We start from the raw sequence: 72,089 nt of genomic DNA on the forward strand, positions 1-72,089 counted from the left end.
AGGCCTTTTCTCATTAGAACGGAGAAGGATGAGGGGCGACTTGATAGGTGTTTATAAGATGACCAGGGGAATAGATAGACAGTCAGAGACTTTTTCCCCGGGTGGAACAAACCACTATAAGAGGACATAAATTTAAGGTGAATGGTGGAAAATATAGGGGGGATGTCAGAGGTAGGTTCTTTACCCAGAGAGTAGTGGGAGTATGGAATGCACTGCCTGTGGAAGTAGTTAAGTCGGAAACATTAGGGACTTTCAAGTGGCTATTGGATAGGTACATGGATTACGGTAGAATGATGGGGTGTCGATTAATTTGTTCTTAATCACGGACAAAAGTTCGGCACAACATCGTGGGCCGAAAGGCCTGTTCTGTGCTGTATTTTTCTATGTTCTATGTTCTAAGTAAATGGAAAAGGTAAAATGCGTTCTCAGGACTTACTTCAATCCCGTTGTGCATTACAGTTCTATAGTTGAAAATATCTGAGGTCTCCAACAACATTTAAATAATTGAAGGAGACATAAACATGCTGCCAGACGCAGCCATGGGTCAATGTTCACGATTTGGATGAAAAATGAAAAAATGAAAATGAAAATCGCTTATTGTCACAAGTAGGCTTCAATGAAGTTACTGTGAAAAGCCCCTAGTCGCCACAGTCCGGCGCCTGTTCTGGGAGGCTGGTACAGGAATTGAACCGTGCTGCTGGCCTGCCATGGTCTGCTTTAAAAGCCAGCTAATTAGCCCAGTGTGCTAAACCAGCCTGAGGGTTCCTCCACCAAATGACTTAGCACCCAATTCTTGCACAAGCACAGGTGTGAGAGATTGATTTTTTTCATATTATGCACACTTCATACATGGCCAGTCTGCAAATCGGCAGCAGAATCCAGAAGGTTATAAGTATAATTTGCATAATGTAATTCTGCTGCGTCTGCCAATTATTTTGTTGCAGCATCATCCAAAGTGCTTCCCTTTATTGGAATGATGAAAAAGGTAAACTTGCTAATATTTACAGAATTGAGAAATTGTTTTTATTTATGTAAAGGTGTCTTTAATTCAGCAATCTGTTCTGTCATTTCCTTGTGTCCCGCTGTGGCTGAGCTGCTAATGCTCTTGCCTCTGAGTCAGATGTTGTAGGTTCATTGACCTGTTCTAAAATTTGAACAGAAACTTCAAGGTTGAAATTTAGTGCAGCACAGAGGGAGTGCTGTTTCAGGTGAGTTGTTAAATTGACTCTCCATCAGCTTTCTCAGGTCAACGTAAAAGACTCCATGGCGCTATTTTGAAGTAGGGCAGAGGAGCTATCTCTGGTGTCTTGAACAATATTTATTCTTCAATCAACATCACAAAAACAGGTTATCTGGTCATTATCACTTTGCTGTTTGTGGGAGTTTGCTGTGTGCAAATTGGTTGCCATGTTACTTACGCCAGTAACAACACTTCAATGATTGTAAAGCACTTTGAGACATCCTGCGTTGTGAAAGGTGCTATATGCATGCAAGTCCTTCTTAATATGCAGTTATATGCAACATTCTTTACATAAGAGAGCCCGGTTGGAAGTGTTTTGAGTCATAAATGCCGCCCCCCCCCCCCCCAGAGTAATTGGCAGCATCATTTATGACAATTGAATGTAGTTGAGAAAATGTTGCATTGATAGAGGTATTGCCTTTTGATAAGATGCTACGTGTGCTCTGTTACATGTTCGGATTATATTTTTCAAAGGAGAATATATTGTATAGTAAATGAAGGGTTAACAATTTGATGTGAATGCTTCCAACCATTAGATGGTGATCAAGAGCACACACGTGAATCACGTGATACCTTGATTCTGGGAGTAGGTGATTAGGCGGGTTAGAGAGTAGTCGTGTTTTCAGAAGCTCTGTAGATAGAATAATAGTCTCAGTGTATTTTTTAATATTTGAAACTTAGTAAGTTGGTTCAAACCTCGTTCAGTTTCAGTGTTAATAGATAAGTTTTGTTTGAAACATAGCTTGATGTTCTTTGTGAGTCACTACACTTCAAAGCCACCATCATCTACAAAGCAAAGAACATCACAAATTGTTTTTTTGGGTATTCATGACAGCATTCATCCCTCAATCAAACCTATGAAAAGAGATTAGTTGGGTCACTCATCTCATTTGAATGTAATTCATTGTACGTGACTCATTGAAAGGAGTAAACTGAGAGACTTGTTGAGAGGTCTGACTTTGATTCTGTCATTTACTTGCAGATAGTGTTATAGACTATGTACAAGTAATTGCTCTTTTCTGGCTGTGAGACCCACTTGCCCGGAATGATCATCTTGTCACTTTCAAGAAGCATATTGACCATGAGACTGGAATCATTTAAATTCCTTTGGGGAAATATTAACTCTCCCATATCATCTTGAAAGCACAAATTATAATTTTGAACCTGCGACTGCAAAAGCATCCTGAAAGATAAAGAAGAAATTCATTAGCTTCTATAGGAATAGATTTCCTAAATTCTACATTTTCTTTTGCATTTCAGCTATTTCAATCACTCCCTGTGGCATAACTAAATCAACTGACGTAGAGCTAGAATGCTCTGGGTTCAAATGTGGCCAACAAGTCCATCCAGGACTTGTTGGCCACATAAAAAAACTAGCCACTGTTGCAAGCAAGCCAATCTCAATTGGTGCCAGTCCCCAGCCTGGATAAGTGGAGAGGGTTAGTGGCAGGAAGGGCATCCAGCTGTGAAACCACCTGCCTAATCCAAAAATGATGATTATGAACGTGGAAGGAGGATCAACCAACGTTGTGGTGACCCCATATGTGGGAAAAGGCTAAAAGAGAGCGAGAGCCATCTCTCCTGCAAACTCCTCTGTTTCATTGCCTACTCCCGTGGTGCTTTTGCCAATTGTTTCATGCTGTTTGGCTACAAAGATATATTAAAAAGTGGTATGCAGAATTAAAAAATGTAAAAAGTTGATTTTCATGAATGGCATTTGTGTTCGTTTTCTGACTGGTTCTCATTGTTTTCATGTCTCCATAAATTACACAAATCTGCTAGACCTTAGCTGAATATGTTGCTGATTTGAACGAAGTATCAAACAATTAGATTTCCATTGAAAACCAAATTTCAGAAACTCTGGCCTGGAATATAGAGGGAAGAATGAAACCAGATGTTGGTAAATGAAAAATAAAGATATGACAATCAAATAATGTAAAACATTTGCAACACAGAAGGGAACAGTGTGCGTGATATCTACCTTTCGTAAGTTTGAAAACATGTTCGAGCAATATAGTTGGACAGATTTACTCATTAAGCATGAAAATTCGCAATTCACACTTTCATTCATTGATGGCTATAAGTTACAAATGACACAAAATATTCAGGCTGTAACCATTTTTCAAATCTACTGCTGAATGAAAAGAATCAGTGACCTGAAACAATTGTAAAAGGAAATTAGAAGATTTTGTCTCGAGATTGAAAGTGCACAATTGTTTTTTAAATTTAGAGAACCCAATTCATTTTTTCCAATTAAGGGGCAATTTAGTGTGGCCAATCCACCTAGCTAGCAAAGAAGGAAAAATATTAACTGGGAAGTTTAAGTGTGTTTGCCCCTGTTAAGTTTTCTAATACAATAAAATAATCCATCCTGTGCGGGAAATTCATAAATTCCAGGAAGACCTTCAGTTTGAGCAACAACCAAAATATTGTTCACTAGTTGTCAAAAAACCCCTCAAACATTGTAGTTAGAAGGTTCCCTGCATACACATACACTATAATTATATAGAATGAGCATTTATAGAGCCTCTTTATTTTTGAAAGTGTCCATTTTTGTCCAAAATTGGAAGAATGATATCGGTCAGAGCCCAACATGAACTCATGCTCGTGAGTGAAAGCAAAAAAGGAAAGAAGTGACATTTATGTAGCACTTTCCACAACCTCATGATGTTTCAAAGCATTTATTTTCTTTCATGGGATGTGCACATCGCTGATAACACCAGCATTAGTTGCCCATCCCTCATTGCCCTTGAGAAGGTGGTGGTGAGCTGCATGCTTAAACCACTGCAGTTCATCTGGTGTAGGTATATCATAAGAGCTATTCGGAAGGAAATCCCAGGATTTATACCCAGCAAAAGCGAAGGAACGTGATATAGTTTCAAGTCTGGATGGCGTGTGGCCTGGAGGAGAATTTGCTGGTGGTGATGTTCCCAATGCACCTGCAGCCCTTGTACTGCGTGGTTTGGAAAAGGTTGTTGATTGTTGGTGTGTTGCTGCAGTGCATCTTGTAGGTGGTACATACTGCTGTCATTTTATACCAGTGGTGGAGGGAGTGAATGTTTCATTTGGTGGATTGAGTTCTGATCAAGAAGGTGGCTTTCTCCTCGATAATGTTGTGTTCCTTGATTGCTGTTGGAGCCGCACTCATCCAGGCAAATGAGAGTATTCCCTCATGCTCCTGACTTGTATCTTGTGATGGACAGCCTCTGAGGAGTCAGTAGGTGAGTTGATCATTGCAGAATTCCCAGCCTCTGACCCGATCTTGCAGCCACAGCATTTATATGACTAGTCTAGTTCAGTTTCTGGTTAATGGTAATCCTCAGAATTCTGATAGTGGGGCATTCGTAATTCTAATGCTATTGAATGTCAAAGGTAGATGGTTAGATCTCTCTTGTTGGAGATGGTCATTGCCTGTGAATATTACTTGCCATTTATCATCCCACACCCGAATACTATCCAGGTCTTACTGCAAATGGATACAGATTGCTTCAGTATGTGAAGAATTGCAAATGGTATTAAACATTGTGAAATCATTAGTGAATATCCCCACTTGTGACCTTTTGATGGAGGGAAGTTAATTGATGAAGCAGCTGAAGATGATTGGACCACCGCACTACCCTGAGGAAGTCCTTCAGTGTTGTCCTGGAATGTAGATAATTGGCCTCTATTAATCATAACCTTTGTGCTAACCAGTAGTGACATTTTATACTGATTTCCATTCACTTCAATTTTGCTGGGGTTCCTTGATGCCACACTCAATTTAATACTGCCTTGATGCCAAGACCAGTCACTCTCAAAAACAACGAGCCTCTGGCACAGAGGCAAGATTTTTGTGTAGCCATTAAGTCATAGCAAAAGAGTGCCATTCGAGGAGGAGTTCACTATTATTAATGAAGAATTAAATGTTGATGGTTTACACTTTTCCATTTTTGCCAATATGACAATTGCCAGTGACACAAATGAACTTAAGTGAAAAACAATTTTATATGCAATCATAATCCAGTGTTGCAACTGTTAATAACTGGCAGACGGCAGAATGGTCTGGACAGTCTGGCCCTGAAATTTGTTCACAGAGGTTGTACTTGACATTATTTGAAAAAGCGATTCATTTTCCTTAATCTTAGATGACAAAGAATCATGAATCAAGTTAAAAGAACATTAATTTACATCAGAAGTGGGATCAAAGTCATGAATGAATTAAGAAAGAGTGAGGAATCACAAAAGGTAACAAACGAGCTTTGTCTTGTAAAAATAAGAGGGGAAAAAGAAACATTGCAAATTCTACTTAGATGTGAAATAGCTGCAGGTTTTGCAGGAAATTGGAATGCTTCAAACAACAGCTTGAATTGTTTATGGTAGCTTCAACGACAAAAGTAAAAGTGTGAGAAGATGAAAGTATTAATTTTCATACATGTTCTGGGAAGAATTTGATACCTGTCATGAGAAAAGACAAGAAATGTTGCATCCCCAAAGAATATGGTGCCAATATTTACAGGGAGAGAGTGAGGGAGACAGGGGGCTGGATTCTCTGTTTCTGAGACTAAGTGCTGACTCCGGCGTGGGGACAGTGGTGTTTTACAATAGCAAAAACAGCGCAGCAGCTGCACCGATTCAGCACCTCTAAATGGGCTAGCACCATCGCCATGTGGAATATAACCGGTTCCATGCCAAACGGCGTCAGAGTCACAGGGTCCGCGATTGTCGCACATGAGGTTCATACGCCCCTGTCGCACTTAAACAATCCATTCCCCGCACACACCATCCCAGCCAACAAGATGGCTGGAAGGAGAACAGCTCCACGGTTCAGGGACGCTGAGCTGGACACCCTCCTGGACGCCATGGAGGAGAGGCGGATGATCCTGTACCCCGGCCCGGGAGGAAGGCCACCAGGTGCCGCCGTTCGCTGTGCCTGCGCGCAGGTGGCAGATGCGGTCAACGCCGTGGGCAACGTCGTCCGGACTGGCATCCAGTGCAGGAAGAAACTGCACAACCTCCTCAGGGTGGCCAGAGTGAGTCGGCAGCGCTGTACCCCTGACACTAACCCTGCCCCCCACACATCCGTAACCCGGTTCCCCCCCCCCCCTCCCCCCCGCGGGGGTGGCCGAACCTCCATCCTCCCCCACATGCCAGCAACCATGCCAGCCACCATGGTTGGGTGCTTGGCCACTGATGTCATTATCTACCCAATCCCTGAGGTGCATGTGTCGGAACATCTAACAGTGTCATTGCTTGTGTTTGCCCCCCACCCCCCAGGAGAAGGCTGTGCACAACCGCCGGGAGCGGGAGAAGACCGAAGGGGCACCACATGACCTGCGGCCCCTCACCGTGCATAAGCAGAGCTCACTGGACATGGTCGGCGGCCCGGAGGAAAGGGAAGCCGCCGGGGTGGAGATTGGCCGCGGACCAGGAAGTGAGCCTCCGCTGAGTTGTGGTTCCCTATGCCACGTGTCTCAATCCCCCTGAACACCGCCTGACCCCCACACCCTGACCCCCACACCACCTTGACCCCCAACCCCACACGACATTCACCCCAATCCTCACCACAACCTCACCATCACTCTCACCCTTATCTCCACCTTCACTCCCACCCTCACCCCACACCATCTTCACCCTCACTCCTCCCCCATCCCCCTGCCCATGGTCTAATCGTGCTTCTTGTCTTGTGTCTTGCAGGACCTGCTGGTGATGGGGCGGTCCATCTGATGTCCCTTGCCCCAGCCAATGCCACGGCCTGAGCCCGCACCATGTGCTGACCAGCGATGAGGAGAGCAGTATGGATGGCAGCCCTCAGCATGAGACCCAGGACATCCAGAGCTCGATTCCAGGGATGACACTGATTTCCCATCATAGCTTTCTCCAACACCCTCCACCATCCCAGAGACATTCGCCTCGGTTGGGCACTTCAGTAAAGAGGCTCCTGGGCCACTATTTGGTGCTCACCTCACAGCTGCTCCAGCACATCAGGTGGAGGTAAGAACACCCGAGAAGGGGCGGGTGGTCAGATGGCAAGCTGACCCCAGAAACTAGCTGCTGCCCAGATGGGTTTCGGGCTTCTGGAATGGACAGTCCAATTGAATGTGGAGATGCAGTCGCAGAGCCAAGTAGTACATGAGGGGTTGTCGGCGAGCGTCCAGTACCTGCAGGTGCAGTTGGAGGAGTCCAACTGTGTGCAGGAGCAGGAAGTGGTGCCAACCAGGCCAACACCGCATGGTGGTGTCCTCGGTGGACGTCTTGATGCAGTGGGAGTGATCTGAAGTGGATTGCTCAGAGGAATAGAAAGAAAACATTGGGACTCTCCATAGGTCCCAGCATAAGGTGAGTGTTTTGGCTTTTGTTTTGTCCTGTGTGTGTGTGTGTGTGTGTGTGTGTGTGTGGGTGGGGGGGGGGGGGGGGGGGGATTTGGTTGTTGAGGTGGGAAATGAATGCAGAGATTGGTGGGGATGATTGGGGGGGAAATGGGTGTAGGGAGTGGTGGGGGTGCAGGGTGAAGAGATGCTGTTTAGTCCTAAGTGTTATTGAATCTAGTAATATGATGCAATTAGTTCAGAACTCTGAGGATCTAGTGCAGGCCAGACTTTGAACAAATTCTAAACATTCTGACCAACATAATACCCACAACTCCTGAAGCACTATGAGCCTGCATGGAGTAGTAAACATTTGCTCCAAAAAAAAGCCACATTCTCAGTATGATGATAACTCTTTCTGACTTATATCCTTTATGCTTTTTAAAAAGAGAACAATGTCTTGGATAGATTCCCCAGTGGAGGCTGCAACTAGAGTGGGTAAAGAATGAAATCTATGTCAATACCAGACATTTTCTTCGGTCGCCAGTGACATAATCCTGTTCAAGATCCAAGGAATGGTTGGATAGACTAAATAGCTAAATTTAACTTCTTTTTTCAACCATTTTTAACGCTTTCGCTGCTATCCCCCACCTTTCCTGAAAATGCCGACTCATGCTGAGATACCATTCCACAGATGACAACCATCCTCCAGCACTTCATGTTTGTCATGTGGGTGCCTAGATTCAGAGGTCCTGATTTTAAAGTGGGAGGACTGCAGGGCAGGCCAGATGAATGTGATGGCCAGTTGACCTTCGTGGCTGGGTATTATTTACATAAATATTCCCAGAATCCACTCTGTAGCTGGACAGGTTCACTCTCCAGATCGTAGTTGGAAACAGGAAATGATGCAGGAATTGGCAGCCACGTGACGTAAGGGTAATGAGAGCATAAGCTAAGCAGTTGCAAGGGTGATGGGCTCCCAAACATGTGGTGGTGTTGGGACAAGAGAGCCCCAATATTTTCTTCCTATTCCTCTAAGCAATCCACTTCAGATCACTCCCATTGCATCATGCAAGGACATTAACAGTAGGCCAGACTCCCCTTGAGTCATTGTTAAAATCATGTTCATAGAATTATAATAGAATCCCTACAGTACAGAAGAAGGCTATTTGGCCCATCAAATCTGCACTGACCATCTGAAAGAGCACCCTGGGCGCGGTTTTCCCAGCCCTGCACCGGGCCGGAGAATCGCCGCAACCATGCCATTTGCGCCGGCACGTTTGGCGCGGCGCCGGTCGCAAGCCATTGTACGAGGTCAGGCCGCCGATTCTCTGGCCCATCTCCGGGGGGGCCTCCGATGGGGTCTGGCCCGCAATCGGGGTCACCGATCGAGGGCCAACTCCCCCCCCCCCCCCCCCCCCCCCGCCCGGCCTACATTGTTGCGCGTCCAGCCCCAGAACCCCTGCACCATGTTGTATCGGGGCCGGCGCATTCCGTAAAGCCGCTGCGTATGCACAGGTTGGCGCCGTCCCCAGTGTGCGCAAGGAAGTGAGGCTGGAGCGGCGTGAACCGCTCCAGTGCCGTGCTGACCCCCTGTGGGGGCCATAATCGCTAGTGCCCGCGCCTGTTTCGCGCCTCCGTGAAACGCGACGACGTTCACAACGGCACGGCCACTCTGTCCCGTGATCGGAGAATCGCGCCCCCTATCTAGCGGTGGATAGGGCCCACACTTGCCCTATCCCCACAACCTCACCTAATCTTTGAACACAAAGGGGCAATTTAGCATGGCCAATCCACCTAACCTGCACCTCTTTGGACTGTGGAGGAAACTGAAGCACTCGGAGGAAACCCACGCAGACTCGGAGAAAAAGTGCAAACTCCACACAGTCACCCAAGGTTGGACTTGAACCCGGGTCCCTGGTGCAGTGAGACTGAACTGCGCCAGTATGCCGCCCATTGTGATAACAATGACATTATCTCCTGGGAGCCTTGCCAACATCAAAGTCAGCATAGATAAAGTGTCGCCAGATGGCAATGGACTTGATCTGATCTTTACCCCATGCCCTGTGATATTCACACTGGGTGAGAACGTATTAAATAAACTCCCCAAGTGTCCACAGTAGCTGCTTTTCCTCATTCTAAAAAAAAGACTGCAGCAGCCATTAATATAACCCATGTAGCAATATTCATAAATCTGCCTAAACCACAAATCTGAAAGTAAAGCTGCTCTTTTCTGTTTTCAAAGTTGCTGTTTTTAGAGGCCTTTTATTGCATGGAATGTGTCAGTTGACTTTTGATCTTTCAGTTCCAGGGGGTGGGATTCTTCGAGCCCCCGCCGGGTCAGAGAATCGCCGGGGGGGGGGGGCAGCATGAATCCCGCCCCGCCGCCCCGACGCCGGAGTGACTCCTCAGCGCTGGTACGGCCCACCCCGCCGGGTAGGGGAGAATCCCGCCATTCCTTGACATTACACAAGGTTGTCACGGAAAAACATTCTTGCACCAAAAACATCTTTCAATTCCACTTGGGCTGCTGTTATGGTGGGAATAAAAACTAATTTGTTTTAAAGTAAGGTCAGAGACCTTATTTCTTACTCTGCATTAACAATTTCTGTCTCACATCCCCCTTCAAATGGAAAATTATGGAGTTAAGCTCAATAAAACTGCAATTTGACTGTCATTTTTACATCAGTGTGAAGAGTTTTTGGCTCCAAGGAAGTTAGCTACTTGAACTGCAGGAATTTTGATGGATATATTATTTATAAACCCTGCTCACTGCGAAGTTGCCAGAGTTGACTGTGCCAATCTGCGGCACAGGCAGGTCGGCAATAGCAAACAGAGATGACATTACTGAATTTTTGTAATGCTAACTGTCCTCAGTGAAATGTGCTTTCTGCTTATGAAGATCAAGGTAAGAAGTCTTACAACACCAGGTTAAAGTCCAACAGGTTTGTTTCAAACACGAGCTTTCGGAGCACGGCTCCTTCTTCAGGTGATTATGAAGATCAAGTACAGGGAGCCTAGCCAGCAGCATGTTTGAGGGGAAAGGCAGTGGGAGAAAGATGTACAGTGAGGTAGCAACACTCAATGAATGGCATTGCTTGCAATTAAACAAGAACTTTCTTGCCATGGCTTTCAGAAGAAGGACAGTGATTAGCTGAAAAGGCTGCTAGAGTTGTCTAGAAATAGAAATGTTTGAAGACCTCTTCAATTCACTGAAAGGTCTACTGCAAAGCATGCAGCAAAGGAAGGTGACTACTTTAAGGTTCGGGCAGGAAAACGGCGTTGAGGTTACAATCAGATCAGCCATGATCTTACTGAATGGCAATCCAGAGGGATTGATCAGAAAGAGTAAATAATCTACCAGAACTTGGGGTCAAATGAGAAAGGAACTTTTAGGACTGCTAAAGTACATACATTCACAGTTGCAAACATTGGCCTTAATTTTATGGGGCCTGAAGGAGTTGTGAGGGAATGCTGGAGGTGGGGTAACAGCCTTTCATCTTCCCGCTGTCATAGCATTTTGCCAGGGGTGGGGAAGGTAGAGTTCTCTCCTGCTCAGAACCAGTTGTGCCATTTCAGTGGCCAATGAAGGGCATCTTGCTTCAGCAGCTGGCATTTTACCAGCAGTATTGAGCCCTCTGCCACATAGGGAGAATGCCTGGTGAACCCTTGCACCACCTCCCTCTCAGCTTTGGGGAGTGGGGTGGGGCCCTCCTGTTCAGGCACTATGAGGCCCACTGCGGGCTACCCCCGCTCCTACTTCTTATGGTCTTAATAAAAGCAAATTACTGCGGGTGCTGGAATCTGAAACAAAAAGAGAAAATGCTGGAAAATCTCAGCAGGTCTGGCAGCATCTGTTGGGAGAGAAAAGAGCTAACGTTTCGAGTCCAGAGGACCCTCAAAGGCTAGTCCCTCAAGGGTCCTCCAGACTCGAAACGTTAGCTCTTTTCTCTCCTGACAGATGCTGTCAGTCCTGCTGAGGCTTTCCAGTATTTTTTCTTATGGTCTTATGTACTTGTGCATGTAACATCCTGGCCAGAGTTTCCCCAAGATATTATGCCACCTGATAATGGAAAGCAGGATTAATTTTTCTGCTGTCTGAATCTCTTACTTCAGCCGGTGTAAATAATATCACAGATACTAGCACCAGGTGACTTTCAAATCGTGAGTTTAGGATGGAGCATTTTGTGAAACAATCATTACAAGTGAAGAGGAACGAGAGGAAGTGGCAACTGACAAAGAAATTTGCCGAGGCTACAACCCCAGTCATTTAATGATGCTACATACAGAGATACATCATCGTCTCCATCCACTGCACATTAGCAGTCTTTTGCTGAACTTGATTGTGCTATTCAAAATGCACTTATTTGCAGCAGTAGGTTAGAAAGTAAGAGCAACTCTCCTCACCAGAACAGAGGACCTGGAACTCACAATTTTGGAAGTCTTTGCTTAAAGGTCCATTTCCTTGGTGTCAGTGGACATGTATGGGATCAAAAAAAGCTCAATAACATTTCTCAACATAGCCCAGGACCTGACATATGGTTACCGACTGACACTACCAATGATCGGTGAAAAAAATGGCATTTTACTTTAAGCATCCTGGATGGGATTTTCCTCCAGTATCATGAGTTAAGTTTAGATTGCTGTTTACATTGTTCGCTAGGGAATTAAGTGTAAAATATGAAAACAATGACAAGGACGACAGGTACTAATATCTGTTGATTTAGATTTCACAAAACAAAAATTTACCAGTCAATTCTTGCAGAACATCCTGCTTTAGTACTGAATTGATGAGAATAAATAAATCATAGGTTTTGCCAGGATGACTCTCTATCTCTCTCTCTCTCTTTCTCGCACATACACAAGCACGCACTTCCATTTACACTCGCTCTCTTTTCCCTCTCTTCCCAATATCCTGGCAGCACAATGGCACAGTTGTTAGCACTGCTGCCTCACAGTGTCAGGGACCCAGGTACGATTCCCACCTTGAGTGACTGTGTGGAGTTTGCACTTTCTCCCCTTGTCTGTGTGGGTTTCCTCTGGGTGCTCGGGTTTCCTCCCACAGTACAAAGATGTGCAGGTTAGTTGGGTTGAACATGCTAAATTGCTCCTCAAGGTGAGGTTACAAGGCAGGGGATTGGGCCTATGCAGGTTGGTCTTTCAAATGGTCAGTGCAGATTCAATGGGCCGAATAGGCTCTTTCTATACTGTAGAGATTGTATGATTCTATTCTATGATTCCATATCAGTTTAACATACATTTTGATGTTTATATAACAGAAAGCAAAAGTCAAAATAACTTTTTATTCACATTTTTCAAAATACTTGAAAACAAACATTGACCACATCAAAGACAGGTAAGTGCACTCCAATCACATAACTTGAGTGGATTGGAATGAACTTACATCTCCTTGATGTTTGTAAGTATTGGGATTTCACCACTTAGAGTCACTGATCCATGAGGGGAGATGACTGAATCAAGGCTGCAGAAGCTGTTGATCGCAACTCACTAGAAAGGAATGAAGGCTTGCAGCTAATGGATCTGAGGGGTGTAGATATAGGTCACAACTGTTCTCCTTCCAGGAATGGACATATGGAACTTCCAGGTAAGTGCTACAACTGTAATTGTTCATCACTGCCCTTGTCTGGACTGCTCTCTTGCTTCCAAACATGGGTCTCTTTTCTGGGGGGAAAGGGGGGGGGGGGGGTGGGGTGGTTCTGTGGGAGGAGGGTCTATGTTGGGTCCTTTAGTCAGGAGGTCACTGTGGAGGGTCCCTTTAATTAGGAAGTCACCGGGGAATTTCCCATTACAGAGATTCCTAGGGGTCTCCCTATTAAAGGGGTCCCTTGGGGGGGAGGGGGTCTCCATTACACTCAAGACATATGCCTTGTAGATGGCAGACAGGCTTTGGAGGGGGTCAGGTGGTGAATTACTCGCCATAGAATTCAAGCTTTTGACCAACCCTGGTAGTCACAGTATTAATATGGCTAGTCCAGTTCAGGTTCTGATCAATGGTAACCCCAGGATATTAATTGTGGGTGATTCAGCGGTGGTAATTCCATTGAATGTTAAGGGGCGAAGGTTAGATCCTCTCTTATAGGCGATGGCCATTGCCGCTTCTGTGGCACGAATGTAACTTGTCAGCCCAAGCCTGGATATTATCCAGGTCTTGCTGCATTTGGACATGGACTGCTTCATTATCTGAGGAGTCATGAATGGAGGATATAGATGGGTTGGTCAGTTAGACTGATCAGTGGTAAATGGAAATCAACTTGGATAAGTGTGAGGCAATGCACTTGGGCAGGACAATCAAGGCAAGGGAATTCATGATGAATGGCAGGACATAGGAGCAAAGAGGCGCGATTCTCTGGAAAGATTTCTCAATGTGGTAGCGAGTGGGAACAACCGTGAGCTTCCTGGCGCTCGGCCCGGCGAAGCTGGGAATGCTATTCAACGTTAATTGGTCCCGGGACAGGCAGAAGAGAAGATAACCGCAAGAGACAGGTACTGGCAAATTATTGCCTGAACCACAATTTATGTAAATTGTTATAAATACATGTTTTGGTCATGTAAAGCTTGCAGTGATATATGAAAAACCGGAATAAATTTTTAAAAAAGTAATTAGATGTGCACTTACGATGCTAAGGCATACAAGGCCCAGTGCTGGAAAATGGGATTAGAATAGTTAGGTGGTAGTTTTTGACCAGTGCAGATGCGATGGGCCGAAGGACCTTTTGTGTGCTGTAGACCTCCATGACTCCAATACAGCAGGCACTTAAAATGCATTTTTAATAAAATATTTCACCTGCCTATCAATTTTAATTTTTAATTAATGCTTATGAATCAATTTAGCCTCCACATCGGTCTTTTGAAACTTAAACTATTAGCAATAGCATTAACTTTAATAAAAACCACATTGTCATGTTGACTTTAAGGATTTGATTTTGGAATTTGTCCATAAATTTCAATAAATTGCCTAAGTAGAGATGAAGCTGCCTCATGCTTTAACATCCTGCAATTCAAAGAATTTGAATGGGTTACCAGGGAAGAGTTTTGAAACAGATAATTCAAGAGGTAATTATATGTATTGCTGTAGAAGAAAATGTTTAAGTGTCTGTGCAGGTGAGCTGATTACTGAAAAAGGCTTGAGGTATTTGGGTCTAATGTCCTTTTGCTGGGCTAAAAATGTAACTGTCTTACCCATTCACAGCGGCTGCCAATCCTGTTATGGCCACTAAAGTTTGCGAGAGGGCCAATTAGGGATTTGCGGCGACAAGATCTCAGTTTGAGATCTCTCTCTCTCTCTCTCTCTCTCTCTCTCTCTCTCTCTCCCCCCCCCCAACCCCAACACCCGCGCCAGTGATGTGTTCTGGGTGTGAACCTGATTACCATAATTATTAATGCATTTACATATACTTACCGGCTTGATACCGTAACATCCTCCCATCCCTTATCTCCCACCTAGTTGGTATGACGTCACACCAGTGTGAATCACTATTGGTTTTCACAAACGAGAACCACCGGGGATGTGGGAAGTTAGTATAGAACCCATGAGTTACACACCGCCCTTCTCGGCTGACTTACCACTTTGAAAATGAACCCGGAAAATTCCCCACACCATTTCCCCAGACCATGCAAACATTGGCATGAACCAACCTTCCACCGCATTGGGCAGTCCCCCCTCCACACTAGCACTGCCTCCCCTCCCAGACACCGGCACTGCCCGCAGCCACCTAACAGTCTCTGACCCCCTCCCACCCCAATGCATACACAACAGTATTCCTCCCACGATTGGGACCCACCCTCCCCCCCAGACACATAAAGAAATCCTCCAATGGCGTTCCCCAGAGGGCACGCCTTGGCAGTGCCAACCAGGTGGAAAAGTGTCAGCTTGACAGTGCCAGGGATGTCCCTCACCACCTGGGAAATGCCCCGACCTTTGAGTGGTGAGGGATTGGGGGGATGTTCCCCTTCTTTGCCGGGAGTCCGGTGTCTGTTCGGAGATACAATCTCCAGGGGGAAAGGGGGGGGAGACCCCAATCTTCTTGGACGTTCCTGATATCCGTGGTGGGAAGGGGGGCCTTTGAAACTGGGATAACCTTTACAAATGACGCCCAGATCTCAGAATCACATCATTGCTGGCATGTTTAGGCACCACACCTCCAGCCGACTGTATGTTCCTCGCCAGCCTACTGAAATTGTCCGGCTGGACCTGTGAAGCCAGTAAACGTCACACAGCTTTTCTCGCCTGATGCAGCCCTCTGTGTAATTTTGGGAAAATTTCTCCCAGCAAGTCAGAAACATTGGTGATTTTAATGATTGGAATGATATGCCCTGAAAGGCACAATATGTTTTTATATAACACAGTTGATCTTATGAGGCATACTCTACTCGCTGAACAACATTAGAAAATAAATGTCCCTCTCCTCTTTAACTGTCTCCCTCTATTTTCCTTTCCTATAGATCATTGTCAATTTGCTTTTGTCTTTGTTTCCCTCTCATTCAGCCAACCCCTTCCACTCTGTATGCCTCTCCTGCATGGTCGCTATCATCACTGTTTTTTGTCTCCATTCAATTCTTCATTCTTTCTGGCGTCCACAGTAAACAATGGATAGGAAATTCATCAGGTGGTCGGAAAAACAAATGCTAGAATTCTCCTGCCTTTGCGATTCACTGTTCCCTTCGGCAGCGCATCTCCGTTTGTGGGTTTCCCGGTTGATGGTTACAATGGGAAACGCCATTGACAAGCGGCGGGAAGACAGAATCCTGCCGCCAGGGATCGGCCCACGGCTGAGAAACACGAGGCCGGGGGACCGGGGAACCAACTCCTAAGTATGAGGAGTCCTTTTTTATCAGTGATTGGATTCCTGTCATTACCGGCTTTTTCTGGCTCTACCCTGCCAGTGTGGTGGCGTGGGCAACGCCTCCAGCAATTGTTCCTACAAAATGTTTGAAAATATGTTGAAAGAAGCTGCCAGTGTAGCCAGTGAGCAATACAACGCTTTTCTCGGCTGCACCAACACTTTGAAAAAAAAACCTGGAAAATAACTCTCCAAATCTCCATCACGGTTATTGCATAAAAATTCAAGCAATATTCCTAGTAGAACACATGTTAATACATTAAATATGACCGAAACATTCACTTTTGTACAGTGCAGACATTTCAGCAGATAATGTGTTTGGAATTAATAAATAAATGACACTAGGCTCCGAACTTTACTCAATGAATATCATACCAGAGTAATGTTTTGTCAGCATGAAGTGGTGACAGGCATATCAATGACAGCTAATTGTCACAGGCTGCAATCATCGGTTGAAAATGAGGAGAAGAAACATCGTTAGTTGAACAGATCAACACCAGATCCCACAAGATACTTACAAGCTTGAGCCGAGAGCAATTCAGTTCCTTCGAATTAATCTTAAAGATGTGTTTTATTTGATACGTATTTTATATTTGATTATATGAGAAACTTAATTTAAAAAAAATAATTTTAATGATTTTAATTTTCATTTATAGTACAAGAGAAAAGGGTAAGAACGCACTGGGAACATTATCAGAAACACGAGGCATGTTAACGTTAAACTCCAGGTCGTCGGATAGAGCGACCATATTATTAACTATATACGTGTTTCCCCATGTTGTAAAATATACCAGGGATGTGTTTGAGGCCACAAAGGCGTAATCTAGTTGCTATGGCAGCATCAATGGGTTTTCCTTCCCCCCTCAGTACCTTTCAGTCCCTCTGTACTTGCTTTCCTTGCCCTATGGATGTTGCCTCCTCTGCTCCCTTCCCTCCCTCCCCCCCACCTCTTTTGTTTCCGCTGTCTTGTCCCCTCCTCCTCCTCTCCCTCCCTGTTCTCCCCCCCTCCCCCCCCCCCCCCCCCCCCCCCAGTTAGTTGCTGGTCACAAACAGGTCCTGGAAGAGACTGGTGAATTGCTTCCATGTGTTGTGGAAGCCTTTTTCCGATCCTTTGATGGCAAATTTTATTTTCTCCGATTTGAGTAATTCCGCCGTCATACAGCCAGTCTGCAGCCTTCGGTGGCGCTGCTGATCACCAGCCAAGCAGGAGTCTACAGCGAATGATCACGAAGCCAAAGGCTAGGGCATCGGCCCATCTCCCCCGATGAGCTCTGGCTGTTCTGGCACCCCAAACACTGCCACCAGCGCGTGTGGCTCCCCCCTCACTCCCACAACCCTGGACATGGCTTCAAAAAAAGCGGTCCAGTACCTGACAAGTTTGGGGCAGGCCCAGAACATGTGGGGGTGTTTGGCCAGGCCTCCTTGGCACCGTTCACATTTGTCTTCCGCATCCAGGCGTGTTCTGGTCAAATGAGCCTGGGTGCTGCCTTTAGCTGTGTTAGGCTAATCCCTGCGCATGAGGACGTGTGGTTCACCCAAGAGTCCTCCCCATCTCCATGTCCAGCTCCTCCTACTATTTGTCATGAATAGTGTTCTTACAGGGAACAGATCAGTCCAAGGGGGTGTCGCTGAGGAGTCTTGGGGAAGGAGTTGTTCCTATGTCTGGATGAGCAGGACTTCAGACTTCTGTAACTTCTGCCTGATGGAAGAGTCTGGAAGAAGGCAATGCCTGGGTGGGAGGGGTCTCTGACAATGCTGTCTGCTATCCTGAGTTAGCGGGAGGTGTAGACAGAATCAATGTGATGCAAGCTTATGTGATGCATTGGGCTGAATTCACCACACTCTGCAGTTTCTTGAGATCTTGGGCTGAGCAGTTGCCATACCACATTGTGATGCAGCCAGATACGATGCTCTCTGTGAGGATCGATGCAGGCATGCCAAATTTCTGTAGCTTCCGTAGCAAGTAGAGACGTTGTAGGGCTTACTTGACTGTTACATCAACGTGAGTGGACCAGGACAGTCTGTTGGTGATGGTGACCCCCAGGGAACTTAAAGCTATCAACCATCTCCAATTTGGAGCCATTGATGTTGTTATGGGCCAGGGTTTAGAGAACCCCAAAGTGTATCATGGAGTTCACCTGACCCACAACTTTTAATAGATTGTGGCTATGGGGAGCACATGGCCCACTCTACAGGTGTGGTGCAGCAGAAAATCTAAAAGTATTTTTTTAAACAAAACAACGTTTATTCTATGAACTCAAGTTAACCTTTTTAAAACATACAGTGAACATCTTAGCAACCATCAATTCAAATACAATCCCCAAAGAATGCAACACTCTAAGTACTCCTTAAACTTTCCTTTTAACATCCATAAGACAAAAAGTAACCCTTTGTACAGAAAGACGTCAGGTTTAACTTCACTACTGAGAACAGTTACCACGTTGAAATCACCAAATGGACATTCATAAGCTTGCAAAGATTCATACACATCTTGCTGTGACTGCAGCATCTCCAAAACTAAAACACACTCTGTAGCTGCAAGCCCAAAGCGTAAGTAGAAGCTGACAGACAGCCCAGCTCTACCCACACTCTAACATCACTGCAGTACTAAACACCCATTTCTTAAAGGTACACCCACTACAGTTATTCTATTAAAAAACACCCATTTCTTAAAGGTACTCTCACATGACAATGTAGACGGTGTGTGTGTCGTGCTACACTTCCTGAAATCGATGATCAGTTCCTTGGTCTTTCCAAGCTTAAGAGAGGGTTTGTTTTCGGTACATCATGTAACCAAGTGATTTATCTCCCTTCTGTAGTCTGATTCATCGTTGTTTGAGATACAACCCACCATAGTCATATCATCACAAACTTATGGATGGAATTGGAGTTAAATCTTGCCACACAGTCGTGTGTGTATAGAGAGTACAGTAGGGTACTGAGCACACATACTTGCGGGCCCTGGTGTTGAGGACTATTGTGGAAGAGGCGCTGTTACCTATCCTGACAGATTGTGGTCTGTTGGTGAGGAAGTCAAGGACCCAGCTGCACAGGGAGGGGTTAAGTCCAAGATTGCAGAGTTTGGTTATTAGTCTTGTTGGGATAATGGTGTTGAAGGCAGTGCTATAGTCTATGAACAGCAGTTCAGTTGCAGGTATCGAAGATCATTCTCTTTCGGGAGTTGGAACTATTCTGCTAGTTTCCCAGCGTCACCACTCTGCTGTCCACGTAGGAGTCCCCACACTGTCAGAACCCCTTTGTCCTGTCTCCAAATTTTAAAGGAGGCTTCTACTGTTGACGAGATTAATTTATGGTTTTTACAGATGGGGGCCATAACGGACATTGCATTATCTTGTGGAACTCCTTTCGATTTGTGTAGAGCAGCCTGTCATCTGCCGGTGCTCGATAATAACATGCATCCCGTCGATTAACCCATGCAGGGCATCCTGGTGATGGTGGTGAAACCAGCTGTCTGGGCATCCTAGTGGGCTCGGTCCACATTGAAATGGATGTATTGAGCTACCTGGGCATATAGGGCCACCGTGACGGTGCAAATGCACCTGTGCAATCTGTGAGATCCCTTAGAGGTCCCCACTCAACGCCTGGAACTAGCCCATCGGGTAAAAGTTCAACGCAATGGTCACCTTGACGGCCACCAGGAGCACGTGTCCTCCCCCATACCCCCGCGGAGCCAGGTGTAACATGATCTGGCGGATATGCCACACAGTGTCTCTCCTCAGCCGGAGATTTCGAAGGCATGGTCCTCGAATGACAAGTGGTGCCTGTATACACGAGGCCTCAAGCGGTGCCTTCTTGGCACCTGCTCCTCCTTGGCCTGTTGGGCGGCTAGCTCTCCATCCTGGGTGGCTGCCTCCTGTTCCTCTGGGGCACTCTCTACTGCTGCATGCTCTGCTGCTGCAGCTTCCTCCTCTGCGAGCAGCTCCAGCCTGGGCAGCCTCAGGGCATCCCCAGGGCTGCAGCGACTTGGAAGAAAGCCTCCATTGCTGGTTGAATTCCAATATCCATTGTCTGCAGGGGGTGAAAGGCTGACATGTTAGCATGGTGTGTACACCTGTGCCCAATCAGGTCCAAAGGGCTACATGGTGGGCTTTGCCCCACCTGTCCCTCCCCCTTCCCTGCAACCCTAGCCCCATCGGTGGCTGGTACCCTGGGGGCCTCCAGCCCTGGCGCCCATCCCTGATGATTTGGGTACTGTCGGCTGCACTGCCCTCGCCAGTGGTAAGCTCCGCGGCCCCCATAGGAGCATTGTCCTGGGTGGGCAGCGGGTGGGTGGCGGCCGATTTGGGGGGGGTTGGTGGGGAGGTTTGGCCGAGGGTGGGGTGCGGGGGTGGGTGCAGGGGGGCACTCATACAGCCAGTGTCTGCAGAACCAGGGGCCAAGGTGGGTGGTCAGTGGGTGTGCAGCAAGATGGCCACGGTAATGTTGGACTTTTCACCGCCCCAGTTCCGTGGTGGGGGGGGGGTGTCACCCTGGCTGCTCAGCCTGTTCCCTCATCAGCCCCCCTTCCCGAGCACCCCCACCACAGCCTGCCCAGCCAGCATCTGGCCAGCAGCCCACAGTTGCTCCTCTCTGTCCTACCTCCTCTCTCTCTCTCTCATTCATGAGCCACGATGCCGGTTTCACAATTTAAAAAAAAGCACAAGTGAACCGTACCATCGGGAACTTGGCCCATCGGAGGAGTAGAATCCCAGAGGCACTGGAGAATACCGGATCGGGGCCATTAATGACTTGCAAACAGTGTTTACTGTACGTACGTTCTGGTAATCATTGACGCCGCTGTCGAGGTGACGGAGAATTGCGACATGGCATCAAATCGGCGCCCGCTGCGATTTTGCCGTCAGAACCTATTCTCCAAGCCCAATCACGTTTTACAATTTCAGCATCGGCAAACGCAGAATGCCGCCCAAATATTTCCTTTTTTAGTTCTGCTTGGATGTCATTCTCCACCATGTATCCCTCACCTTGAATTAAACTTCTGGCTGAAAGCTGTACTTCTTCTATGAATTAGTTAGCAACAGACATGGTTTTATGTAAGGAAAGCTTGAGGATATCAATGACTGTTTGTTTCTGCCAAGATAGAAAGCTTGATTTCTGCTTCATACTTTAACAGTCTGACTGAGGACTGTCAAAGCTCACCAGCTGTCAAAAGTGAGTTTAAGTGAGAGACAGACCTCAGACTCAAACTTGAAACGTTCTGGAAGAATACCCAAGGATGACCTAATATTTGACCATAAACCACATATTAAAAGTGCGTTCCGTTTAAAAGCAACACTCATAGTCACAGAAAAATATTAACAGCATCACTTGTGAAAAGAATGCATTCCCATGAGCACTGGTCAAACACTTTTGTTTAAACGGGTTTTGAGTTTACCAGTGGACTGATGTTTGCTTTCGCTACTGTTGCCAATAACATTTAGTTAAAAGAGTATATCATACTATTCCATTTACAAAGAACATTTAGGAGAGATGTTCAATAGATCGACAAAGTCTCAGCAGCTGCACAACATGAGTGGAATGTGAAGCAAGAGAAAAAATGTTTACCATGGTGAGCACTACAGGAGAAGTCATTTCAAGGCATGTGTTGGCCATCTGTTTTGTTTTTGATTAGTTATTTTTACCTCATTTCTTAATAACCTAAGCAAAACACATTGCATGAAGGAATTGTGCTGAGAGAATTATGAGATGCAAACCAGTTTCATCCAGCTTTTATGAGCCTCAGCTTAGATCATGGGGCGAAAGACAGGTGTTAGCATTATTACAGACTAATTGATCATTTGGCTTCCTGAATTTATAACTTGAATTAATTAAGCTAAGTAAGACCTATCAGGAAACCTCATCATTGTAATGACCACTATTTCTGTTGTAGAGAACCAAAGCCTTCAGTATTAGCAACACATTTTGGGGAAGCTCACAGAGAGGGTTATGTCATTTACACGGTCATCTTCATCAGATCTTTATTTTTAATAAAATAAAATAGCAGCAGGTTTTTTTGGAACATTCTGTTTTGATAACTGGTGAAACACAGAACTCTTTTTCTACTTTTCAGCACTTTACTGTCTGCTCATGTTTTCCTTCCTGTTCTGTATTTGGTTTGGTGATTTTTCAATCTATGGAACACTGATCAGAAGACTTTGAAACAGACCCATTACTTTGTGAAAAGCGATTAAAATAATAAACCCACAATGTTTGTATAAAAGTAGGCTTGAATTGTTACTTATTATCCAATGTAAGTTATCTTTTATTGCAGATAACAATTTGAAAGGGTGCTGTCAAAAGCAAAGGTTTATCAAGTTATTACTTATTTATTTTCTAATCCAAAATACACGTTGAAATGTGTCAAATCAAATCTTAGATTTATTGTCATTGTGACAAAAATGACAAGTAACGTTTCTGGTTGTCTCGTAAAATAAGATTTAACTAATTTTATTTTCCATGAACACCATTCTCCTTTAAGGAACCATGAACTGAAATGAAATGACTTCCCATCAAAGGTTGGTTCACACATTCTTTTGCAGATTGATGTATAGGTATGTGGATTTATTTTTCTTTTAAATATATATTTCCTTTTTACTTTACTACGTAATGAAAACAGTTGCCAGGACAAGAGTTGAAGCCATCAAACTGCGCTCCTATTTTTTGTTTGGAGCAATGAACAATGTGTTTAACAATAAATATATTTATTTATCTGTCTCAATTTTCAGCTGGTATTATAAACTTTTACTTAAGAACGGGATAAAGCTATTCAACCTTTCTCCCACTGCGTGATATCATGCCTGATGTGAACCTCAAACCCATTTTGCCCTTTTTGCTCTGACCCCTTAACACTCGAAAATCTGTGGGTTACAGTCTTAAAAGTTTATTTGTGCATTTGTAATCGCAGGGCGGGAGAGAGGGGACTTAAACAAGGCATCACGGGACACTAGTTTGCTCATCGGAGGCTGCTTCCACCTTTCGACAGGCCCTCAACCTCAGCAAGGTTCGTTTTTCAAATGGAAACTTCCAGAAGCATCTGGTAAGTGCCATCCATAGACACTTTAATTGACCTAACTGTTGCCATCAATTCTCGAAGTAGCCTTCATGAAAGTGCATCGGATGTGGGAACAAGCTGACAAACTACATGCTGGCTGGTCGCGGCAAATTGCCAGCATGCCACACTCCGGCCCTGTCTCCTCAGTCCAATTAAAATTCAGTCCATGATGTTTGCTTACCATGGTTTTCTTACATTATTTGTCTTTATACCTTACTATAGTAATCTTGAGCGGGATTCTCCGTTGGCCCACGGCAGAATCAAGGAAAAGTGATTGGGTGGAGAATTGTGCCGGAAGTGTAAGTCGTGGCTGGCACCGTGCACCCGATAGAATGCAATGCTCTGGTGCCATGACAGCGGTGTCGATGCATTTTACTCGGCATGTACAGTAAATGCCATTGGCATATCATTAACAGGCCTGACCCAGTATTCTCCAAGGCCTCTGCGATGCTCCACCTCTTCCAGGATGAATTACCGATGGTGAGTTTCACTGGAGAATTTAAAAATTGAGAAAAAAGCGTTGTGGCTGATGAAGGAGAGGAGATAGGACATAGAGGCACGACCATGGGTTGCCAGTCCTGCCACTGGCAAGGCTGCCTTGGGGGAAGGGGGGCATGGTGCCTAGGGAGGGGGGGCATGGTGCCTGGGGGGGGGGGGGCATGGTGGAGGGTGCCTGACAGGGGAGGGGGGCAGCGGTGGGTGACAGGGATGATCAGGGATGGGACCTGGGGTTGGGGTGACCACTTACGGGACTCTGGCGTCCAGGCATAGACTACCATTGCCGCGGCCTGCAAGGCAGACATCTTGCTACACACCCCACTGACTGCCCTCCATGGCCTGTGGTTCCACAGAGTGACACCGGTCATATGGGTGCCCCTAACCCACCAACCCCGGACATCTCCACCCAAGTGGGCTCCGCCTGCCGGTAGGGTATCACGAGGCCCACCCATCCATTGACTCTATTTACATCTCCTGCTGCCTTGGGAAAGCGGGCAGCATAATCAAAGACCCCTCCCACCCAGGTTTTTCTCTCTTCCAACATCTTCCATCGGACAGGAGACACAAAAGTCTGAGAACACGGACTAACAGATTCAAAAATAGCTTCTTCACCACTGTTACCTGACTCTTGAATGACTCTCTTATGGACTGAACTGATCTCTTCACATCTCCTCTTCTAAGTAGTACCACACTCCGTTTGCTCACCCACTGCCTGTGTCTATGTATTTACATTGTGTATTTATGTATGACCTATGTTTTTTTTCATGTATGGAATGATCTGTCTGGACTGTACGCAGAACAATACTTTTCACTGTACCTCAGTACAGGTGACAATAAAACAAATCCAAATCATCGGCAACATGCCCCAGGTCCAGGGAGTGATCGATGGGATGCATGTCGCCCTACAAGCACTGGCTCATGATGGGCTGATATTCACAAGCCGAAAGGGGTTCTACCGTTGAACGTGCAGCTGGTGGGTGACCATGAGATGTACATCATGCATGTCTGCGACCGATCCCCAGGCAGTGTGCATGACCCTTCATTCTGGCACACTTGATAGTTCCTGACCTCTTGGAGGAGCATCCCTGTCCAGTATAGCGCGAGGAGATTCTCTCAAATCATGGTAGCCTGCTGCATCCTCCACGTCATCGCGAAGCAGAGGGATGATGTGCTGGAGGAGGAGGATGAGCACCAGTTCTCGTCTGATGAGGGAGATGTGGGGGAGGGTGAGCATGTGCAGGACAGGAGGTCAAACAACGTGTGCGCCTGGGCTGGCGTGCACGGGACGCTCTAATCACCTCCAGGTTCACCACTGGCAAATGGCAAGCTGGCAAGTGGCATGGACACCCATTTAACCCTGCACCCCACTGGCTGACCGCCCCCTCCCATGACATGTGCCACCTTGGCCCGCATACAATTGGAAGATCCAATTCAATACAGTAAATGAAAAAGCCCAGGGGAAAATTGATGTACCGAGATATCTGGGTGTTCAGGTCCATTGTACCCTGAAGGTGGCTGCGCAGGTTGATAGAGTGGTCAAGAAGGCATACGGCATGCTTTCCTTCATTGGAAGGGGTATTGAGTACAAGAGTTTGCAGGTCATGTTACAGTTGTATAGGACTTTGGTTAGGCCACATTTGGAATACAGCGTACAGTTCTGGTCGCCACTTTACCAAAAGGATGTGGATGCTTTGGAGAAGGTGCAGAGGAGGTTCACCAGGATGTTGCCTGGTATGGAGGGTGCTAGCTATAAAGAGAGGTTGAGTAGATTAGAATTATTTTCATTAGAAAGATGGAGGTTGAGGGGGACCTCATTGAGGTCTACAAAATCATGAGAGGGATAGACAGGGTGGATAGCAAGAAGCTTTTTCCCAGTGGGGGACTCAATTACTAGGGGTCACGAGTTCAAGGCGAGAGGGGAAAAGTTTCAGGGAGATATACGTAGAAAGTTCTTTACGCAGAGGGTGGTGGGTGCCTGGAACGCATTGCCGGTGGAGGTGGTAGAGGCGGGCACGATAGCATCATTTAAGATGTATCTGGACAGATACATGAATGGGCAGGGCCTGTTCCTGTGCTGTAATTTTTCTTTGTTCTTTGTTCTTCTTTGTTCAACCCCTTCTGTGATGCCTACTTGCCTCACTGCAAGGTGCGGGCCCTGGGTTGGCTGTACCAGTGGGTCTGGTCCATGGGTTGGAGGATGATGTGGATAGTTTTATCTGTAAGCTTCAGGAGTTTGTAGATAGATAGCTGGAGAGGGAAAAGCTCCCACAACTCTGTAAAAGCAGTAGTATTAGAAAGCTTTGCTGTAAGAAAAAAAATACAATGGAGTCAAGGTTATCTAACAACAGCTAGTTAAGGAAACTAGAGAAATGAAAAGTAACTTTCAATTAGTCTGAAGTTAAAGGTATGAGAACAGAAGACTGATCAGTGAAAACAGACAGAGCTCAGAAGAAGGTTGAGACCAGAAAGACATCTGAAGTGATTCTCAGGTTTGTGCGATTGCATTGCAGCCTGTGGAGCGTGAATTGAAATATCTGTGAGAATTGGTGGCTGGACCTCAAATGTGTAAAACAGTCACAACAAAGAAATCCGAAGAGGGGTTGGTGTAAAACCTAGAGTGGATTCGTTGATGAAACTGGAGTAGAAGCTCTATTCACAAGAGTTTTTGGAAAATGTGGACTGGAGTTTGGAATGTAAACCACAAATCCAAAGTATGTTTTTTTTGAAAAACACTTTATTGAAGGTATTTTAAATATATATATAATCACAAAAATACACAAGCCAACCGTGGCAAACTCCACCCTTGTTGCACCTCCCCCAGGGAAGGAGTGGTGTAGTGGTATTGTCACTGGTCTAGTTAACCAGAGACCCAGAGTAATGCTCTGGGGACCCAGGTTCAAATCCCACCAATGCAGATTTTAATTCAATTAGAAGAAGATCTGGAATTAAAAGTCGAATGATGACCATTAAATCCTTGTCAATTGTTGTAAAAACTCTTCTGGTTCACTAATGTCCTTTAGGGAAGGAAATCTGCCATCCTTACCTGGTCCGGCCTACATGTGAATCCAGACCCCAGCAACGTGGTTGATTCTTAACTGTCCCCTTAAGGGCAAGTAGGAATGGGCAAAAATGCTGGCACAGCCTGCGATGCCCACATCCCATGAACCCCCCACACACACTGATGACTCAATACCCCTGAAAGAAATGGATAAATGCGCCAAGATCCAAGGTTCGATCCCGGTTCTGGGTCACTGTCCCTGTGCGATGTGCAGGGTAGGTGGATTGGCCAGGCTAAATTACCTCTTACTTTGAAACAAATAATTGGATATTCTAAATTTATTTAAAAAAAAGAAATGGATAAACAGCTCCACCTCAAGGTGAACCCCTTCCCAAATGGCGAAGTTCACCTTTTCCAAATACAGGGGCTGGATTCTCCGCCGGAGCCCGGGGGTTTCCCGACGGTGTGGGGCTGAGCCACAATGGGAAACCCCATTGACCGGCCGGCATAATGGAGAATCCCGCCGGCTGGTCGAGGCTGAAAAGTGGCGCGGTGGGGCGGAGAATCCAGCCCAGAAACTCTGCCAAATCACTCACCCATTCCCCTGCCATTGGCTGCTCCGCGTCCGGCCAACACAAACAAACTCCATCTCCTGCAAAGGCTACGTTGTCGGCTTCTCGCCCCACCTGTACTCCTTAATCCCTCGACATTCCAAATATCGGCACCTCCGGACTCGGAGCTAGCTCTACCCCCAAAATTTTAGCCTTTACGAGGGCGGCATTGTTGCGCAGTGGTTGGCACTGCTGCCTCACAGCGTTGAGAACCCGGGTCTTACCCCCACAGCTGAAAAAGATGTGCAGGGTAGGTGGTGTGGCCACGCTAAAAATGGCCCCTAAAAAGATACTGGGCTGGATTCTCTGTTCCTGAGGCTAAGTGCCACGCGAATGGAGGAGCCGCAGTGTTTCACGACGAGCAAATCGGCGCAATACCCTTACCGATTCCACTACTGATGAGGGGCTAACACTGGCGCTGCGTGAATCACCCACGGAAAATGGTTGGAGAATTGCCGGGTCCCATGCTGCACATGCTCAGTGCTGACAGGCTGCAGCCGCGCGTAGGCCTACACGCCACATCCACACGCACCGTTCACGCCGTAAAACATGGCAGCAGCTGTGCTGGACCGCCTCCCCGTCCATCCCAGCCCCACAGCCCACCTACTGACCACACCCCCACCACTACCCCCAGCCCTGGCAGATGCCCTCCGGCCAGCGACACGGATCTAGGCCTAGTGTGGCGGTGCTGGACACTGTCTGCATGACTTCTCTCTCCCTCCGCAGGCGCCACGCCAGCCTCACGACTGCTGAGACCACATGTAGCCCACGATGACGCCGGATTGGAGGGGGCGGTGCATGACGACCCGGTGTGATTTCAGTGTCTGGCGCCATTCTCCGCCCAGTCGCCGTTCCCAATTCCGGCGTTGGGCTACGGAGAATCCCGCCCACTATCTTTGACATTATGTCCAAATATTCCTTCCAAAACCCCCTGAACCTCATACACGCCCAAAACATATATATACGGTTTGCCGCCCCTCTACACCTATCCTCCACTCCCAGAAAGAACCGACTCATCCTGGTCACCATCATAATGAGTTCTATGCACCACCATAAATTGAATAAGACTTAGTTTATCACATGACGATGACGCATTCACCCTCCGCAGAGCTTACCTCCACGCTATGCCCCCAACGCCCCTCCCAACTCCTCCTCCCACTTGAGCCTGACCTCCTCCACACTCCCTCTTCATCAGATCCCCATACATGTCTGCAACCCTGCCCTCCACAATTTCATTCGTAGACGAAAGCTTATCCTGCAGCACTGGGGGCGACAGCATCAGAGATGATGCCACCTCATTCCTAATGAAGTCCCTGACCTGCAGATTCCTAATCCTATTCCACTTTGGTAAATGATACGCTCCATCCAGCCCCTCCAGGTCTGTAAACTTCTCTCCCATGAACAAATCCCGAAAGCATTCTATCCCCACCTGCCGCCACTACAGGAACCTCGCAGCCCCGCCAGCTCAAACCTTTGATTGTCGCAAATCGGCACCCACAGCGACATGTCTTTTAATCTAAAATGCTGCCAACACTGGTTCCAAACTCTCCGTGCCGATACCACCCCCAGACCTGTGGAGTATCTGACGGGTGAGAATGGAAGGGTTGCCAATAATAGTTCCCTCAAGCTGGTCCCCTTACACAGGGCCACCTCCATTCGCCCCTAAACTGACTGCTCCTCCACCGCGGATTTCCAAGCCATTGCAATATTTGCTGCCCAGTAGTAAATCAACATGCTCAAAAACACTATCCCCCCTTCCCGTAGATCCCTCTCCAAGGACACCTTAACAGCTGGGCGCAAAGCCTCGCCCCTGTATCCCAAGGTAGCAAAAACTGCCTGTAAAGAGGTGTAGGGGGCCTGAAGAGCGGAGCCCTCAGGGAGCCCATATCGGGATGTCCTCACTTGGAGGGGATGTGGGGTAATGCCCATGTATGTGGGTGTGACATTGCCCATGAGATGTGATGAGACCATCAATTCATGCGACACGTGGTTAGAAGTGAACAGTGGTTTTAATCGTCTTACAACAGAGCCTGCCTGTGACGAGATGAACTCTAGATGAACTGGCAGGCAGGTTCCGACTGCCAAGCTTTATACAACCAGTAGGGGGGGGGAGTCATGGGCGGAGCCAAGGGTGGAGCCCAGTACAAACTTCAGTACATTCCCAGTACACCTCCCCCTAGGGGCAGAGCCGCGCAACTGCTCATGTGCCGAGCTTACAGAGGCATGGTACAACATGTGTGATAACAGTGTGAATTATGCTGTTATGATTCACCACATTCACCCCCTGTAAAAAATGAAGTCCGGTGGGGGTGATGGTTTACAGATTGAGCCTGTCCGGTGGTCGAGTTGTCCATTGTGATCGGCGGAGCACCGGGGTTGCAGTCTCTTCTGGTGGCTCGATGATCACGGTCAGTTGGGGTACGATGGCGGACTCCGGGGGTGATTCTGTCCGAGCTTCGTATCCATCTGGTTTGACTGGGGAGTGGGGGCGCTGGGAGCTTGCGGGCGCGCGGAACATGTGTAGCGAACTGGTAGGCGCGGGGGCGTTGCGAGTTGGGTGGGATGTAGTGTGAGGGGTACCTCGGCGGTGGTAGTTGTGGGGTTTGATCCTGCAGGCGCTAGGTCCCGGAGGGATACGGTGTCCTGATGGCCTTTAATGTAGTGGGCGAGCCGGGTGACCCCCGGATGGCAGAGGTCATTGTGGATGGCTTTTAAGCAGTTGCTCTGCGTGCTGGCGCACGTGCCGCGGGACAGGGCATCTGGGGGCTCGTTGAGCTTCCCCGGTCGATACATAATATCGTATTTGTAGGTGGAGAGCTCGATCCTTCATCTCAGAATTTTATCATTTTTAATTTTGCCCCTTTGCGAGTTGTCAAACATGAAGGCAACCGATTTTTGGTCGGTGATGAGGGTGAACCTTCTACCTGCAAAGTAGTGCCTCCAGTGATGAATAGCCTCCACAATGGCTTGTGCTTCCTTTTCGATCGAGGAGTGTTGAAGTTCCGAAGCGGAGAGGGTTCGGGAGAAAAATGCGCCTGGTCTCCCTGCCTGATTTAATGTGGCTGCAAGAGCTACCTCTGAGGCATCGCTCTCAACATGGAAAGGGACGGATTCATCCACCGTCCGCATGGCTGCTTTGGCGATGTCCTCCTTGATGCAGTTAAAGGCCTGGCGAGCCTCAGCCGACAGGGGGAAAAGTGTGGCCTTAAAGAGTGGGCGGGCTTTGTCCGCATATTGAGGGACCCACTGGGCATAATATGAAAAGAACCCCAGGCACCGTTTGAGGGCCCTGGGACAATAAGGGAGAGGGAGTTCTAAGAGGGGGCGCATACAGTCCGGGTCGGGGCCCAGGACTCCGTTTTCCATGACATAGCCGAGGATGGCTAGTCTGGTTGTGCGGAAAACGCATTTCTCCTTGTTGTACGTGAGATTAAGCTTCTGGGCCGTCTGGAGAAATCGATTGAGGTTGGCATCGTGGTCCTGCTGGTCATAGCCGCAGATGGTGATGTTATCCAAGTACGGAAACATGGCCCGCAGCCCGTACTGGTCTACCATTCGGTCCATTGCTCGTTGGAACACTGAGACCCCATTTGTGACGCCAAAGGGAACCCGGAGGAAGTGGAAGAGGCGGCCATTGGCCTCGAACGCCGTGAATTGGCGGTCCTCCGGGCGGATTGGGAGCTGGTGGTATGCAGACTTCAGATCCACCGTGGAGAAAATCCGATACTGGGCTATCTGATTCACCATGTCTACAATCCTGGGGAGGGGGTAGGCGTCGAGGAGCGTAAACCGATTAATAGTCTGACTATAGTCTACGACCATGTGGAATTTTTCCTCGGTCTTGACGACCACCACCTGACCTCTCCAGGGGCTGTTACTGGCCTCTATGATCCCCTCACGTAGGAGCCTCCGGACCTCGGTTCGAATGAACACCCTGTCCTGTAGGCTGTACCACCTGCTGCAAGTGGCTATGGGTTTACAGTCCGGAGTGAGATTGGCGAAGAGAGGAGGAGGGGATTCGCAGCGTGGCTAGGCTGCAGATAGTGAGTGGGGGTAGAGGTCCGCCGAAGCTGAGGGTGAGACTCTTGAGATTGCACTGAAAATCGAGTCCCAGTAAGAGTGGGGTGCAGAGTTCGGGCGGGATGTATTGTTGAAAATTAGAATAACTAGCGCCTTGGCTCGTTAGAGTCACGACGGTGCGTCCTTGGATATGGACAGAGTGGGAACCCGAAGCGAGGGAGATAGTTTGCCGTGCAGGAAAAACAGGGAGCGAACAGCGTCTTACCAGATCTGGGTGTACAAAGCTTTCGGTGCTCCCGGAGTCGGAAAGGCACGGTGTACTGTACCCGTTGATTTGGACCATCGTCATAGTGTTGTGGAGATGTTTGGGGCGCGATTGGTCCAGTGTGACTGCGTTGAGTTGCGGGTCGGCGGCGGCTCGGTCGGCTGCGCTAGGGTGGCCCCGCGATGAGTGCCCGCTGAGGTCGCAGTCTTCAATCAAATTTTCTGAGTTTGGAGAGGATGGAGCCCAAGATGGCCACCCCCGTGGATCGCACGTGGCATGCGGCGAGGAAGATGGCGTCCAAGATGGCGGCCCCCATGAGTCGCACTTGGTCGGCCGCGTGGTGGGGGTCCGCCAAGATGGCGGCCCCCATGGATCGCACGTGGCGGGCGGGGGCGGAGTCGGGGTATAGGCCGCAGCGTTCCGGGGCCTGCGAGTGTGGAGAGCGGTTGCTTTGTGCCGCAGGAGGGTTAGGGGCTGGGGCCTTCCTTGCCGGACACACTCTGGCGTAGTGACCTTTTCGCCCGAAGCTGCTGCAGGTCGCGTTGTGTGCCGGGCAGTGCTGCCGCTGGTGCTGGGACTGGCCACAAAAGTGGCAGGCTGGGGCAGCATGGTGGCTGGGCAGCCGCGTGGCGCAGGCCTGGGGCAGTCGCTGGTCAGGGGCCCATGACGGGGTCACGGAGTCCGCAGGAAACGAGGTGAGGCTACGAAATGAGACCTCCATAGTTGTAGCGAGTTCAACAGTTTCTTCTAAATTTTGAGCCCCTTTCTCCAGCAGTCGCTGGCGCATGTAATTTGATCTAAGGCCTGCAACAAAGACATCGCGGACAGCAAGTTCTCTATGTTCAGCAGCATTTACTGCCTGGTAATTACAGTCCCGGGATAAGGCTTTTAAGTCTGTTAGAAATTGTTCTAGCGATTCTGTGGGGCGCTGGTGGCGAGTAGTAAAAACGTGGCGTGCGTAGACCTCATTGACGGGCCTCACGTACATTTTGTCGAGTAGGGCAAGGGCCTCTGTATATGACCCGGTACAATTTAACTGAGTAGATATACGATGGCTCACCAACGCGTGCAGTAGGCTGAGTTTCTGCTCCTCCGTCGTTTCTGTGGTGCTTGCTTCATCCAGGTAGGCCTTAAAACATCGGAGCCAATGTGAAAAGATTTCTTTCGCCTCTGCATCCTGTGGGTCGAGTTCCAGTCGATCAGGCTTGAGGGCTTATTCCATAGTCGTTCCTTACTGTTTCTTAAGACAATTAAATTGATGAGACCATCAATTCACGCGACACGTGGTTAGAAGTGAACAGTGGTTTTAATCGTCTTATAACAGAGCCTGCCTGTGATGAGATGAACTCTAGATGAACTGGCAGGCAGGCTCCGACTGCCAAGCTTTATACAACCAGTGGGGGGGAGGAGTCATGGGCGGAGCCAAGGGTGGAGCCCAGTACAAACTTTCGTACATTCCCAGTACACCTCCCCCTAGGGGCAGAGCCACGCAACTGCTCGTGTGCCGAGCTTACAGAGGCATGGTACAACATGTGTGATAACAGTGAGAATTATGCTATTATGATTCACCACAAGATGGGATTGTGGGAGATCCTCAAGCTCACTTAGAGATCGGGGCACCCTTTCAAAATGGCGGCACGATCTCTGAGGAGCCGGTCTGGCCACGGGTTTAACTCCCCATTGATGAAAATCATTCCAAGTGAGGAACTACCCAGGGCCCAAAAAAGTGTGGTGAGATAGCAGTAGGGAATTCACCAACAGAGCAAGTGGGAAACTCCTAGCAAAACCCACCACAAAAAATTTCTGTTTGATCACGCCCTTTGATCCATTCATGGCATCACCTGATTGCTAAATGCTCTCCACTAATCCAGCTCTTTTTTGCCAACTTAATAATGCTGCATGTTCTTGTTCCCTTTCAAGCTGACCTTCTGTGGTTCTCTCCCCCCCCCCCCCCCCCGCCCCTTGCTCTCGTTGATACACCCCCCCGGCTTCTTTCTCCGCAAGGGGTGAATGTGGTGGTATGATTTGCATAGCTGTCTGCCATTGGTGCAGAACACTGGCTTACCATTGGCCCTGGTCGGTCATGTACCTCTCAACCGATTGGTTGAGACCAGTCATGTGACGGCTCTCCGATTGGTCGAGAGGCTGAGTTAACCCCGCCTCCAGAGCGAGGTATAAATACCCAGAATGCCCGGCGGTCACCCATTTACTGTAGTTGACCGCAGGGCTAACTTCTACCTTATTAAAGCCTAACTTTTGTACAGCAACTCGTCTCGCGTTCGATTGATGGTTCATCACCTTCCATGTACAAATGTTGACAAATATCACTAAGCAACTTGTCACTCAACCACATTTGTCCTAATTATCTCTTTATCCCAGAAGGCAGAGCATCAGAATGGTGAGCATTTAAAGTTACTTACCTCAGGGATTCGTGACCTAGTCTCCAGGGAGCAGTCTCGGAGTGTGGAGCATTGGAGCAGTGAGTAAATGAAATAACTTGCCTTGGGGATTTGCGGCCTAGTCTCCAGGGAGCAGGCTCAGAGGGTGGAGGATCAGAGTGCTGAGTATCGGGAGTTCCACTGAATCTGAAATAAAGTGAAGTCACAGGAAAGCTGAGACCTGTTTGGCTGGTAGGGAATCTGTGCTAACTTTGAAACAAAAACTGCTAAATTAATTAATTAAATAACTAAGTAGAGATAGCTGGGCAGGCGATGTCCTGTAGTTGTATGATATGGGCGCTAACAGATCCCATTGTGTCTGCAGTAACCACATTTGCTGCAAGTATTTGTTGCTCGAGGCATTCTGGCTCAGAATTGATGAGCCGAAGTCTGAGCTTCAGACAGTGCGGCACATCTGGGAGGGGGGAGTTACCTGGACGTTTTGTTTCAGGAGACAGTCGCATCCCAGAGATTAAGTACCTCAAATTCGGCCAGTGGTCAGGGGCAGCAGGGTGTAACTGCGGGTGAGGCAGGTAAAGGGATCCTGAATTCAGAAATGGAGGAGCCTTAGCTCTTGAGGTATTTGCTCCCTGTGTGGTCGGGGAAAAGGGCTGTAGGGAGGATGAGCTAGCTGACCACTGCACCGTGGGAGAGGAGGCCAGTCAAGAGGGGGGAGCAAAAAGACAAGAGGTAGTTGTAGGGATTTTATAATTAGGGGAACTGATAGCATCCTTTGAAAGCAGGACCGAGAGTCACACATGGTATGTTGCCTGCCCGGAGCCAGGGTGAGGGAGATCTCTAACCAGTTTGAAAGAATATTGGAGTGGGAGGGGGAGGATCCCGTTGTTGTGGTCCACGTTGGGACAAACAACTGAGGCAAGATAGGAAAGAGGATATTTTGGGTAGAATCAGGAACAGAATTAAAGAAGAGGGACTGGATTTTCTGCCTCGCCGCGCGACATTTCTCTTTCACTCCGCCGGCGGGATCCTTCGTTACGCCGGCTGGTCAATGGGGTTTCCCATTGTGGGGCAGCCCCACGCCGTTGGGAAACCCCCGGAATGCCAGCAAAACGGAGCATCCCGCCGGTGGAGAATCCAGCCCCAGGTCCTCAAGGGATATAATCTCTGAATTACTACCTGAGCCATGTACAAATTAAGAAGTCTTACAACACCAAGTTAAAGTCCAACATGTTTGTTTCAAACACTAGCTTTCGGAGCACTGCTCCTTCCTCAGGTGAATGAAGAGGTATGTTCGTGTTCACTGTTCTGAAGGCTGGGTAGTTTGCGGCAAACAATGGTTTGTTTGAGGTTGCGCGGTTGTTTGAAGGCAAGTAGTGGGGGTGTGGGGGTCACACCTCTTTAACCTGGGGTTACTGTGAGTGAGGCAGGTAATATCTGGATCTGTAAAGACATAATTACCTGCTAATGCTCGCATTCTAAGCATTGTCTGGCATCTTTGAATTTGTCTATATATATGTTTCTGGAACAGACCTCTTTATTCACCTGAGGAAGGAGCAGGGCTCCGAAAGCTAGTGTTTGAAACAAACATGTTGGACTTTAACCTGGTGTTGTAAGACTTCTTACTGTGCTCACCCCAGTCCAACGCCGGCATCTCCACATCATGGACAAATTGGCATAGGGATAAGAACATTAGGGAAGTAAACACTTGTTTAAAGGAGAGGTGCAGGCATCACTGGCATCAGTATTGGAACAGGAGGGATCTGTACCGCAGGAACGGTCTCCACCTGAATGATGTGAGACCAGTGTTCTAGCGGAAAGGGTAAATTGGGTGGTCACAAGGACTTCAAACTCGCAAATATGGGGGAAGAGAAGAATAAAACTACAAGAAGTATTATGGTTAATGGGAACCAAAGTAATAGGTCAGCATGTGAGGAGAAGGTAGAGGTTAATAGGATAACTACAGAGGGGAAAGGAACCGTAAAGTAATCAAAATATAAGGAGTTGGAGTTTGGGATGAGGTTGAGTGTTATCAGAGATTTATAAAGGAGGTCAGAATGTGTGAAAAGCATAGGGCACAGGAAAAGCCTGCAAGGGAAAGACAAATTAGTGGGACATATTTAAAAACTTTGCACCTAAATGCAAGCAATATTTGGAATAAGGTCAATGAGGTGACGGCACAAATAGAGACAATGGGTATGATTTGGTGCGGATTACTAAAACATGGGGCTGGAGGACTGGGAGTGTGTGTCAAAGGATACTCAGTATTCCAAAAGGATAGACAGGGTGGAGCAAGAGGTGGAGTTGCTTCATTTGTTAAAGGTGATATCAAGGTCGTATTAAGATATTATATTGGCACTAAGGGACAAAAAGTTGAATCGATCTGGGTGGAAATAAAAAACAAGGGTAAAAAACTCCTTGGTAGGAATAACTTACAGGCCCCCGAGCAATACTTCCAAAATGAGGCAGAGTACAAACCAAGAAATAACAAGGGCTTGTGAGAATAGCACAACGATAATCATGGGTGATTTTAACTGGATTAATCAAATTGGCAAGGCTAGCCTCGAGGGAGATTTCGTAGGGTGTAGGAGGGTTTGTTTCTTAAAGCAATATGTTACGGAGCCAACCAGGGAGCAAGCTATTTTAGATTTAGTATTATGTAATGAAGAAGGATTGATAAATAGTCTTGTCGTTCAGGATCATCTTCGAAGGAGTGATCATAGCATGCTAGAATTCAAAACTGAGCGAGAGAAGACAGAGAAGACTAGAATTTGAGTGTCGGGCAGAGGAAATTGTACAGGCCTGAGGAGAGAGTTGACCCAAGTAGACTGGGCACAAATAATTGAGGGTAGGACAGTTGAGGGACAATGGCGGATGTTCAGGGAGATATTAAATACCTCTCAATTAAAGTATATTCCTGAGAGGAAGAGGAATTATAAAAGGGAGAAAAGCATTCCATGGCTAAACAAGGACGTCAGGGAAGGCATAAAGGCAAAAATTTGGGCATACCATACCGCAAAAGCTAATGGTAAGCTGGAGGGTTGGGAGAACTTTAAAGTTCAGCAAAAGGCTACTAAAAATAAATTCAAAAGAGCTGAGATGAACTATGAAATGAAATTGGCAGAAAGCATAAACACTGATACGAAAAGTTTCTATAAGTATATAAAGAGGAAGAGATTAGCTAAAGAAAATGTTGGCCCTTTAGAAGACAATACTGGTGAGGTAAGAGGCACTGAAACAATATTTTGCCTCTGTCTTCATGGGAGAGGATAATAACAATTTTGCAAGAACTGCAGTTAATACACAGGACCTTGGTGCAAAAACCATCACTAGGGAGATGGTAGTGAATAAACTAATGGGATTAAATACAGATAAGTCTCCAGGACCTAACGGTTTACACTCAAGCGTATTAAGAGAGGTGGATAGTGGATGTATTGGTTATGATATTTCAGAATTCCCTGGATTCTGGAAGAGCCCCGGTGGATTGGAAACACCCTAAAGTGATACCCCTATTCAAAAAGGGAGAGAGGCAAAAAGTAGAAAACTATAGACCAGTTTGCTTGACCTCTGTGGTGGGAAAGTTGCTGGAATCAATCATTAAGGAGGAGATGACTGGACATTTTGAAAGACAAAGCTCAATCCACTATTGTCAGCATGGTTTTATGAAGGGTAGGTCATGCTGAACAACATTGCTTGAGTTCTTTGAAGACGTGACCAGCAAGGTGGATAATGGGGAACACGTGGATGTGATATATCTAGATTTCCAGAAGGCATTTGGCAAGATGTCACATAAAAGACTGATACAGAAGGTGATCTCGTAGGGGATTGGGGGTAGAATACAAGATTGGATTGAGGATTGGCTGATTGACAGAAAGCAGAGGGTCAGGATAAATAGGCCCAACTCTGGCTAGTGGATCATAACTAGTGGGGTGCCCCAGGAGTCAGTCCTCAGACCTCAACTGTTTATAATCTATATAAATAGTCTGCAAGCAGGGACAGAGTGTGACATAGCAACATTTGCGGATGATACTAAAATTGATGGGAAAGCAGGCAGTGAAGAGGTGATAAAGATTTTACAGATGGATATGGCTAGGAGATTGGGCCAAAATTGGATAGATGGAGTTTCATATGGATAAGTGTAAAGTTATCCATTTTGGTCAAAAAAATAGAAAGGCATATTATTATCTAAATGGAAAGCAGATTCAAAATGTGTCATGAATCACAGAAAGTCGGTAGACAGGGGAAACATGTAATTAAAAAGGCAAATGGAATGTTTACATTTATTGCAAAAGGACTGGAGTATAAAAGTAGAGAAGTGTTGTTGAAATTGTATAGGGTGTTGGTGAGACCACATCTGGAGTATGCATCCAGTTTTTATCTCCTTATTTGAGGAATAACGTGGTGGCATTGGAGGCAGTTCAGAGGAGGTTCACCAGATTGATTCCAGGGATGGAAGGGTTGATGTATGAGGAGAGATTAAACAGTTTGGACTTATACTCACTGGAGTTAGAGGGGGTCTGATCGAGGTATGTAAAATACTAAAAGGGATCGATAAAGTAAATGTAAACTAAATGTTCCTTGTGGGGCAATCTAGAATGAGATGTCACAGATATAGGTTGAGGGCAGGTAGATTTAGAACTAAGATGAGGAGGAATTACTTCTCGCAGAGGGAAAGTAAATTTGTGAAACTTGCTGCAATGTTGTGTGATGGAATGAGTCATTAAATGGCTTCAAGAAGGAAATAGATTTTTATCTGATTATTAAAAATGGGTGAAAGGAATATGGGGAACAGGTAGAGGGATGGATTTGAGACCAGGAAGAGATCAACCATGATGTGATTGAATGGCGGAGCAGGCTCGAGCGGCTGAATGACCTACTTCTGCTCCTAATTCATATGTTCCTATGTTCCTCTTGCACAGTGGCAGGCTCAAGTCCGTCAGCAGTTCTTTAAATGAGGGAATGGTGAATCCTCTGACGGATTTGAAAAGCAGTTTACGAGATGGTTTTCCAATGTTCCCCTGGAGGTAGCAGGATTACCATTAGCAAACCTAAACACATGCCAATGGTAGAATTTATTATTTTTAAAGGCAATCTGATCATTGAGCCTGACAATCCAGGGCTGCTTCGCAAAACAGAGCTGCACATTCACAGCTGCCTGTTTGTTCCCACTGCCGCTTTGGAATGTAACACATAATGTAAATGGGTAGATTGAAATACAAAATGGCTTGATTTGAAACCAAGAATCCTCCAAGGGAAATGCTGGTAAAAATATTTTTGTGAACAGCACTGCTCCTCTAATGTCATTATTGTGAAAACAAATTGTGGATGAGAACAAAAGGGCTGGACCGCACTTGTCCAAATAAGCAAAGCTTCCGCTGTGAGAAAATGTACATAACTTGCTTGAAGCTAATTACAATCATTCCCTGTTTGCTTGTTGCTACCCCAAAATGGTGGGAGAACGTAGGACTATTGTGAATGTTGCCATAAAGGGGGGTGTCATAGAGGAACTAGATAGGATAAATATAGATGAAGTGTTGCTGTGCTCAAAGTAACAAAGTCTGAATGGGATACATCTGAAGTTGTCTGGGAAATTAAGGTTGGAAATAATGGAAGCTCTGACCACAATTCTTCCAAACCTCCTTTAATATGGAAAGGTAGCCACAAGTTAGAAAGGCCATAAAAGAGTAAGGCGAGCACTCGACTTTTTTTCTGGGATAGAACTGAAATGTCTGGAAGTTATGCTAAACGTGTATTGAATCTTGGTTAGATCATCCTTGGAATACTGTGTGTAGTTCTGGTCCATATTATAAACAGGATATAGAGGCTCTGGAGAGGATGGAGCGAAGATGTTTTAAGACAATACCAGAAATAGGTATATTTATCTGAAAAGGATAGATAGGTTGGCTCTCTTTTTTCTTGTTAACCATGTTAACCAAATAAAGGTCTTTAAAATAATGAAAGGTTTTGGAAGGGAGGATACAGAAAGAATGGTTCCACTTGTTGGGAGGAGCATAACTAGAGGTATTAGCATTCCTAGAGGCTGCTGAACAGTGTTCAAGAAACCCAAGTTCAGAAGAAACTTATTTTCCCAAAGTGTGGTGGGAGCCGAAATTTCCACCATAAGGAACGGTTGAAGCGAGTCGTATAGATGTATTGAAGGGAGAGCTAGAAAAGCATATGCAGGAGAAAGGAATAGAAGATTTAGATGAAAAAAGATGAGAGGAGGTTCAAGTAAAGCATAATGGACTGGTTGGATGGAATGGCCTGTTTCTGTGCCATATAGCCGAAGTATACAATTGGGCTGATCTTCTCTGCTCCAGCATTCATTAACCGAGACCCTCAATTCTTCTCGATGAAGTGATGAAAACTAGCCTCCAGATCACATTTCCTGTCAGCAAAAAGATGTACTTGTTTAAAGGCCTGAATACAATAGCTGAGATTTGATTTCTGATGGCTTCAGTCATCTCTTTTATGCACAAACACTTACACAAAACAATTTTAATAGTAAGCACACCTTTAGCCACTCATGTGTAGCTGCAGCAAAACTGGAGTCAATGGGAATCAGGGGGAAAACTGTCTGCTGGTTGGAGTCATACCTGGAACAAAGGAACATAGTTGCGGTTGTTGGAGGTCAATCATTTCAGTCCCAGGACATCACTGCAGGACTTCCTCAGGGTAGTGTCCGAGGCCTAACCATCTTTAAGTGCTTCATCAATGACCTTCCTTCCATCAGAAGTGGGGATGTTCACAGGTGATTGCACAGTGCTCAGCACATTCATGACTCCTCAGATACTTAAGCACTCTGTATCCTATTACGATCCTGACCAGACCCCAATAGTGGCTCGAATACAGGACTGAAACCCCAATATTTTATTTTAATTTTAAAAACTGTGTGGAAAGCTTGATTCACTCCAGGAGTGACGGCATAAAGAAATTGAGCTTGGTTATTTTAAAACAAAAGTTTTATTATAACTACAATATTAAACTTTTGAACTTCAAACCCAAAAAGAACTGCTTATACGTACACCTTAAAACTACTATTCAATTTCCCATTAAACAACAAGAAAATACGTAAATATCTCTCAATACAGCTGAAACAAGTAAGACCTAAAGTGATGCTTGCGTTACAAAGCAGATTCTGGCTCTTGTGTGAAACCCTTCATACTCTATCTGAAGTTCTTCAAATGGCTGCTTCACTTGAGTTGTTTCAGCCTTTTCCTTGTCTCCAGACAAGGCTGCTCTATTTTTAACAATTATCACTTTTAAGTTATCTCACTGGGAAAAAAAATGGCCTCTTCGTGATTCTGCAAAAATTGCCAGATCAGAGTTGACTTCCTTTCAGTTTCTCACAAAACACTAACCTTCTAATGTTTTTCAAACTGGCTGTGTGTCTCTCTTAGCTCCACTCAGGTGAGCTGGGACATTGGGAGGGAACAAGGGCTGGGTTGGGGGGAGGGGGCGGGAGATTGGGGTGCCATTTTCAAATACAACTGAGTGTGGCCTTGGTGGGCGCTTCTCACTGGGGCTCGAAAAGAAAGCAGGGTGCCATTAGATAACTGCATCGCCGGGAATGGCCCCATTAATTCCGCCCAGAACCCATTCTTTTTTTAAGTTAAATAACGTCCAGGATCTCTGAAGGCAGGCTAAGGACTTCCCAGTCTAAACCACACTAACCCAGGATTTTAGCCCTTTAACTGCCCATGACATTTATAATCCAATTTCCTAAAATATTCCAATCGTCACACTCCTTGTATAACAAGATCAGGACAATTTTCCAGCTTGGCCTGATAAGTGGAAAGTAACATTTGCGCCACATAAGCACCAGACAATGACCATCTCCAACAAGAGAGATTCTAACCATCGTCTGTTATAGCCCGCACAAGACCTATGGAGTTGGAGCAATCAACCTTCCTGTGAGTCCTGCCAAATACAAGCTCTCCTGCTAATGGAGTGGGGAACCCTAAATCATCCATAGTTAAGTTCTGTATAAAGTCAGCCAGATATGGTACCGACAGTTCAGACCCGGTTGGGATTTGGTGAATAATGTAAATACTAGTCTGTGTTAATAAACCAAATCTATTCGGTCCAGACTCGTTTATGGTCTCCAAAAATTCAATGGTATCACCATCGCTGAATCCTCACTATCAACATCATGACCAGAGCATTATTACCATTAATTAGAAACTGATCTGGACTAAACTGTTGCTGCAAGAGCAAGTTAGAAGCTTGAAATTCTGCATAGAGTAACTCACCTCCTCACTCTCCGAAGTCTGCCCACTATCTACAGGGTCAGGAGTGTGATGGAATACTCTCCACTTGCCTGGATGAGTGGAGTTCCAACAACATTCAAGAAGATTGACACCATCCAGGACAAAACAGCCTAATTATTGGCACCCCATCCCCAACAACTTTCGCTCCCTCGATCACTGACGCACAGTGGCAGCTGTGTCTACAATCTACAAGATGCACTGCAGGAACTCATCAAGGCTCCTTTGACAATATCTTCAAAACCAATGATCTCTGACACTGAGAAGGACAAGGGCAACTGATGTAAGGGAACACTACCACCTGCAAGCTTCCCTCCAAGTCTATACCATGCTGATTTGGAATCACACCGCCATTCCTTCACTAATGTTGGGTAAAAATCTGAGAAATCCCTTCTTAACAGCACTCTGGGTGTTCCTCCACCAGACAAGAGTTTCAACAAGGTGGCTAACGACCATTTTATCAAGGACAATTAGGGATGGGCAATAAATGTTGTACGAGACAGAAACATCCAAATCCCCTGAACAGATAAATAGAACAGAAATTATAATTAGGGTGAAATTGCCCAGTAAAAGGCCGAAAAGGATCGTTGGCGGGATTCTCCATCGGCAGACTCCAGAATCGCGATTGGGCAGTGAATTGGTTTTGATGCTGAAATTATGGTGGCTGCCGGGTTCACACCAATTCTCCGATGCCTCATTAGCTGCGTCAATGCATCCCACTCTGCACGTACAATAAACGCTACTTGCATATCATTAGCGGGCCTGACTTGGTATTCTCCGGGGCCTCCGCGATTCTCCATCTCCTCTGGAAGAATCCCTGATGGTGAGGTTCATTTGTGCTTTTAAAAATCATGAATCTGGTGCCGTGGCTGATGAGCGAGAGGAGGTAGGTCGCAGAGAGGTGCAACCGTGGGCTGTTAGGCGTACACAGGCCAAGCTGTCTGGAGTGGGGTTCCTGCCAGGGGCGGGGGGAGGATGACAGAAGCACTGGCTGTGGGGCCAGAGATGACCCACCAATGGGACCGGGTGTCTAGGCATGGACTACCATTGCCGCGGCTTGCAAGGCAGCCATCTTACCGCACTGACCACCCACCTTAACCCCTGGTTCTGCAGAGTGGCCGGCCGTATGGGTGCCCCACCCCACCAACCCCGCACCGCAGCCCCAACCCTACACCCTGTCATAATATACACACAAGTATATGATGGTGCATAGACAGACACTGAATGACCAATCAACACACAGAACACAGCAGCCAATCACCAGACAGGACGCGGCCACTATAAAGCCAGAGGGCACTAGTTTTCCCGCTCTCTTGGGATGCAGCCTCTGAGACAGCCAGAGCCCGTGATCAGCAACACGAATATCCACCATGTGCTAGCAGCATAGTCTGGTCAGGTTAACCTCGGGTTTCCAGTCAACTCAACATAGTGTTAGCCCACAGTGCAAGTATGTTTAGCAGCTCATAGTTCAATAAAATAGAGTTGTACTTCTACAAGTGTTGGTAGCCTTCTCTCTCACTGCTATGGTAAATGCAGTCCTCGCAGACCCAGCATACCCAACACATCACACCTAACCCTCCACCATACTGCCCCACCCCCAACTGGCCATCCTCCATGGGTGGGAAAGCATGCAGCCCGCTGAAGGGTAATTCCCACAGTAGCACCTACAGGGGGGTGCCGGACATGGCTGCAGATGGTATCACTGGCAAGAGCCTCACCAGCCGACGGTAGCCCTGGCACCAGGGACAGGCGCCAGGCTATGGGGATGCGGGAGAGGAACATGTAGGGGCAGAGTCCGCAGTGCCAACCGGGGCCACCGTGTAGCCCGTTGGACCTGTTTGGGCACGAAGGTATGCACCATGCTAACATGGTGATCTTTCACCTTGCAGCAGACAATGGATATTGGAATTCAACCAGCAATGGTGGCCTTCCTCCTAGTTGCCGCAGCCCTGATGGATGCACTGCAGCTGTATGAGCTGGAGCTGCTGAAGGGGGAGGAAGCTGCTGTAGCAGAGCCTGCCCCAGAGGAACAGGAGGCAGACACGGAAGGTGGAGAGCAGGCCACCCAACAGGCCAAGGAGGAGGAGGTGTAAAGAAGGTGCACACTCGAAGGTTTCTGGCATTTTCAAGGCGCACCCCAATCTGGAGCGGTTGGCTCCTGGGCAACAGGGGTTATCCGCTTTGTGTGTACCCGCAGTCGCTTGTCATTTAGGGGCCTGCCGAATCGGGCATGCCATCAAAGACTCCGGCTGAGCAGAGGGACAGCGCAACATATCTGCCGGATTATAGCGCAACTGGCACTGCAGGGGAATGGGGGAGGACATCCACTCCCGGTGACCATCAAGGCGATGGTCACCCTGAGCATTGATACAAAGGCGTCCTTCCAGGCTTTGAGTGGGGACCTGTCAGGGATCTCACAGGCCTCGGTGCACAGATGCATCCATGCCCATATGGAGGCCCTAAATGCCCCGTCGGGACAATACATCCATTTCAAAGTGGACCGAGCCCACCAGGCTGTTGGGTTTGCTCCCATTGCTGAGATGCTCCGGGTCCAGGGGGTAATCGACAGGATGCATGTCGTCCTGCAGATAACACGCCGCTTTCACAAACCAAAAGGGGTTCCATTTGAAGAATGTTCAGCTGGTATATGACCATGAGATGCACATTATGCATGTCTGCGCCCAATACCCGGGCAATGTGCACAACATTTTCATCCTGGCACATTCGAAGGTTCCTGGCCTCTTCAAGGCGCACCCCCATCTGGAGGGGTTGGCTCCTGGGCGACGGTGGTTATCCGCTGCGGTTGTGGCTAATGACACCTATTCAGAGGCCACAGACTGAAGCAGAGATCCGCTACAATAATGTCCATGCAGCGACCCAGAGGCATGATCGAGAGGGATCCTGAAGATGCGCTTCAGGTGCCTGGATCAATCTGGAGGGACCCTCCAGGATAGTGCTGGGAGTGTCACCCGCATCATGGTGGTCAGGTGTCCTCCACAACATCATGCAGCAGAGGGGCGATGTGCTACAGGAGGATGAATGCCAGTCCTCGTCTGATGAGGAGGATGCAGGATGGACCCACAGGCAGCCGACGCCGTGGAAACATTCGAGCACTGGCTCAGCTGCTTCGAGGCGTACCTCAGATCCTTCACCGAAGACTTCACAGACCTCCAAAAGAAGCAGATCCTCTACTCCCGGGTGAGCCCACGAGTCTTTCTTCTCATCAGCGACGCCCCCTCGTACGCGGAGGCAATAATGCTGCTGAAGGGACAATATGTGAAGTCCGTTAATGAGGTGTATGCTAGGCACCTCCTTGCCACGAGATGACAGCGCCCTGGGGAATCACTTGCAGAATTCCTGCGTGCTTTGTGTGTACTCTGCCGGAACTATGATTGCCGGGCGATATCAGCTACCCAGCACGCGGAGCTGCTGATCAGGGACGCTTATGTCGCAGGCATGAAATCAAACTATATCCGCCAGCGATTACTAGAAGGGGGTACACTCGGCCTCCCAGAGACAGTGAAGCTCTCAAACTTGCTGGAGGTGGCCTCCCAGAACATGAAGGCCTACACCTCTGACCTTACAGCACCCTCGTGGACCTCGTGGGCGCAGCCATCATCTGACCCGGATGCGACGCAAGCCTGTGCTGCGCAGTGACCCGCCAACGCCGGAGGCCCAAGGTGCTACTTTTGCTGCCAGTGTAATTACCCCAGACAACGCTGCCCTGCACGGAACGCAACTTGCAATGGGTGTGAGAGGAAGAGCCACTTTGCAAAAGCCTGCCAGGTCCGATCTCCTCCTAAAACTTCTATGCCCAGCAATGCTGCCTGCTGCCTGTCAGGGCCGCCCCCAGCTGCAGCGCTACCCGCCATGTGCGACCCGTATGTGCCTCCATCTTCGCTGCCATTTTCAATTTCGGCCGCCACGTGCGACCCATGGGGGCCACCGTCTTTAACTCATCCTCCACCCGCCACGCATGACCCATGGGGCCGCCACCTTGGACGCCATCGCCGCTGCCACACGCCACGTGCGACTCATGGGGGCCGCCATCTTGGGCCACTCCGCAGCCTCCCGGGAGCCCGGCTCACCCGACCGTACGCTGGCCGCCGCTACCTCCAACCGGACTACCAACTGCCTTCCGAAGCTCGCCACCATCACGCTCGACCAGTCCCGGCCTCACCACCTCACGAAGTCTAGCCCGTCTGGATCAACGGGAACGAGATGGCCTGTCTTTTCGACTCCGGGAGCACAGACAGCTTCATACACACAGATACGGTAAGGCGCTGCTCCCTCCCAATCTTACCCTCGACCCAGAAAATCTCCCTGGCTTCCGGATCCCATGCAGTAGAAATCCGGGGGGACTATGTCATGACCCTTACTGTACGAGGCGTAGAGTACGCTAACTTCAAACTCTCCGTCCTTCCCCATCACTGCGCTGCCCTATTACTGGGCCTCAACTTCCAGTGCCACCTTCAAAGCCTTACTTTAAAGTTCGGTGGACCCCTGCCCCCCCTCACCGTCTGTAGCCTCGCGACCCTTAAGGTCGCCCCACCCTCGCTCTTCGCAAATCTCACCCCGGGCTGTAAATCCGTCGCTACTAGGAGCAGATGATACAGTGCCCAGGACAGGGCCTTTATCAGGTCGGAGATCCAGCGACTCCTGCGAGAGGGGATCATTGAGGCCAGCAATAGCCCCTGGAGAGCTCAAGTGGTGGTCGTCAAGACTGGGGAGAAGCACCGGATGGTCATCGATTACAGTCAGACCATCAACTGGTACACGCTGCTCAATGTGTACCCCCTCCCCCGCATATCTGACATGGTCAACCAGATTGTGCAGTATCAAGTCTTCTCCACAGCTGAATTGAAGTCCGCGTACCACCAGCTCCCTATCTGGAGGGCCGCCAATACACTGCCTTTGAGGCAGATGGCCGCCTCTACCACTTCCTCAGGGTCCCCTTCGGCGTCACCAATGGGATCTCAGTCTTCCAATGAGCAATGGACCGAATGGTTGACCAGTACAGGCTGCGGGCCACGTTCCCCTACTGAGACAATGTCACCATCTGCGACCATGACCAGCAGGACCATGACGGAAACCTCCGGCACTTCCTCCACACCGCTAAACTCCTGAACCTCATCTATAATAAAGAAAAATGCGTTTTCCGCACAACACGCCTAGCCATCCTCGGCTACGTCGTGGAACATGGAGTCCTAGGGCCTGACCCCGACCGCATGCGCCCCCTCCTGGAACTCCCCCTTCCTCACTGCCCCAAGGCCCTGACGATATTCCTGGGGTTCTTCTTGTGAATCCCCAATTATGAGGACAAGGCCCATCCAATTATCAAATCCACCATTTTTCCCCTGACGGCTGAGGCCCGACTGACCTTCAATAGCATCAATGCAGATATTGCCAAAGCCGTGATGCATGCTGTGGACGGGTCCATCCCATTCCAGGTGGAGAGCGATGCGTCAGACCTTTCTCTGGCCGCTACCCTCAACCAGGCGGGCAGGCCCGTGGCTTTCTTCTCCCGTACCCTCCATGCCTCCGAGATTCGACACTCCTCCATCGAAAAGGAAGCCCAAGCCATCATAGAAGCTGTGCGACACTGGAGGCATTACCAGGCTGGCAGGTGATTCTCCTCACTGACCAACGGTCAGTTGCCTTCATGTTCAATAACACACAGCGGGGCAAGATCAAGGATGACAAGCTTCTGAGGTGGAGGATTGAGCTCTCCACCTAAAACTACGATATCTTGTATCGACCTGGGAAGCTAAATGAGCCCCCAAATGCCCTATCCCACAGTATATGTGCCAGCGCACAAGTAGACCGACCTCTGTCACCCGGGGGGTTAACCGTTCTTTTTCATTTTATCAAGGCTCGCAACCTGCCCTACTCCATTGAGGAGGTCAGGACCGTGACCAGGGACTGCCAGGTCTGCACGGAGTGCAAACCGCACTTCTACCGGCCAGACAGAGCACACCAGGTGAAGGCCTCCCGCCCCTTTGAATGCCTCAGCCTCGATTCCAAATGGTCCCTCCCCTCCACGGATCGTAACGTGTACTTCATCAACATTGTTGACGAGAGCTCAAGATTCCCCTTTGCCATCCCATGCCATGACATGACCTATGCCACCATCATCAAGGCCCTGCACAGTCTTTTCACCCTGTTCGGGTTCCCCGTCTACATCCATAGTGATCAGGGATCCTCCTTCATGAGCGATGAGTTGCGTCAGTTCCTGCTCAGCAAGGGCATCGTCTCCAGCAGGACGACCAGCTACAACCCCCGGGGAAACGGACAAGTGGAGAGGGAGAACGGGACGGTCTGGAAGGCCAACCTCCTGGCCCTACGGTCTAGAAGTCTCCTCGTCTCCCGCTGGCAGGTGGCCCTCTCCGATGCGCTCCACTCCATCCGGTCGCTCCTGTGTACAGCCACCAATGAGACTCCTCACGAGCGTATGTTTGCCTTCCCCAGGAAGTCCACCTCCGGGTCTCGCTTCCATCCCGGCTGGCAGTCCCAGGGCCCGTCTTCCTCCGGAAACATGCGAGGAGCCATAAATCCGACCCCCTCGTCAAGAAGGTCTTGCTCCTCCATGCAAATCCACAATATGCCTACGTGGCACATCAGGACGGGCGACAGGATGCAGTCTCCCTTTGGGATTTGGCACCTGCAGGTTCCTCAGCGGCCATCACCACCACACCCGACCCTACACTGTCTTCCCCCACTCCTACCCACCTACCTCATGAACTCGCACCCACAGGCGCACCGGCAACCATCACCACCACCTCCGCCCATACACCGCCCTCCCCTCCACCGACTCAACAACTGGGTGAAGAAGAGGACAACACGCTGCAGGACGCGCAGGTCTCGACACCGATGCCCACACCACAGCTGGGACTGAGGTGATCACGGCGGAACGTCAAGGCCCCTGACAGACTTGACCTTTAAGACCACCACCCCCTCCGGACTCTTTTTTTTAAAACAGGGGGTGAATGTGGTAAACCACTGTATTGCATTGTATTGTGTGTTACATGCCTGGGCTTCTCCCGGCTGGCTCTGCTTGTGGCTCCTCCCCTCAGGCTCATGTATAAAGGTGGCTTGTCTCCGCCTCCAACCCAGTTTAGGACCAGAGGACAGGAGGCTTGCTGTTTAGTGTATTAAAGCCTCAGTTACGTTCATCACTCATCATGTGTTTATTGATGGCATATCAATGGGTGTGGTGTGAGTGTGGTGTTGGGGGCATGACACAGGTGTCAATAGAACCGTAACTCAGCAGGGTCTCATTTCCTCGCCCATTGCCAACCTCCACCTCAGTGACTGCCCTTTCTTTGGGCTCGCCACTCACGTCCAGGGCCCTCAGCTATGTGCGGTGAGGGGCTACAGATCCGGCCCCCTCCAGTCTATTCCCATTCCTGACGGTTGTGGGCAGCCTTCTGGTGGGGGGGGGGGGGGGGCGGGAAAGAGAAAATGCACAGTGTTAGACAGTCTGACGCATGCAGCCTAAGGGGTGGGTAGCTGGTAGCTTCAGTGGCCAGGGCACCCAGCTATGATGGCCGGTATGGATACCGGCATGTGGTGCAGTGTGGGGGTTCGGCTACAGTGTCTAGTAGGGTCTCCGTGAAACGGGCTGCCACTCTACTTGCTGTCAGCTTGTTGGCTGGGAGGTGTGTGTGTAGGGAGTGCAGTGTGTACATGTGGCTGCAGCTTGTCAGCCTCCTGAGTGTCAATCGCGAATCCGGTGAATCCTGTAATATTTCTCATTGGAATCAATAGTGTTCCATGTGGTGCCGGTGCTGGCCTCTTAACAGTAGCTGAATCATCCAGGTGCAGCACCAGTTTTGCTGTTGTAGAACTCCACAAATTCTGCCCCGGCGTTAACACTTAGTCTCAGGAACGGAGAATCCGACCGATTAAATTTTGTTTTTATAACCTGCTGCATTGAACTTTGATCAGTTTCATGAAATTGCTTTCTGGTCCTTGTTTCTGCAGCAGTTTGACAGGAATGTGACTCTGAAAAGCCCTTTCCCCCATTGATGATGCCTCCTTATTTATAATGTACGGCTGTTTCACCAACAGGATAGAGAACAACTTAGCAAGGTGACAGTAACCGTGGCAGTACACCTGCAACTTGCTGTCTGACCTATGTTCTGGCTGTCTTCAAAGCAGAACTTACAGGAGTAATACTATTTCTCTTGAAGTGGTTTAAAAAAGGAGCATTTCTTTTTCATCATTGGTCCCCTTTTTAGTCTCTTTGAACTTGACCAAATTCAATTGAAACCACTTGAAGAGCAGCAGGAATAGAAAAAAAGGAATGAAGAGCAGCCACACTCACCATCATAAGTTGAAGTGAACAACCAATAAGGATCAATTCAGAATATAGGGAGCATTCTTTATTGTGAAGTTGCTCAATTTTGGACTGTAGCAATTCATAAAAGTGGCTCAACATCACCTTCTCAAGGGAATTAAGGATGGGCAATAAATGTTGGCCTTACCATTGACGCCCCTATGAATGGAAAAAGTATTCTATGCTCATGTTAAGAAATTGGAGCTGAACTGTTCATTTTCCCTTTTCTGGACATTGTCATGACAATAAAAAGATAATTAGTGTTCTTGAATGATCCTCATGATCAAAACAGGAAAGTGTCGATAGGCCCCATTATTTATTAAATAAGTCCACTGCACTTTTACAAATTTATGCAATAACAATTAATCATTTTATAAATTTAGAGTACCCAATTCATTTTTTTCCAATTAAGGGGCAATTTTGCATGGCCAATCCATCTACCCTGCACATCTTTGGGTTGTGAGGGCAAAATCCAGGCAAACATGGGGGGGGGGGGGGGGAATGTACAAACTCCACATGGACAGTGACCCAGGGCCGGGACCTGGGACCTCGGCGCCGTGAGGCCGCATGCTAACCACTGTGCCACCGTGCTGGCCGAATAACAATTAATCATAACAGACTTTTATTTCCTGTTTGACTTTAATTGGAAGCAAGACATTTCTCCTTCCATGTTGATGTATAGTGATGGAATCTGTGACGGTCTGTTTACAAGAATTTATCACAAATGTTTGAAGGGTTTTGCAATAATCAATCATTAAACTGCTCTGGCAAGGATTATGTGAATGCCTTGAGTGTTGTTGCAATTGCACCCATTTAAGCAAGTGGTGAGTATTCCATTACACTTCTGATTTGAGCCCTGTTGGTGACTTAAAGGCTTTGAGATGTCAGGAGTTGAGTAACCCAGTTTAATGTAGTTTTCCCCCATTTTTAATTGTAGACACATGTGGCAAATGTGTCAAAAACTGGAGATTTCAGCTCTGTAATAGTTACTATGGCCGACCTGAATTCTACAGGATTATGGGAGTTAGACTCCCGAGTACAGAGATCGGTAAGCTATAATTTTGCAGAAACAGTTTTTATAATGCAGCAAGAATTTTATGACATTTTATGATTCACCCTGCCGGTGACCTACTTTCAACTGGCACCAAATGAAATATTAATATGAAATCATAATTCTACAACAGAAGAAAAAGTTGGTCTGAAATGCAAGTGGATATTCTGTGCACCTGGAAAAACATAGTGCTTGCCCACAATGGCAGATAAAACATTTCTCACTTGGCTTTAGAGAAAGGTGTTTTGAATAAGCAAATGTTTTTCTCATAATTAGTACTTCCTGTAGTTACTCTACCATCTGTAAAATATATCAGTTTGTAAAATGTGTAAGAATGAGCAGGTTCGTTGCCGTTTCCAGTGTTCAGGTGCTTGGTTTCAGTTCTTGCTTTTTGCATCTGTTGATGCGAGCACCATTTAACATCATATTTTATAATGTATCTTGTTCACAAGAGCAGCCAGAGAGGTTATTGGACGCACATGCAGAATTCCAAGCAACTGCTGTATTCAATAATAGCCTTATGGGTTGTATTTAAACAAATCAGTATTGTGTTTCATTTGTTACTCTTTAATTAGGAAACTTGATGTAATTTAAGATGTGAAACATGTTTTATATAAAAAAAAGTACTGGCACACTATGCTGCCTTGATAGGAGACCTAGCAATGCTTTTTCTTTAAATTTAGGAACTCTTTAGATTGTGACCCCAATTTCTGTGTATTCCATTTTTGCTATGCACATTTAATCATTTTTTTTCCTTTTCCTCAAAGCCCATTGCAGCCAAATAGATCAACAGTTGTTCAATTTTGTTAATCACGTTTTTCTTCCTGATAGTATGTACATTGTTGCGAAACAGTTTGCTGATAGGTGTTGCGCAACTAATGGGATTGATACTCCGGAATGTTCTGGAAGGATTCAACTTTCATGGAAGCAAACTCTTTCCCCTTCTGCCCTGAAAGAAAGAGAAAAATACATTTGTACTTTGGTCTGCTGACTCCTCATTTATCTGTATACAATTTCGGAAAGGAAGGTGTTGCTGAGCTATTTTTAAAAGTCACTGTCAGCTTCCAACAATTCGATTACATTTATTATTTACACCATAATTATAGTAATTTTACCAAATTAACAAAGGAGTCATGCTTTAATTACAATAGGAAAGGATTGAAGCTAGTTTTTGGTAACACAGGTGGCTGGATAGATGCCTAACTGTGACTTTTCAATACTGCTTGCTCCATTGGAAGAAATCAAGGAAAGGATGCAGAACATCTGAGGAAGTGAAAGAAAGTTTGAACAATGATTGCAATAACTAAAGAGGGCCCAGAAAGGGCTTCTAACTCGGTGGGAGCCATTTGAAAGGCCACATTCTTTCCTGGCCACCCGTGGAGGTCTTGCTGTTCTCCAAAATGATAGCATCCCTCTATGCAATGAACACAGTAAAACACCTGCTGCGTCAAAATTTTAAAAAGTTCTGCTCTGTCTAGCGTGCATAGCTTGCCAGATTCTATAAAACAGTGCAGCTTTGTTGGGGAATGTGGACCCTTCACAATACAGTTTTCAAAAAGGCAGTAGATCAAAATGTCCTTCATAAAATAAAACATAAAAGAAACAGAAGCCAAGGGTGTTAATAGAGCGTAAATAGTCCTGTGGTGTGGTATAACAGGTGTTTGTAAGACTATGGTAAAGCCAGATGATGTTCATGGAAACTCATGCTATGCTGATTGATAGAACTATTAAATTTAGCTAGATTACATTGTTCTTCTATCGTTGTCTTTGATAGCTTTAACAAGTAACATAATCTTCTATGTGTTAGATTAGCTACGTCTTTTAAATACACCAGATAATTAATTGGAATCATTGAACAATGCACATTGGGAACAACAATAGTTAATGATAAGTTATCAATCTGCAGAATTTATAGGTGAATCGTGTGCATGGTTTTATAATGGCTCATTTTCAATGGTTGCCCAATGTAGCAAAGCCCATTTACATTCTTCCACACACAAGTTTTTATTTCTAAAATGAGCATTCTTTCATTTTCACTTTCAGGAGTATGACATTTTGCAAGAACCTTTTCTGTACTGAGGTGGCAAACTTGTTTAAAGTAACAGTGGTTGGATTGATTGGAGGCACATGACACATTGAATCTTCACTACATATTTGGTGAGTTCAGGATTCCCTCATAGGATATCCACAAAATAGATGAATATTGGGATAATGACCAATGATGGAAGCAAAACCATTTGTGACGTGATGGAGATGACTTATTTATACTTATAGAACTAAGAGTTATGTGATTCTATAATTTCATTTGAATAATTTGATTCTTTAGTTCTCACAGTGCATTTTCCACTGTTTCCAAATGGCTTGATGATGCAATTAAAAGGATTAAAGTGAAAAACAGAAAATATAGGTTCCGTTAAAGGATAATAATAAGACTCTTTTATACACTGAAATTTTCAAGGTGAGTGACCATATTCAATTACATGTCACATTTTATATGTGCCACATATTTTATTATGTTTGTTTTGCATGATTTGGATAGTCAAATGTATGACTTACCCTTAGTTGCCCTGAGACATTTGTGGTGGGCTTCTCTTTAAACCACTGTAGTACTTGTGCTGATGGCGTTCAGTAGCAAATTCCAGGAAATTCATGGACGACAAAGGAATGACAATAGGTGGTCACATTGATAGATCACTTGAAGGCAGTTGTGTTCCCTGCACGGTGTCTCTTGGTGATAGAAGTAATCGGTGAGGGAGGTGCTCCTGAAATATAGAACATAGAACAGTACAGCACAGAACAGGCCCTTCGGCCCTCAATGTTGTGCCGAGCCATGATCACCCTACTCAAACCCACGTATCCACCCTATACCCGTAACCCAACAACCCCCCCCTTAACCTTACTTCAATTAGGACACTACGGACAATTTAGCATGGCCAATCTACCTAACCCGCACATCTTTGGACTGTGGGAGGAAACCGGAGCACCCGGAGGAAACCCACGCACACAGGGGGAGGACTTGCAGACTCCACACAGACAGTGACCCAGCCGGGAATCGAACCTGGGACCCTGGAGCTGTGAAGCATTTATGCTAACCACCATGCTACCCTGCTGCCCTAAATACTTTGGGGAGTTACTGCAGTGCATCCTGTGGATTGTATGTACAGCAGCCAGTGGTGGTGAGGGTAGATATTGATTCCATTGGCAGTGACACTAATCAAACAAACTACTCAGGCCAGGATTATGTGAATGCCTTGAGTGTTTTTGCAATTGCACCCACTCAAGCAAGTGGTAAGTATTTCATTACACCTCTGATTTGAGCCTTGTTGGTGACATAAAGGTTTTGATGTGTCAGGAGTTAAATAACTCAGTGCAGAGTACCCAGTCTGTCTTTCTTTTATAGTTATAATGTTGATATGACTGGTCCGTTATAATCTCAAGACAAATGACCACCTAACATGTTGTTGGCGGGTATTTTTGTAATGGTAATGCTATTGAATGCCAGAGGTGGTCGGGGTATCCCTTGTTTGATATAATCATTTTCGCATAAATGTGAGGTACACATTTTATCTTCCCAGGTCTTGATGTGTCTGAGTCTTATTGTAGGTGAGCATGGGCTTCATTTTGTGAAGAATTACAAATTGATTTGCACACTGTGGCATCAATGAATAGTTCTACTCCAAAGACATAAAGAGAAGTTAATAAATGACAATGTTTTTAAAAGTCAGCATTTAAAGCGTTTAATTCAACCAGTTTTATTGATATAATCATAATATGTCATTATTAAACTACAGAAACAATATTTTGAAATTGACTCTTACCAATTTTTACAGATGCAACATAGAAAGCATCCTATGTGGCTGCATCACAGCCTGGTATGGCAACTGCTTGGTCCATGACCGTAAGAAACGGCAGAGAGTTGTGAACACAGCCCAGTCCATCACGTGAAACTGCCTCCCATCTATTGACTCTGTCTACACCTCTCCCTACCTTGGGAAAGCAGGCAGCATAATCAAAGACCCCTCCCACTCAGGTTATTTTCTCTAAAAACCTCTTCCATCAGGCAGAACATACAAAAGTCTGAGAACACGCATGCACAGGTTCAAAAACAGCTTCTTCCACACGGTTACCAGACTCCTTAATGGCCTTCCAATGGTCTGAAGTGATCTCTTCAAACATCTTCTTTACTGTGTAGTACTATACTTCGTACGCTTCATCTGCTGTCTACATCTATGTATTTACATTGTGTATTTATCGTATATCCTATGTTTTCATGAATGGAACAATCTGCCTGGACTGTATGCAGAACAATACTTTTCAATGTACCTCGTGCATGTGACAATAAATCTAAATCTATTAGAGACCTTATTGAATGAAATGTTGTTACAGAGTCTTCAAAACTGAAAAGAATATTGTACAAAATTCACAAAAATAGACTATTAAGCCCAACTGATCTATGCTAATGTTTATGCTCCACATGAACCCCCTGTTGCCAGAGCTTGTCTAACCTTATTTGCATATCCTTATGTTCCTTTCTCCATTATATACTTATCTAACTTCCCTTTAAATACAGCTGTGATCTTTGCCTTAACTGCTCCATGTGGGGGATAATTCCAAATTCCAATCATTCTATTAAATTTATTTGTGACTATATAATATAATTGGCCCCTAGTTTTGGACTCCCCACAAGTGGAAACATTTTCTTTGCATCTGCCTTTTCAAATCCCTGCATGATTTTAAATACCTCTGTCAGGTCAACCCTCAGCCTTCCCTCTTCTGGACAAAAGGACACCAGCCCGATTAGTCTTCCCTGATAGTTCAGATCTTTCTGTTCTGCTACCATCCTTGTAAATCACCTTCTCCAGTTATTCCCCATCCTTTAAATAATATGGAGACCAGAAGTGCGTACCGTACTCAAAGACCGGACCAAGAAATAACAGTTGCTCTGCTGGGGACTCTGAAAATTGCCAGTAGCTGAAATATTCATTATAGCAGATGTTATTAGAGTCAGCTCAGCCCATAAATCCTCTTGTAACTCTTAAGTAAAAATCTGCTAATTTAATGTCAGATTAATCGTTAGAATTAACACAAAATCTAAATTCTGAGTTACATTTCTCTTCCCCAATGAGAAGCTGGCAATATGGTGTTCTAATCAACAATGCAAAAGTCTGTTCTGTATGTATTCTGTTGCATCTTGCTCTAAACTGTTTTGTTTTAAAAAATGCATGACAACACATTCTGTCAAAATAGAACATAAAACACAAACTGCAACAACTCACATAAGTACATGAGTATGAGATATATCTGACTAAAGAGAGGATTGTTAATGTGGTCAGATGGACTTTATGAACCACCTGAAATCTCTCCCCATCAGACAAAAGCATCTTAAAACTTTAGCAAAGAATATAAGCTTATCAATGCACGTACCACTGGCCGGGATTCTCCGACCCCTGACGGGTCAGAGAATCCATGGGAGGAGGCGCAAATCCCACCCCACCGCTCCGACACTGGCTGTTGTATTCTCTGGCGCCGTTTATCGTGCGGCGGCGGGATTCCCGCTACGCTGGTCGAGAGCTGTTGACAGCCCCCTCCTCCCCGCCGATTCCCCGGGCCCCAATGGGCCGACCGGCCGTCCATTTTTGGCCAGTCCCGCTGGTGTGAATTATTCACCTCACACACGGCAGGACCTGGTAGGTGAGTATGCGGGGCGGTCCTCGGGGGAGGGCGCGGGGGATCCGAACCTGGGGGTGGGCCCCCACGGCAGCCTGGACTACTATCGGGGCCCACCGATCTGCGGGAGGTGCTTGTTCTGTGGGGGCACTTCTTTCTTCCATGCTGGACTCCTGTAGGGCTCCGCCATATTGCCTGGGGGCCGGTGCGAAGAAGAGAACGCATGTGCAAAAATACGCCAGCCGGTCTGCGCATGCGCGGAATCACGGCGGCCGTTCCACGCATGCGCGCGATCATGCCAGCTGTTCTGCGCATGGGCGAACTCGCGCCAGCCCTTCGCCATCGGCTGGAGTGGCGCAAACCCCTCTGGTGTCCACCTAGCCCCCTAGAAAGGTGAGAATTCCTCACCTTGGGGGGCCATTAATGCCGAAGTTGTTGGTGCGGTTTCCCCGCTGGCGTGGGGACTTAGTCCCCAGAAGGGAGAATCCCGGCCATGGTATATTACAAAAGGTCAGTTATCTGACAGTAGGTTATGGTGCCAACAGCAGATCAAGGTTCTACGGTTATACAAATAGAGTTAATTGTTCATATCTTCCCCAACGGTCACAATTGGAGCATTGGTGCTAGCAATATTTACAGATTCCTTTCTTAGAAAAAAATATTTTGCGGCAGTGTTTGACTTTTAACCTTCATATTTGCATTAGGAAAGAGTTACTTGGAAGAAATCAACAGTATCTGACTATCATCTCTATAAATGTTGGTCATATTATATTCTTAATTTTATTTTAGCCAGTAAAGGTTTCAGGATTCCCTCTATCATAGAGGTGTATCTGGCAATCATTATACACCAAATACATTAGAATTAAAGTTGGCCCTCATCCTGTGTGTATAGATGCGCTGGTGGCTAAACTGGATTGCTCTTGCAAATGGGTTCAGTGATTCTGATTAATCCATATTTGATGATTGTAATACAGCCAGCACACCAACTTCATGCTGTCTGCTTATTTGAAAGATGTCTGCTTCCACACATTGTTAACCATGCTGTTTACAAGCTGGACACATCCTCAGGGAGTCAAAATGTTGGGTGGATATCACCACTTAAAGCTAGCCTGCACCTCATAGATACATTTTGACTGGAGCAGGAGCTGGGAGATGTATTGTTGAAGAAGATTCAACCTTGGAAAGAGTAAGGAATGGCACAACAGGAAAGAGTGGGTTCCAAGGAGATGGTGTGCTGCACGGTTGTCTTGGTAGAAAATGTAGAAAGTAGGAAAAATGTCCTAGAGCCATAATGGGGGAATGGCACATGATCAAAAGGCTATGTGGAGATCAATTATAGAAATTAAGCCCTGAGGGCATGGATGTATGCCGCAAGAAGTTCATTTCGCTCCCACAAGTGGCCAACGCATGTGAATGTATCTTTAAGTGCCATAACAACTGCACCAGTAGCCTCAGTGCCTGTTTACCTACCACCAGTCTCTACCAATCAGGTGCCTGGGCTAATATTCACATGCGTCACCCTACCCTCACACAAGCAGCATTTCTACATGCCTCACAGCTATCTCCCACAGGTTTCAGACAGTACCGGCTGTTTAAGCATGACAGCCACATCAGCCAAAGATATTGCACCACACTCACTGACACATTGACCCATCTTTTGCAGGTCTGGGTAGTGCACAACAGAGGCAGCAGGTGCTAATCAGAGGATGAACAAATATTCCTGCGGGTCTTAACTTCCATGGAACAGATTATGCTGATTTGGGATGTGTAGTAGCTGGCCCCTTTAAGTGGTGTGCATTGGGAGGGTCATGTGATCCCATCACCCAATGGAAATTGAGCACAGGTGCAGTGTGGGTTTTGCAGCAGATTAGATTCTCGAGCTAGTCGTGATATAATCATTAAAGACTCTGTGTAAGTATCATTTGTAAATAAATTGTTAAAATTTGTATATCCATACTGATTGGTGGTTGCTAAACCTTCCTTTACTACATTGGCGATGAGGTAAATTGGAATGACTTTGTCAGCAGCGAGGAATTTGACGAGAGCGTCATTGAAAAACTGCAAAGTGAATCAGATCATTTGATGTCTAAGGAAGAGAGAACAAGCATGCCTCTCTTCGACCTGACTACAGAGAATTGGGTGCAGTATATCAAACAGCTAGAATATTTTTTCAGGGCTAATGGAATAGAGGACGAGGTTAGAAAGAAAATAATTTTACTTACCATCTGTGGGGCCCAGACTTACAATTTGATTTGTAGTTTAACATTTCCGGAGGCTTCCGATACTAAATTGCTAGTAGAGCTGGTGGAATTAGTGAAGGAGCGTTATGACTCTAAAGCAATTTAACTTGGACGGGAATGACCCGGGCGAGACCATCACAGCATTCGTAGCCGGGCTAAAGCAGATTTCAGAGTACTACGACTTTGGATCAACTTTAAATGGTATGCCAAGAGATCAGCTCATGCAGTGTTTTTCAAACTATTTTTCCCGGGACCCACGTTTGCCAACTGGCTGACGTTCCGGGGCCAGCCAGCTTTTGTGGCACATACCACGTTCGCTTATCTTTAATGTGAAAGGGGAGCCTGCTTTTCCTTCACAATCTCAGTCCAATCAGGTTCACGGGATGGGAGGGCAATGTGCACATCTGGTGCAGACTTCAGCCAGTTCCCTTGTGCCTTCTTCATCTTTGTGAGAAGAGAAAATCTAACTTCGCGCATGTAGGTCATCGTGAAGGGAAATAGAAACAAAATACTTGTTTTACTCAGCGCTGGATACTCCTGGGAGATGCTTTCCAGAATTCTGATAGCCTCATAGACTCTTCGTGTGTTTGTAATGTGCTGACACAGTAGTGTGGCCTTTTAATTTGGAGCCAGCTATAAGTTAATAACTGACTGGGTTTTCAACTTCAAAAGGAATTTTTCACCTTGCGTTTCTCTTTCAAAATCTGAAACTTCTCTCATTTCCAAATATTTCTCTGCAAATAATGCACATGGCTTTGCAATCTTATTTGCATTGACATAATTGACAAAACTATACCTCAAGAAATCATCTTTACACTGCTTTATTCCCATGTTAAGTTTCTTCTTTGATAGTTGTTAACCAGAGGCCCTGGAGTTCTGGACAGACCTAACACTAGCACTGCTATGTTCTGCCCTGGACTCTCTCTAGCAGATTCAGATGTGAGATCCTGGTCAGGTACTCTGCCTATTTGTGTCTCTGGCTGTCTCATTCTTGAAACAAAACAATTCATCTTTACAGTCCCTTTGCCTTGCTTGGTAGCAGCTAGAAAATGGAAGAAGCTCTCCTCCATGATTTAGCACCAAAAGCAGGTACATACAGGGTACTTGACTTCATTTGTGGAAATGTGGACGGGGCTGGTTTAGCACAGTGGGCTGAACAGCTGGCTTGTAAAGCAGAACAAGGCCAATCGCGCGGGTTCAATTCCTGTACTGGCCTCCTCGAACAGGTGTCGGAAAGTGGCGGCTAGGGGCTTTTCACAGTAACTTCATTGAAGCCTACTTGTGACAATAAGTGATTATTATTATAAGTGTACTTGCAGGGCACGTGACTTGCTCACTGCTGCCGCTTGTGGCTAATGAGGAGAATTTGTATGTGGTGATGTTCCCATGCATCTGCTGCTACCATCCTTCTAGATGGTAGAGCTCGTAGGTTTGGAAGGTGCTGTGGAAGGATCCTTGGTGAGTTGCTGCAGTCTATCTTGAAGGTGGTGGATGGGGTGCGAATCAAGTAGGCGGCTTTGTCCTGGATGGTATCATGCATCTTGAATGTTATTGCAGTCATTATAGGAAGCCTTCGGCATCTGCTATGGGCAATTCACCAACTTCTGTACTGACCTTGGAAGGCACCTGCTCAATCTGCTTTGGCGCTTTCCTCTGCTGGATTAATCACTCTCATGTTCAGATGTCCACCTTCGGTCTGGACCCTATCCTTTGCATTCTGACTTCTCTTCTCCTGCAAGTAATCAATAAAGACAGAAATAAGGGCATTGAACTCAGCATCCAGCGATGAGTCTAATCAATTTGGCAGTGAGTCACTGTGGGCATTCAGTTGCCACCACATTAATTCTTGGATAAACAATGGTGTCATGCCCATTCATTCATTGAAGGGGAAATGCACATAAATTGTATCCCATATACTGTGTCACTCAGCTGACTCCCATGCCAGAGAGAACTGGGTGTTTCTGTCAAACATTCCACCTTTCCTGAGCACAGCAGGTAATGGAACCACTTTGTCACTGTATCTCAGATTATCATATTCTCCTCCTGTGCTCACCTTGGCTGTGATTGCCCGCCAAGTTCTCTTTGCTATAAGTATGGATTTGTTCTTGTAGGATACCCTGCAGGGTATCCCTCCAGCCTTCAACTCCAGAATCAGGAACGCCAGGTCCCGTTCACAGAATCTGAGTGTCATGTCTCCAACCGTGTCACATTTCTGCTGCTCTGGGACATTCTGTCATGACAATGAAGAAAACAAATGAGTAAGTAAGGATTCTCACTTTCTGTGGTGCTACTTAAAACCCATTGGAACCATAATCTTGTGTTCTGCACAGGCTGATGTTGTTGGGGCTACTGGGTGTGGGTTGGGTGGACTGGACTTGGGTGTGAGCACTCCAAGATGACATGGTGTGTCATCATGAGCTTAGAGGATCCTGCTGTACTGCTCGCTTGGAGTCACACATGCCTGTGATGACAGCGTGTAGCTGTAAAGGTTATGGGTGAGGCACTTTTGGATGCCCACACTTGAAAATGTGACAGGTGAAAGGGCTATGTGAAAGGACATTAAAGCAATGGCATGTGGTGTCCTGAGACCAGCCCCTGAAATATAAGACTCATTTCACTAGTTGTACAGAGTTGTGACCTGCTGAAGCTTCCTTGATACAGTCAACTACATGGCTAGATTTGGTGAACCTTTGCCAGGAGTGAATGACTGCCATGTGGACACATTTCACGCATGTGCAGTAGGCAGATTTCGCAATCAAAACTTTCCTTTGGCAGGTCCATGCTGGGCCATCTCTTGCAATATCCAATTGGTCAACGTTTACAATCTTTACTCGGATGCCAACGTTCCGAAGTGTTCTTGTGCGCAACCTTGCAAATCCTTCACCTTCCTTTCTCTCCCAGTGGCTAGTTTATGATTACTGAACTTGGACATCTTCATGATATCTTCACTGGCAGCACAGATATTTAGATTGCTTCCTCCCATTTCTTTCTCAACCTCTTCCTCCTCATGCTCTTGTTGCTCTGCTGTTCGTTTTATAGTTGATGCCAAGGTATGTCCCCTCATGATGATGAGGGACTCTCAGCATGATTCACAACACCCACTGTGCTGAGATCTGTAGGGCTCTGCAAAAGTGGACCAGGCAATGAAAGGGATTGCGCAATATTTTCATCCCAGTGTTGTTTAAATTATGAGCTACTGTTTGTGACATACTGCACTCATCCAAAGAACATAAACAAAATCAAGGATTACGAAAGTAGTGAGAATCATCAACTCTTATCCTTTCAGTACATTAACTCACATGGAATCTAATTATCATTTTGAATGACTCCAATATTGTTTATTCTGTCACCATGCATGGTAGATAATTGCAACATTTCTCACTTTTCATGGTACCAGTCTTAGATTAATTATTTTGCCACTTCCATTCACTGGTGTTATTCTCTTGGTTTATTTTGAACTATCTGAGTTTATGCCACCTTCAACATTTCACTGTAATTCCTGCCACTGGCCAGTGTCACAAATCATGTTGATGTTATCTGTGAGGGTATTCCAACTTGCAGCACCACTTCATGGGGGTGTATAGTTTTGTTTTTTGGAATGGTGTGAGGAGTCACATGAAACCCCAGTGAGAGTAAGTAATCCCATTGTCGTGTAGTAATTATAAAATACTATGTAGTAAATAGACAAATACACATGAACAGGACTACACTACACTAAGACAATTAAGTAATGAACCATTTAAACATTCACACAGTTTATAGAATGTACTGTTCCAATATATATCTACGATCCTTGAATTCCCTCAGACTTCCCCGTTTTCCCAAATAACGTTTTATCAGTTAAATCCAGCTTATAATTACCATACAATACAAGGCTGATGATCAAGTCTGGGAGTCATCTTTTCCTGGTCTAGTGAAGATATTTAAACTCCCTTTGTGAAGGTTTCTGCACTGCCTTGGCTCTAAGACTTGGATGCTGTTAGATGTAAAATTTGGCCTCTAGACTGCTAGTTGGAAACAGGCTTGTCTGCTTCTGAAGCTGCTCGATCTCAGTTGGCTTCCCTTGTTTTTGAGGGTACTGACAATTATACCTTTGTTGCCGTTTTATTCTGCCTTCTGTGTATTTGGCTGCCTGCCGCCCTCAAATTCCTTGACTCTAGGAATTAGCATGTGTGTTAATCACTGAATCCAATTGACTAGATAACTAATAGAGGATCTACACCTGATTCAATGTGTTAATGCCATTACAGGGAAGAATGCATCTCATCCTACCTTTTGTAGGCTGGCTACTGCTGTTGCCAGCAAATTTTCACATATTGCTGGGAATGTCACATCCTATTATGGACTAGATGGTAGAACTCTTGCGAGTACTGACAGGCAGAGAGATCTGAGAGTGCCTGTCCAACGATCACTGAAAGTGGCAATGCATGTGGATAAGGTGGTCAAGAAGGCAACCGGCATGCTGCCCTTCATCGGTCGGGGCATTGAATAGAAAAATTGGCAAGTCATGTTGCAACTGTACAGGACCTTAGTTAGGCCTCATCTGGAATATTGTGTATTATTCTGGTCGCCACACTACCAGAAGGATGTGGATGCTTCGGAGAGGGTACAAAAGCAGTTACTAGGATGTTGCCAGGGCATTAGTTATGAGGAAAGGTTAGATAAACTCAGTCTGTTCTCACTGGAACGATAGAGGTGGAGAGGCGACCTGATAGAGGTCTACAAGATTATGAGCGGCATGGACAGAGTGGATAGTCAGATGCTCTTTCCTCGGGTAGGAGAGTCAAGTACTACGGGATTTGGTTTAAAGTGCGTGGGGAAAAGTTTAGAACTGATGTGCAAGGCCCATTTTTACACAGAGGGTGGTAAATATATGGAAGGCGCTGCCTGGAGATGTGGTGGGAGCAGGTACAATAGCGGCATTTAAGGGGTATCTAGACAAATATATGAATAGGGTGGGAATGGAAGGATATGGATTCTGGAAGTGCATACAGTTTTAGTTTAGGCAGGTACCATGGTCGGCGCAGGCTTGGAGGGCCGAAGGGCCTGTTCCTGTGCTGTATTGTTCTTTGTGCTTTGTTCAAAAACAGAATACAGTCTTGGGACAGGCATGGTTAGCCACATGATATCCTGGGACTCTGGTTCAATTTGGGACCTCAGCGGGGAACTCCCCGACAAGGCTGCACTTAGTCACGTTTCCTGCATTGAGGAGCTCTGCTTGCCGGAACGCCTCAGTGCATGGGGAGATTGCGATGCCATTTTAAAATGCCGTCCCGATCTCTTGAACCCACCCAACGCAGCCCAACCCCTCCCAAAGCCCCAACCCACCTATAAGGCCCCTCCACACACCACTGCATGTGTGCAGGGCACCACACTCCATGCTGCAGAAAAAATGCCAACTTGGCACCTTGGCAGTTCCAGGCTGACAGTGCTCCTGCAAGCTGGCAGTGTCATTTGGGCACCTTGGCAGTCCCAGGCTGGCACACAAGTGGAACAGCCATGGTTCCAGGCCCTATGTCTTGTTAAGTTTGTGTTACTGCTCTTACAAAGCAAATCCATGACACCAGAAAGGTGCCAGGATCAGATGTGCATACAGTCACTATGCATACACAACTGATCCTGACAGCTTTCCAGTTGGCAACAGGAGCACCAATGTTATGGCAGATCCCAACTCCTGCACAGCCTAGACAGCTGATTTGATAGTTAATGGGGCTCTTAATTCCACAGTCATTGTCTCAAACCCCACGTTGTACAATGATTTTTTATGACTATGGTGAATAAATGACTTGCTGCAAGTACAAGGATTATAAAGAGTTAACAGGTGCTTTCCAAGGGGACCCCAGCTACTGAAGAATATCTTTGTAGAAATATCAATTAACCATACAATATGGGGTAAGCCCGCGCATTTCAATACTTGTCAGAGTCTTTCTGATAGCATCTGCAAGAAACCCTACTTTAAAAACTGATGTATTTCTGATAAGAATTTTAATAATAGTGACTTGCTAATTAACAGAATATTTTGGGGAACAGTCAATCCTACCAGCTAATTTACTCACTAATACTCTTCAGTTTGCATCTCAGAGTTTACTTTGGGATGTCCGTCTAGTTGCAAATGATAAAATGAGTTAAGACATCGGGTGCACTGAAAAGCATCTCTCATGATGACTGACATTGCCTCTGCACATCTGAAGGAAGTGCTCCCCCTAGTGCTGTGGCACAAATTAACTTTTCAAATAGCCTTTAACTAAAAATAGGGAAATAAAACTTCTATGTGTTGGACATCAATAAAATCACCAGCAGCAAGCATACTGCCAAGGAAACACAAGGGTGTAAAATGGCTTGCTTTAAACTTCTCAACAATGGACAGGAGGAGCAGTTGATGGTGGTGGTGAGGGGAGGCCCATGCGTGGTGAGGGAGGTTAAAACCTAAGAAAATAGGAAATATCCCCAACCTAACACATTCAAGACTACTGTCATTTTCTATGTGAGAGCCCTGTCTTGGAGGGGTGCAGCACCTCATTAACATATACATTATGCTCTTACAATGCAATTGGTTGCTTGATATAGATTTGAAAGTTGCCATGCAAACTTATCAGAGCTCAGGAAACCAGGAAGTGAAAGGGAGGTGAGTACCACACAATTTAATTGTTTTTCTACAGCACTCCTTGAGGGCCAAGAGGAGAGGTAATTATTTCCCAGCCCCTCCAGGAGGTTTTGGCCTGCTTTCTGCCAGTGACAACCTCTCTTCAGCCCTGTTATGTTCAGCAATCTCCCTCCTAACTCCATGGGCTGTGTCTCCAAAAATGGGGCTGTGTCCCCACGCCGGCATAAAAAGGCTGGCGTTTCACTCCAGACTTTCCTAAAAATAATACAGACCAATTCACCGACCTGCAGGGGGCTGAGAGGGTCCCGTCGTATTTGCTGCAGCTTTGGCTGCAGATACGGGCCCCCCAACCTCCCGTTCTGAGTCCGCGCATGTGCACAGCGGCTTCCAATGGCCGCACCGAACGCGATGGCGGACTCAGCCGGCGGACCTGGATCAACAAACAAGGTCCCAACGATCTGCCCCGTGCCACTCCACCTATCCTGCCCGATCGCTGCCCCGGCCGGCCATAAGGACCCCCCCCAGTGCTTTATACCCCCCCCCCCACCCCACCAGGATGGCCACGGACTGAGTCCACAGCCGCCGCGCGAGTCCCGACCAGCCAGAAGTGGTTAGAACCACGCCATTGAGAATTCAGCCTGTCGGGACCGGAGTATCGCTGCACGGCCTCTGGCAATAGCCCCCGAGCTGTGGCGCGTAATTCGCATGCGAGCGGCGCCAGGCCCGATTCCTGCATAAACTACGATTCTCCATCCCACGCCAAACGTGATTTCGGCATGGGGCTGCGGAGAATCCAGCCCCATACCTTTTCAATACTAAATTTGGCAGGACCTCTACATTCCCAGCCTTGCTGGATTCTACGGCCAATTTAGTCTCCGTTACACTCTCCCCCCTTCCCCTTAAATATTAGGGTCAATAAGTTAGATCAGAAGTTTCAATCTATTTTTCCAATTTATTTGTCATTCCAAAGTTTATAAACAATTTCAAACAGAAATTCTATCAGTGTGACTGTCACCCTATAAGGCAGCACGGTATCACAAGTGGATAGCACTGTGGCTTCACAGCACCAGGGTCCCAGGTTCAATTCCCTGCTGGGTCAATGTCTGTGCTGAGTCTGCACATTCTCCCCATGTCTGTGTGGGTTTCCTCTGGGTGCTCCAGTTTCCTCCCACAGTCCAAAGCCGTGCAGGTTAGGTTGATTGGCCATGATAAATTGCCCCTAGTGATCAAAAGCGTTAAATGGGGTTATTGGGTTACGGGGATAGGGTGGAAGTGAGGGCTTAAGTGGGTCTGTGCAGACTCGATGGGCCGAATGGCCTCCGTCTGCACTGTATGTTCTCTGTTCTATAGTATCTAGATTGAATAGAAATCTGCATTTCAGCAAATCTAAAATCTGTTAAATTGAGTTCTGAAAAAAGTGTGCAACAAACCTTAAATTGCAATGTGGCTTTATTTTGTGATGTGCCTGCCTCCGAAATAGTGCCCGCGATTCTCCGCTCCCCACGCCGGGTGGGAGAATCACGGGAGGGCCGGGCGAATCACGACACGCCGTCCTGGGACCCCCCCGCGATTCTCCCACCCTCCCCCCCCAAAATGGCGTGTCGCGTTCTGCATGACGCCGCTCGGAGAATCGTCGCTCGCCGTTTTTCACGGCGACCGGCGATTCTCCGGCCCGGATGGGCTGAGCGGCCTGATGAACCCAACCTGTTCACGTCGGCGCCAACCACACCTGGTCGCTGCCGGCGTGAACAGTGCATGACAGGTAAGTGTGGGGCCTGTGGGGGGCGGAGGGAGGATCGAGCACCACGGGCGTGCTCATCAGATGTCTGGCCCGCAATCGGTGCCCACCGATTGTCGGGCCGGCGTCTGTAAACGACGCACTCTATTCCCTCCACCGCTCTGCAAGATCAAGCCGCCATGTCTTGCGGGGCAGCGGAGGGGAAGACGGCAACCGCGCATGCGCGGCTGGGGCCAGCCAACCTGCGCATGCGCGGCTGACATCACTGACACCGCGTCATTCCCAGTGCGCCGCCCGAGATTCGCGCACCGCCGCTCCTAGCCCCCGGAGGGGGGGGGGGGTAGAATAGGGGGCGAGGAGCGGCCTCCGACGCCGGAGTGAAACACTCCGGGCGAGATTCTCCCAAAACAGGAGAAATCGTAAAGCTGCCGTAAAACCCGGGCGGGTTTTACGGCAGCGCGCCCCTTCCCGACGGGGGACCGATTCTGGTCCCCGGTCGGGGCTAGCAGCCCGACGCCGTAGGCTCCGGCAAGACGGGCTTAACGAAAATTGTTAAGCCCGCTTACCGGAGTTAGCGCCGGCTGACGCGTCATATGACGTCAGCCGCGCATGTGCAGTTTGGAAGACTCCAACCCGCGCATGCGCGGGTGACGTCATCGCGTTTTGCACGAAACCCGCGCATGCGCGGGCCGGGTTGCCCCTCAGCCGCCCCGCGAATGGATACTGCGGGGCGGCGGAAGGACAAGTAGTGCGCGGGCATCGGGCCCGCTGCCCGCGATCGGTGCCCACCGATCGCGGGCCCATGGCACCCTTGGCACGGCCGTGGTACTGCCGTGCCAATCGGTGCCATGGTTATAAAAAGCGAGTTTGTGACGCCGTTTTTACGAACGGCAAGACCAGGTGTGTTTGCCGTTCGTGAAAACGGCAGAAAGGGCTGGGACTTCGGCCCATCTAACAGCTGAGAATCGCTGCCGGCCGTAAAAAAACGGCGGCAGCGATTCGGGTCGGGACTTCGGCGGGGGGGTGGGAGAATAGCGGGAGGGCGGCAAAAATGTCGGGAAGGCCCTCCCGCTATTCTCCCACCCGTCGTGGGGGGCGGAGAATTTCGCCCTCCGGGTTTCACTCCGGCGTCGGCTGTTTCTCTCCATTTCGGAGAATCGCGCCCAGTCTTTGGACAAAGTATAAAAAATAAACTTACTTTGAGAGATAGTTGTGAATGAACAGTAGGAAATGCCAAAGCATATTTCTATCAGCTCAGGGACCTTAGCAGCTCCACTGTACTGCTTACAATTAATCATTGCTCTCCATTAATCTCAGCTGCCACTGAAGCTTAAAACCAGATTATTTACAATCATATTGCATGAAGCAAACAAACAATTTATCAGGTATAGAGCTTGGAAGGAGATCGACGAACAGAACACGAAAAGAAGGCTGTCACCAGAAGGCAGGCCAAAACCTCCTTGAGGGGCGGCGGAAGAATTCCTGCTCCTCTTGGCCCACATGGAGTGCCGTAAAAAAAAACACTGACTTTGTACAACCGGCAATACCTGCCTCCCTTTTCATTTGGGGTTTCCTGAGCCTTGCAACATTTGCATGGCAACTTTTAAATCTAAATCAGACGATCAATTTGTGATTTTGTAAATTTGGAGAATTAGTTTCAGACCAAATTTCCAAAGCTGGTTTTGCGTTCCATCCACATTTCTGATGTTATGATGGTACTCTTTCACAGAATAATACAGTGCAGAAGTCGCCTGTTGGCCCATCGAGTCTGCACCGACGCAAGAAAAGCAGCTGACCTGCCTACCTAATCCCATTTGCCAGCACTTGGCTCACAGAATGTTATTATTGAGCCAAGTACTCATCCAGATACTTTTTAAAGGATGTAAGGCATCCCACCTCTACCACCCTCCCAGGCAGTACATTCCAGACCATCACCACCCCCTGGGTAAAAAAGCTTTTCCTCAAATCCCCCCTCAACCTCCTGCCCCTCGCCTTGAACTTGTGTCCCCTCATAACTGACCCTTCATAGAATTTCATAGAATCATGGAATTTACAGTGCAGAAGGAGGCCATTCGGCCCATTGAGTCTGCACCGGCCCTTGGAAAGAGAACCATACTTAAGCCCACACCTCTACACTATCCTCGTAACCCAGTAATCCCACCGACGTCTTTTTGGATACTAAGGGCAATTTAGCATGGCCAATCCACCTAACCTGCACATTTTTGGACTGTGGGATGAAACCAGAAACCCAGAGACACGGGAAGAATGTGCAGACCCAAGCCGGCAATCAAACCAAGGTCCCTGGCACTGTGAAGCAACAGTGCTATCCACTCTGCTACCGTGCTGCCCACTTTTTTTCTTTTTTTCTTATAAATTTAGAGTCCCCGATTCTTTTCCAATTAAGAGGCAATTTAACGTGGCCAATCCACCGACCCTGCACACTTTTAGGGTGTGGGGGTGAGACCCACACAGACAAAGGGAGAATGTGCAACCTGCACACGGACAGTGATCCAGGGCTGGGATTTAACCCGGGTCCTCAGCACCATGAGGCAGCAGTGCTAACCACTGTCACCGTGCTGCCCTTAAGGGGGTAACTACGGGAACAGCTGCTCGCTATCCACCCTGTCCATGACCTTCATAAGCTTGTACACCTTGATCAGATCGCTCCTCAGTCTTCTCTGCTACAGCAAAAACAACCCAAGCCGATCCAACCTCCATCCAAGACAATATCCTGGTGAATCTCCTCTGCACCCTCTCCAGTGCAATCACATCCTACCTATAATGTAGCGATCAGAATTGTACACAGTACTCCAGCTGTGGCCTCACCAAAGTTCTGTACAACTCCTGTTTTGATGTCTTGCTTTCAGAAATTACTGACCCTTGTTCTGCTATCAACACATTCTGTTATCCGATCTTTATGCTACTATTAATACCTTAACACCCGCTTTCATCTTTAACACCATCATTACCATTCCCTTTGTCTTGTGTCCATGACATCTTCATCATTTAATCTGTCCCGACCTCCAACCTATCCCTGATCTTCTATTTTTCTCCACTGCCTTCAGTTCTGAAGAAAAATTACACAGATTCAGAATGCTAACTCTGTGTCTCTCTTCACCGATGTGACCAGACCTGCTGTGTTTTCTAGTGTTTCCTGTTTTTATTATGGAACAGTGAATGTATTTCTGTTGATCTCTCTACTGTTAGGAAGGCATCAACAGAAATGTATAGCATTAGTTCAGTGTCGTCAAATATGTCAACTCAGACACATAATAATCCAAAATATATCCATTCTTAAGAGATCTCAAAAGAATTGGCTGCAGTATGAGACAGACATTGTCAGTTATTATTATGACCTTGTTCTTGTTTCTGCACCTGCTCAACATCTGAGACCTTAAGGTGCCAAACAACTTCACATTCTGTCCAGTCAAATGTATTCAGCAATTGTGTGAATTCTTCTACTTTCTTGGTAAATCAGAATATTTTATCATAACACATTACTGTACTTGACTTCATGAACAATGAATTGGAACAAAGGATTGCTCAATCAGATATGGTAGACAGGTCAAACCTACAAGAGGGTTATGAATTTATGCCTGTGGCGATATTGTCAAATGTGTGCACTGACACTACAAGTTGGCTCTCAGTCCCAGATTCTAAATAACTAACTCCTTCAATCACAGAAACCCCTCCAAACACAATAATAAAACTGTTTACACTTTAAAACAATTAACATAACCTAGCTACAACAATGGAACAGTAAATTGGAAGAGATGTATAATGGATAGCTGGTACAAAATTGCCCGTTTTCCACGATTACACAAATGGAAAATGATCTACAGTTAGACCTGGAAATAGGTAAACCTGCCAATGATGATAATTAACATCCAAAAGAGTTTAGATTTCCTTACATTTTACCATTTTACCATCCCAATTTCATCTCAGAATTTCTAACAATTTATT

Source organism: Scyliorhinus canicula, chromosome 6 (assembly GCF_902713615.1).
Source record: "Scyliorhinus canicula chromosome 6, sScyCan1.1, whole genome shotgun sequence".
In the NCBI taxonomy this organism is placed as follows: Eukaryota; Metazoa; Chordata; class Chondrichthyes; order Carcharhiniformes; family Scyliorhinidae; genus Scyliorhinus; species Scyliorhinus canicula.